The 72,089-nt window shown below is 36.1% G+C and overlaps 2 protein-coding genes, 1 non-coding gene and 1 pseudogene across 8 annotated transcripts; 2 read left to right on the forward strand and 2 right to left on the reverse strand.

Moving 5' to 3' along the window:
- Window positions 1-10,709: 10,709 nt before the first annotated feature.
- On the reverse strand, window positions 10,710-12,550 carry LOC109791797 (uncharacterized). The gene is made up of 3 exons (XR_014428273.1): window positions 12,462-12,550; window positions 12,237-12,374; window positions 10,710-12,091 (listed from the first exon to the last, which is right to left on the reverse strand). It is a non-coding gene; the product is annotated as an uncharacterized LOC109791797 (transcript).
- An 8,095-nt stretch (window positions 12,551-20,645) lies between these two features.
- LOC145950169 (sugar carrier protein C pseudogene) lies at window positions 20,646-26,267 on the reverse strand (annotated as a pseudogene).
- A 1,945-nt stretch (window positions 26,268-28,212) lies between these two features.
- LOC109794361 (uncharacterized) lies at window positions 28,213-45,495 on the forward strand. 6 transcript variants are annotated; one of them, XM_083061200.1, is made up of 4 exons: window positions 28,213-28,344; window positions 28,544-28,706; window positions 28,915-29,084; window positions 45,260-45,494. In XM_083061200.1, the coding sequence occupies exons 2-4, from the start codon at window positions 28,566-28,568 to the stop codon at window positions 45,363-45,365; spliced, it is 417 nt and encodes a 138-aa protein (XP_082917326.1). In that variant the 5' UTR covers window positions 28,213-28,344; window positions 28,544-28,565; the 3' UTR covers window positions 45,366-45,494. The 6 variants fall into 6 exon arrangements, with proteins under 6 accessions (XP_082917326.1, XP_082917324.1, XP_082917328.1 ...); XM_083061198.1 differs by having other exon boundaries at window positions 28,282-28,409; window positions 45,260-45,493; XM_083061202.1 differs by lacking the exon at window positions 45,260-45,494 and adding an exon at window positions 40,074-40,226 and having other exon boundaries at window positions 28,282-28,409.
- A 2,410-nt stretch (window positions 45,496-47,905) lies between these two features.
- Window positions 47,906-48,538, forward strand: LOC109793861 (NDR1/HIN1-like protein 10). Its single transcript, XM_020353332.3, has one exon. It carries the CDS (start codon window positions 47,906-47,908, stop codon window positions 48,536-48,538), a length of 633 nt encoding a protein of 210 aa, XP_020208921.2.
- Window positions 48,539-72,089: the final 23,551 nt, after the last annotated feature.

Genomic DNA, 72,089 nt, shown 5'->3' on the forward strand with positions numbered 1-72,089 from the left:
TTGGGGGCATGACTAGGAGTGGCAGGATCTACTCTCCCGAAGATCTGCACGATAAAGCTCCCAAGAGTAAAGGAAAAGAAAAGGAGAAAACCGAGGAAGATAGAGAATCCGAGGAGGAGACTGATGAGCTGTTAAAATTCATCAAACAAAGCGAGTACTCCATTGTGGATCAACCTCACAAGACACCAGCAAAGATCACTTTGTTGTCATTGATCCTAAGCTCCGAACCGCATCGGCAAGCTCTGTTGAAGGTCTTGAACGAGGCATATGTGTCACATACTATCTCCCAAGACAAGTTTGAGGGAATTGTTAGCCACATCACGGCTAATGATCACCTCACTTTCACCGATGAAGAAATCCCCGCCGAGGGACCTAATCACAATAAGCCCTTGCATATCTCTGTAAAGTGCAAGGAGTATCACATCGCAAAAGTCTTGGTGGATAACGGATCTTCCTTGAATGTGATGCCCAAAAGAACTCTTGATCAAGTGGCAATCAAGGGAGTCCAAATGCGCCCGAGCAACATGATCGTTCGAGCTTTCGACGGTTCTAAAAGAGAAGTGGTGGGAGAAGTCAATCTTCCAGTCCAAATTGGACCCACCATCTTCAACGTCGAATTCCAAGTGATGGATATTACTCCTGCATACAGCTGTCTCCTAGGCCGACCTTGGATTCATGATGCGAAAGCTGTACCCTCTACGCTCCACCAAAAAGTCAAATTCATTGTGGGTGACAAACTGGTGACCGTGCAAGCTGAAGACGACATACTCATCAGTAAGCCATCCAACATACCTTATGTGGATGCAGCAGAGGAAGCTTTAGAAACCGCCTTCCAAGCATTGGAAATTGCCAATGTTGAAACGTTTCCCCGAGAAATGAAGAAGGTAGCCCATATGCTCACAAAGAACGGATACTTGCCAGGACAAGGATTGGGCAAGTACTCCCAAGGAATCCCGGAACTACCTATTATCAAGGACAATCCGGGGAAACAAGGGTTAGGATACAACCCTGTCAAAGATCAAAGAACAAAGAGGAATCAAGATCCTTCTCGACGTTCTTTAAGCCAGATCTTTAGGAAGGCTGGTTCACAAACGTCAAGGCCAGCTGTTGTCATCAAGTGTCCTTCTCCTTCCGATAGGGATGTATAGACTCAGTGACTATTAGAGATCACTCCTCGGGGACAGCCCGACCCCCGAGCCTCGATAGGGCACATGTTTCCATTATGATTATAATAAAATCATTCTTCATTAATTTCTTATTGATTCTTTTCTTGCTTACAATAAAGTTCTAGACCACATTATTTAACCCTGTTTGAACGAACATAAGTGAGGTTAAAATCGTCTTAATAATCAATAAACCCGCATCATTTTTATGTGGAAATGTGCATGACAGCTTGGAGCACCTTTTCTTGGCATCAATAAATGCCATCATGGATAAAGAAATCCTAAAGATAATAAGCTCGGCAGGAAACCCAAAAGGGGACTGCGCAAAATAAGAGCAAAAGACCCGCTGGGAATCCCACAAAAGGGTGACCTAGGCAAAAATTAGGGTTACAAAATAATGAACAAAAGCAAAAGCCCGCTAAGACATCACAAATGGGTGTTTTAGGCAAAAGTTAGGGCCGTCAAAAAAGGGAACAAAATAAATCCGTGATGGTACCATCAATTGAATTCAACAAGGAGCTCAAGAAAAGCTATCCAAGTTGTCAAAGCACAATCATTAATAACGAAGATGTGCTTAACTTCATAAATGTTTAATCGAACAAACCTAAACACAATAAGCCTGCCATTGGCCAGCCATTCTTACAAAATCCATTTTTCAAAAATAAAATAATCCCCTCTAAAACACAAACTTTTGAAAAATATATCTTTTCCTTCTTTTCTCTCTTGTCCCAACGATTTTTGAATAATCTAGTGGAAACATGGAGATATAGTGGTCAATAGGAGGGTTGACACATCTTCTAAAGGAAGGGAGAATCATTTGGTTGATAACACCAAAAATCAAATACGCATCGTTCCTCGGTTACAGAAATCGGCAAAGCACAGTCTGTCTGGAGGAATGGCAAGATCCAAACAAAGAACGCGTCGATTAATTCTTTTGAAAAACTGAATCAAATAGAATTAGGTGCATCTCATTTGCATACATGCATACAGATGATAGGTGTACTAGAAGATCACTTATTCTCTGTTTACTTCAAAAAAAAAAAAAAAAAAAAAAAAAAAAAAAAAAAAAAAATCATAAACCAGAAAAATCCAATACGCCCGTATTGGTATTAATACGGTCGTATTGGAGTTAACGTTAAGGACAACGTTTCAACTCCAATACGGGCGTATTAAAACCGAGTACGCTCGTACTAAACCCCAATACGGTCGTATTGAATCCAATACGGTCCGTATTGATTGTAAATTTTGTATATCAACGGAAAGGCCAATACGGCCGTATTGAATCCAATACGGGCCGTATTGGCGGAATTTTGCCTATAAATAAAGGCTTCCCCTCCCTCATTTTGCATACCTTTCTTCATTCTCCACATTCCTTGCTTGTGAGTGCATTCCTAGAGAGATTATCGGAAATGGCAGAATCTTCTCGCAAGAGGCAGAGAGCCCCAGCCAGACGTGTAATGACAGATCGACACCGGGACCGGCTGCAGCTTATAGAGACGTTCACCATCGAGCCGTCAAGAGTGCTCGATTTTGAGCTTCTCCAAGCAGTAGGCTTGGAGAATGATGTCAGGAACTACTTCGACGCCATAGGATGGGGATTTGTCCTTAATCCACCATCCCAGCTATATTTGACGGCCACGAAGGAGTTCTTGGCTACAGTCGGCGTCACGGAGTCGACTAACAGCTATGGGGAGGATGTTTGCGCGGTGGATTTCTGGATGAATGAAGGATACCGCACGCTGACGTTGGACGAGTTCAACGTCCAGGCAGGGTTTTTCAGCCGCACTGATCAGCTGGCCTTCCGAGATGCCATATGCGAGTGGCCTGATCAGTGGACTCCGGTTGAGATGTGGAGTTTGCTCACTGGCCGACGGGATTATCATTCAGGGGTGAAAGGCTCCCGGCTCCCGACTGCTCTTAGGATCTGTCACAAGATCCTCACCAGTACTATTCATGGCAGGTCCAAGAGTCAGGAGTCGATTACACGACCGGATCTGCTGGCCTTATATTGCATGGCCACCGGCAGGAAGGCCAATCCTGGATATTTCTTCCTTGAGCACGTGAAGAAGTTTGGGATACGAGAGGGAGGAGAGTCCAGACAGGGGTACATCTTGGTTGCCCCACTCCTCTCACAGCTGGCGGAGACATGGGGATGTCCCGATGGTGCAGAGCCAGGGGCATTGGCGCCAAAGTTGATTGGTGCCTCCACCCTGATTAACATGAAGATCATCGCTAGATCGCCAGGAGGGGGGTTTGTGCGAGTAGATGGCCTCGAGACCTTCGACGACCTCCTCAACAACCTCGACTTTGAGGGAGGCGACACCCCGCAGCCAGAGGCTAGCACGTCACGGTCGGACAGGGGATACTTTGACGCCCGCTTCGACACACTGCAGCAGAGCATTGACACGCGATTCGATGCTTTTCAGCAGAGCATCGACACGCGATTCGATGCTTTTCAGCATAGTGTCGGTACATGGCAGCAGAGTACCGATGCTCGACTAGATACCTTGGTGCAGGGGTTCGACAACCTCTCCGTCTGGATGCATCGCCGCTTCCCGGACTCGCCACAGGACCCGCCAGCAGAGGAGTGAAGACTGGCTTCTGTTTTATTGCTTTTTCATGTACTAGTTTGGTTGGGCTTAGCCCCATTTCTCAAACTTTTCTTGTACAAATTCATTTTTAATGAAAGTTGCCACTTTTGAATTTAAAATTCTCTAGCAATTTAAATTCTGTACAGCAAAAGCCAAAAACATAAAAAAAAGGCAAAATACAGAAAAAGCCAAAAAATAAAAAGGGCAAGGATACAGAGAATCCAACAATCAGTTTGCACAGAATAACTGAGCCTGGAGAGGCTTGCTGAAACAATACTCCTCATCCCCCACATCAAAGAATAATTGAGCCTGGAAAGGCTCGCAGAAATAATACTCCCCAGAGAAACCTCAACTCACGCTCTTGGACTCAAAATCCCCAACAAGAGCTATCAAAGCAAGATCGACGACATTCTCAATGGAAGTACGATCACCCAAGCAGAATATCCAAGTCAAAGGACTTAAACTTCCTCAGTGAAGATAGCTCTCCAACTCAAGTGTCGAGTGAAGCTAAGCCTGTAGAGGCTTCCTAAATAATACTCTGGGATACATAAGATCCCCAAATCCCCAGTCGCCTACTCAAGAGGCATCCCTACAGAAGGAGAAGAAAATAAAAATCAATAATCATTCCCCAAGTGGAATCTGGCTCAGCCAATCATTGAACGTCAAGCTGATACGCCTAACAGAAGAGGCTAATCAAAATCAACGACAAAATCCCCCAGTGGATAACAGCCTACACAGAGGCAGCAAAATCAGAAAACCAAAAGAGACACCCGAACAAGGATAACCGGGATACTCCACCAACGTCGAAAGGACGTCAGCCAATCATAAGGCACCGCTCACATCAGAAAGAGCATCTTTGTGTCTACACCCCAAAGGAATCAGAAATTCTCCAGCGGGCACCAACTACGCAATGGAAAGTTGGGACACAAGAACCTATGAGTAACTGCACATCCCCTAGACGGATCCCTGCGTTATCCAGCCCTTAGTGGCACAAAATCAAAAAAAACAACCGTCGAAGCAGCATCGTGGACTGTGGAGACAAAATCATCACGAATCCCTGGAAAGGAGATATTCACGCTACCCCGTCGTCACAAACACGGAGGTATGCAGCTTCCGGCTCGGACAATGAGCGAAGCTATCTCTGAAAAAGGGTACTCACCGCCTACCGTCGTCACAAAGGTGTTTAGCTTCCGGCTCGAACAAAGAGTGAAGCTAAGCCTGGAGAGACGGTACTTACAGCTTCCAGCTTGGACAACAAGCAAAGCAAGGCCTGGAGAGGCAAAACTCATACTGCTCACCGTCGTCACAAAGGTGTTTAGCTTCCGGCTCGAACAAAGAGTGAAGTTAAGCCTGGAGAGACGGTACTTACAGCTTCCAGCTTGAGCAACAAGCAAAGCAAGGCCTGGAGAGGCAAAACTCATACTGCTCACCGTCGTCACAAAGGTGTTTAGCTTCCGGCTCGAACAAAGAGTGAAGTTAAGCCTGGAGAGACGGTACTCACAGCTTCCAGCTTGGGCAACAAGCAAAGCAAGGCCTGGAGAGGCAAAACTCACACTGCTCACCGTCGTCGTAAAGGTGCTTGGTTTCCGGCTCGAACAAAGAGTGAAGCTAAGCCTGGAGAGGCGGTACTCAACCATCAGCGTCATCAGAGGCGCGTTGATGTCCAACTTCCGGCTCGGGCGTCGAGTGAAGTTGGCCTTGGAGAAGGTAAACTCAGCTACCGAGGATGTCAGAAGCGCCGAAGTATGCACCCACCTGGAGAGGCTACTCAACATTTTTCCACCGGAAGACGCTACAAGTCAGAAGGTCGGCACAATACCCGGACAATTGGGTCAACTCCTTTACTTGTCAGCCGATACACCAAAAGGCCGTCCGACTAAGTAAAGGGGGGGCAGCTGTAGACCCCTAAAATTGTCCGGGTCGGAAATAAAAGCTTGAAGATTCTCGAAGACTGAAGGATAATCAGCCAGAAGGACTCCTGGAAAGCCCTAGGAGGGTTCTCTGTAGGTCTAGAGGTCTTAGAATAGCTAAAAAATAAGGAAGTGGAGGGAAAAAGCCCAATACGGCCGTACTGAACTTAATACGGCCGTATTGAAGCTTCAATACGGCCGTACTGAAGTCAGTACGACCGTATTGACACTTCAATACGACCGCCGCGAACTCAATACGGGCGTATTGAAATTTCTGACTTTCAATACGACCGTATTGAACTCCAATACGACCGTATTGAAGTTCAAAAATTTCAATACGGCCGTATTGGCCCTGTAGGCCGTATTGCGCCTATTCCCTATAAATATGACGTCATTTGGACGTCCTACCACACTTTTTCAGATAGTTTGAACCCTCTCCTTGAGTATTCTGGGGTTTTTGAGCAGTGTTCTGCCCTAGAAATCACTCGGAGAGTTGATCCGACGAAGTTCTTGAGCCCCGAGCCATTTTGCTTGAGGATCGAACCTAGTCGAGGGGAAATCTTTTTGATTCCCTTAGTTAAAATTTTGTTCTAGGAGAGCGAGGAGCGGGCTTGTAGAGCGAGGGAACGCCAAAACGCTTCCCAGTTCTTTGCAATATATAAAAGCACGCTTCAAGAGGTTTCCCTTCAATCCTTCCTTTTACTGCTTTCTGTGTGCATATTTAAACTGTCATCATGTAGATAGCCAATTTATAATTGCTTAGAATAAATAGGGGTAATTTAGTAATTTTATACCGTTCTTTTAAATATAATCTGTCATAGGGAACCCGAAAGGGGCGCCGTGGGGTGCTAACACCTTCCCCACGCGTAACCGACTCCCTTACCCAACTCTGGTTGTAGTGGCCAAAGTTGATTTTTAAATCAATTGCCTTATCCCTTTTTCCAATGTTTTGAGTAAAACATTGGTGGCGACTCCACGAACCCTCCTTTTGCGAAAACCACTAATCCATGGAGGGTCCCGCTTGGGATTAATATGGATTGGTGAGCCTTTTAATAAAATTGCTCGTTTGACGAGGTCTCAGTTTGAGAATAAGCCATTCTAGCAATCCACTATTTTTAAACAAAATAAACGAGTCCAACCATCCCTCGCGAATGCCGAAAGCCCGTTTCGGGCCGGTGGCGACAAGACTTAACCCTGAGAAATGTGTGTTCGGGGTCTAAGGAGGAAAGTTTTTGAGGTTCATGTTGTCTAGCCGAGGGATTGAGGAAAACCCAAACAAATGCCAAGCTATCCTGGATATGAAAAGCCCTGGCAATTTGAAAGAGGTTCAGAAGTTAGCAGGTCAGCTCACTTCACTATCCCGATTCCTTCCTTGCTTGGCCGAGATAGCCAAACCTATCCTTGCCCTATTGAAGAAGACAGAGCGGTTCTGCTGGACTGAAGAATGCGAGAAATCTTTTCGTTAGTTCAGGGAATGTCTGAACGCACCCCCGATATTATCTAAATCGATCGGCAACCTAGACATGGTCGTTTACTTAGCAGTATCTAGCAACTTTGTGAGTGCTGTCATGGTACAAGAGAACCAGGACAACCAACAACCTATATACTTCATCAATCGGACGTTACAGGAGGTCGAACGACGTTACTAACTGTTGGAAAAAGTGGCCTTAGGGCTTATTTACACTGCACGACGGCTGAGACAATACTTTCAAAGCCACAAAGTCATTGTCGGAACTGGTTGTCTGATAGCTAAAGTGCTCCGGAAGCTAGAGATTATCGGTCGAATGATAGCGTGGTTAGTCGAGCTTTCCAAGTTCGATGTGTCTTTCGAGCCAAGAGGTCCCATCAAGTCCCAGTACCTGGCTGACTTCGTCAATGAGTTAACCCCACCAGGACGTTTTGAGGATGAGCCATGGACTATGCACGTCGACGGGTCCTCTAATGCCCAAGGAAGCGGTGTCGGGGTAATTCTAGAAAGCCCCTTAGGTATCGCAGTCGAACAGTCCTTGCATTTCGGTTTCCAAGCATCTAACAATCAAGCGGAGTACGAAGCCTTATTGGACGGAATGAGACTGGAGAATGAGATGGTAGTCAAGAAAATTATATGTTGGACAGAGACTCGAACTTGTTACAGTATTATCACTTGTTCTAGGGACTCCGTGATGGTTTTAGTGAAGTGCAAGTATGACATACTTTGCATAATAACAACGAAAAAGCTTACCAACTGGCACAGCTCGCCAGCAGCTGAAAGCCGGGACAACTACGAACCACCATTCACCTCGAGCTGCCTTCCCCAAGTGTGACTGGTGAGTGCATGACGGTAAGCAAAGAACAACCGAACTGGATGACCACCATCTGGAACTTCATCACCAATGGAAAGTTGTCGACCGATCTGATGGAGCCAAAGAGGGTACAAACCCAAGCGGTGCAATACTCATTGGTGGCCGACGAGCCATACAGAAGAGGATTCTCCACCCCATTACTTAAATGTGTCAATGACCAATAGGCCGATTATGTAATGCGGGAAATCCACGAGGGGATCTACGGTTCTCACTCAGGGGGGTGAACTTTGGCGGCAAAGGTACTACAGGCCGGATACTATTGGCCGACTTTAAAAGACGATTGCACCCAGTTTGTCAAAAAATTTATTCAATACCAAAAGCATGGGAACCTCATCCACCCCTCGGCTGCCGAATTACATAGAATCAGCTCCCCTTGGCCGTTCGCCTTATGGGGAATAGACATACTCGAACCGATTCCCGTAGCAAAAGGGCAGGTCAAGTTTCTCTTGGTAGCTGTGTATTACTTCACTAAATGGATAGAGGCCGAACCGCTCGCTTGAATCTCTGCTGCCAACGTCCAAAAATTCGTGTGGAAGAATATTGTCACTGGCTTCGGCATTTCTTATGCCATCATCTTCGAAAATAGCCTCCAATTCATCGACCAAAAATTCAACTCTTTTCTTGAAAACCTCGGCATCCGGCATCGGTTTACGTTGGTCAAACACCCTCAGTCCAACGGGCAAGCCGAGGCAACCAACAAGGTAATATTGACAGAGTTAAAGAAGAGGCTGGGTTAGGTGAAAGGAGCTTGGGCCGAAGAGTTACCAGAAGTCCTTTGGGCGTACCGATGTGTGCCCCAATCAAGCACCAAAGAAACACTTTTTCGCCTAGCATATGGCACGGATGCTATGATACCGGTCGAAGTTGGTGAACCCTCGTTGTGACGACAGCACTTCAACAAGGAATCCAATGAAAACTCCCTCCGCGCTGAACTAGACGTCTTAGACGAAGTGCGAGAAAAAGCACAGATTATGGCTGAGGCGTGTAAGCAGCGAATGAGTTGACGCTTTAACTCCAATCTGAAGCCGAGAACCTTCCATGAAGGTGATCTCGTTTGGAGGGAAACCGGATCGGCAAGACGTAACCCCACCGAAGGAAAGTTGTCGGCTAACTGGGACGGCCCATTTCGCATCCGACATGCTCTTAACAATGGAGCATACAAACTGGAAGAGCTGTCCGGCAGAATCCTCCCGAGAACATGGAATTCTACCCACCTGAAGACGTACTACAGTTAGAATAAATTTATATTGTATTTACATTCCAAATACTTGTAATACGATGCACTCTTTTTCTTGACCGGTCTTTTTTCCCCTTAAAAAATTGTGAAAAAGGGTTTCTGGCCAGCAAGGTTTTTAATGAGGCATCCGTTCATCAATAAAGAGGAAGTTCTCCACTACACTCAGCCAAGGATGCGGCTTAATCATTTTTACAAGTCTTCCCTCCCGAGATCTCTCTCGGCCAAGGATGCGGCTTAATTATTTTTACAAGTCTTCTCTCCCGAGATCTCTCTCGGCCAAGGATGGGACTTAATTATTATTACAAGTCTTCCTACCCGAGATCCCTCTCGGCCAAGGATGCGACTTAATTATTTTTATTACATGTCTTCCCTCCCGAGATCTCTCTCGGCCAAGGATGGGCTTAATTATTTTTACAAGTCTTCCCTCCCGAGATCTCTCTTGGCCAAGGATGCGGCTTACATTAATTTTTACTATTTTATCCGGATACATTAATTAACACAACCAGTATTTGAGAACAAACAAGCAAAATTTCATTAAAAGGGCGCTACCGGCCCAAAGTTACAAAATCTAGGAGGCTTTGTCGGCCCCCACTTACATGAAAAAACAAAAAAAAAAAGTAACAATGCCCTACGACTCCACCTCGGGCTCCCCTTGGACCCGAACTTCCTCCCCGGCAGCTTCCTCATCGTACACTGTCTCCTCTTCACCAATCGGTCCGGCACTACTAGAAAAATTAAAATTAGAGAGGGAAAAAATCCGTCACTAAACTTCATAAAATCCGTCACAAATCAGTTAGTGACGGAATTTGTGACGGAAATGATTCCGTCACAAAATTTGGCGTCACAAAATATTTAGTGACGGATTATTTTCTCCGTCACAATTAGTGACGGAATTAAGGCGTCACAAACAATATAATTTCCGTCACTAATTTGTAACAATAAATGTTTAGAAATTAATAAAAATCTGTCGCAATTTGTGAGGGATTAAATCCCTCGCAATTTGTGAGGGATTAAATCCCTCGCTATTTGTGAGGGATTTTGTGACGGACTCACATACCTCTCAGTCCCTCTCAAATAGCGAGGGATTTAATCCCTCTCAAATAGCGAGGGATTTAATCCCTCTCAAATAGCGAAGGATTTTATCCGTCACAATTTGCGACGGATTTTATCCGTCACTAACTGAGATGAATCCCTCGCTAACTGTTTGATGACTAAATTTGAGGAAACTATTGTTTTTAAGAGTCTGGTAATCGATTACATGTATATGTAATCGATTACCAGACAATGAAAATCAAATGTTCGAAATTTAGTTATTAAAAGGTGCTCTGGTAATCGATTACCCATTTATTGTAATTGATTATCAGAGCCTATTATTGAAACAATTTCAATCAAAACAAAAATATCAAGTCTTTTTTATGAAAATGCATGATATCATTTAAAATGAAGATAAAAGAACAATACAGACATCAAGAGGAGTTCCCAAGTTTAATGATGTGCTTAATCGGCAAGACAACACATGAAAAATAATGAATGACCTCTATCAGTGTAACTATGACAATAAAGCTTCATTGGAGTATATCCATAGCCATGATACTTTTCATCATTTAGAGATCAAAATCCACAAGGCACACATTTAGGCAAAGAAACCCCTTCAAACAATACACATGAAGCAACCTAATTTTACTAAGCTAGATTGCTTATATAGTGATGACCTTATACCTATCTACCAAACATACAATTAATAGAGGCAACATGTTCCAAATCAAATCATACAAAAATTCAAATACAAGGGAAAAAATTCTTAAAATTGATTACCTTTTTTCCCGGCCTAACAAGCCTCAAGGCCACCTCAGCAGCAGTATTTGCAGTAGCAATAACATCAGTTGCCCTTCCTGTGACAGGACCTTCCTGAAGAACATGAGTGTGAGCCACAATAGATGACAATCTACAACTGCAAATAGATGACAATCTACAACTGGATGACATTGTAAAAAACATTTACCCAATCAGTATGTTCTAATTAAACTCTTTACTTCAAATAATAATTTAATTCTTAAAGCAAATATATTATTAAAAAAAAAAAAACAATAAATTGTACTTCAACAAAAAATTGTAAAGTTGACCCACAACTATTCCCAAAAAAATTCAATTCAGTTTCAGGCAACTAGTAAACCCAACCCACAATAATTATTCCTCCCCAAAACAACTTAACCAACAGCTGGTGGCCAAACTTTCGTGGCCAAAAATTCAATTCAAATAACTATTAAACTCAACCCAAAATTATTCCTCCTCGCCAAAAACAACCTAAAAAGGGAAACATAATCCATCCCCTTCTCTCCCTTTCAAATCCCTCCAATACTAAAGGGAAGTTAAAATTAGATAAAATAAAAAAATAAAAAATTCCTCTTTCCTTCCTAAAAATCAAACCAAACAATAAAAATTTTATAAAAAAATCCTCACTGTCTCCCAATTTCCTTCCAACCAAACACAAAGTCAGAAACCCAAAGCATCAAAGACAAATAAACACGAAATCTGGACCTATCGGAATTGTCGAAGACGATGGAGACAGTGGCTTTGGTGATTCCGGCTTGGCCCTGCTTGTAGACGAGCTCCTGGAGGTTGGAAGCCCTAACCTGCTGCAAGTTGGTGATGCCGAGGACGAAGCAGATCAAGTCAAGGATAGTTACGAATAAAAGACGGGCAATATTACAATATATAATGCAACTATACCTCATTTTCGGTCCACACATAGCCAGAAAACAGTCCTATATTCTACTTTAGTTTTAGCAAAAAAAAAATTGATTGCAAAAGTTACCATGAATGAATCTCCACCTTTCAGCAAAACACCCTGCATCCAAAAATGCGTTTTCCCCATAACATCATGAAAAAAATTCTAAAACATATAAAAATCTAACAAATTAAGAATAAAAAATTAGAAGTAGATATATTATGGACGATAACTAGACGTGTTATTTTCAATATGAATTTTCAACCTGCAACATCCGAAGCTCCACTTTTGTTATTTCCCGACCATTGATGAAAACCTGAGTGTTTCCATTGCTAGCATCCGGTTGGATGGGGCCTCCAACATTCAGATGCGGACTTATAATTTTTGAAGGCTTTTGTCCCTCCTGTGAAGTCATTAAACAAATCAGCATCCGCAACAACACTCTAGAACTCAAACATCATACAAATCACAAATGCATGTAAATAAATACCTTCCCCCAAAGACCAGACACTTTATCATACCAATAGTTTCCTGGCTTCAGCTTCTTTGGAGGGTTTGCGCAGTTCTGCAACGTAACCAAGACTCGACGGCACAGGAGCTTCGATCACGCGAGATTGATTCCTCGAGCGCTCTCGAACTATCCCCCAAATCGAACAACTCACCGGAGCCGTCATTCCCTGCAGAGAACTCGAACGCGCCGGAGCTGCTCAGCTCGCCGGAGAGCTCGCCGACATTGCTCTGGGAAGCTCTGTGGTCGAACGCGATCACGGAGGTTGGCGAGACCGTGGTTTCGGACGCTAATTTGGAAACCCTAGGTTCGGAACCGAGTGTTCGGAGGGGGTGGTGGAGCTGCGGCGGCAGGAACGGCTCCACGACGGGAAGAGCGAGAGCATCGAAGAGAGGAACCTGGGAATAGGGAATAGGGAATAGAGGTGGTGGGTGGTGATGGTGAGGGAGTGAGTGAGGTGGGCGAGTGAAGGAAAAGGAATTGGGGGAATCTTTGTTCTTTTTAGGGTTTACGCGCGATTTCGAAGATAGTTTGGGAAAAATGATTGAGTTGATAAAAAAAAAGGGGCGGGAAATGAAAAATATTTAAAATCAAAAATAAAAAATGTAATTGAACAATAAAAATAATATTATAATTAAATGTATTAAATTTATATATACTAATACGAGCAAGAGTTAGATAACCAGTACAAAATGACTATAATTAAAAAAAAATACTTGCTACTAATTATTTAATAAGCAGTGTTATATTGTAAAAAAAAAAGTTACAAGAATTATAAAGTTAATTAAAGGTTTTTAGTAAAATTGGCTCATAAACTAACTGAAAATTTATAAGTTATAAATTGGAAACTGAAAACTTATTAGTTAAGAACTGAAAAATTATAAGTTTGTGAACTAGCTAATTGAATTGGAAGTTTATTGTAGGCTAATTGATAATTATAAAATGTCAAGAAATAATTCTTATAACGAGGATGAGAAAATGACAGGAAAGATAAAGTAGTTTTTAAATTAAAAAAAATAAAAAATAATTTCAAAAAAATAATAAGGATAAAAAAGTAAAAAGAATAAAAAAAAAGACTTACAAACTGAGTTATTTCAATTAATTTATAAAAATAAATTATAAACACCCATACTAAACAAGCTTATTTACATTGTGAAATTGTCAAGAGATCAAAGTAATTGTTAAATATGTTTTTATCTTCATTGTGAAATTTAAAATATATAAAAAAAAAATTTTAAATAGTAGAATTGATTCTTTACTTTAAATAGTATCTCAACTTTATATCATCCTTCAATGAGGACTTGTGTTGTAGATAAAATAGTGGATTTATAATCTAACAGAAAATCTTAAAATGATTTATGTTAATCTTACATGAAATCGTGTTTTGTCCTAATCTAAGTTTTTATCAATAATATATATATATATATATATATATATATAACAACACATAAATTTAGAAAAATTAAAGCCAACTATATATAATTTTTTTTTCATATTTATCACCCGATTATATAAAAATTGAAAACGAAATCAAGATAAATAAATTCAGAAGATAAAATCTAGAAAATCAATCTAATTCTAATTTTTTTGTTATATTTATAGCCTAATTCTAAAAGAAATATGGAAATCGAGGATACTCATCACTCATTTAAGTAAACATTGAAATTGAAATCAAAACAAATCTAGAAAGGTCAAACAAATTCTAAAAAAGAATATTTTTGTTAAAATTTAAATTCATATTTTTTACTATAAATGAAAATATATAATATAGTATGTGACAAATTATAATGCATATAACAATTTAAGAAAAAAATAGTGAAAATAAAAATAATTTAATTGGAAATAATGTTATAATTAAATTTATATTGACAATGAATGAAATAAATGAAAAATATAATAGATTGTGTGGCAAATTATAAAATTATCTAAATCCTCAATTCTAGGAGATAAATTGACTATTTGTTTGAAATTTATTGTCTTGGAAACTTTTTCTTTGTCATATGAAAATATTTTGCACACATTAAAATTAAACACAAGATTTTCTAGTAATTTTTTTTTTGCTAGGCAGATTTTCTACTAAAATAAATTATAATATGTGACCGCAAAATATTTAATCACTACATTAATTTATAAAGTTACTGTATTAGGCATTTTTTAACATCTAACTAAATCAAAAATCCCTAAGAATATTAATAAAAATATATTTTCATTAATTAAGGCTGAGTTTAGACATGTAGACTTCTAAAATTAAAATAGATATCTATAACCTATAAAGGTTAATATTTATAAAATAGATATCTAGAGCCTAATAATGGTTAATATTTATAAATCTTATTATGTATATACAAGTCAATAGTTACACATTTCATACATAGTTAATTAGTCACATATTTTCACTTGATCTAAAAATTAAATAATCACATATAAATCTTATTATGTATATACAAGTCAATAGTTACACATTTCATACATAGTTAATTAGTCACATATTTTTCCCTTATTTCACTTATATATTTTATCTTATATCTTCATATTTTTAATTATTGAATATTAAAAAATACTTTAAAAATTATTAAATATTATCTAAATTAATTTTTAAAATTATTAAATATTTAAAAATTAGTTAACATTTTTTTATAAAATTTTATTTAAAAATCTCAACATATAAATATATTTTTAAAAGCAATTTTATCATGATAGAATTAAATTATCATATCCAAATTAACAATTTAAAATTTAAAAAAAATTAAATTGACTTATCTAAACAAAATATTTTAACAATGATATAAATTGAAATCAAAGTAATTCAAATACCAAGAATTTCAAATTCCTTGAATTTGTAAAATTACTCATCCAAACACACCATAAGGGAATGCAATTGTAAGAGACAATTATATGAGTAAGATGTTTATTGTATGGATTAGAGTACTCTGTGGGTTCTTAAGAGAACCTTGAGAGAAACAAATAAACTATACAAAAGTATAAATATAACATTATATATTAATATACTTTTACAAAAATATAAATATACATATCTTATCTACTATATTTATATTTTTTTGTAAAAGTATATTAATATATACTAAGTTATATTTATCAAATTATCAATTTATCTATAAATATACTAAAAATATTATTGATATTAATTTATTAGCAATATTAAATTATTAATAATATATAAACTTTATTTATTTAGTAATAATAAATATATATCATTTGTTACATTAATAAAAATTATAGTATATGTTAACTTAAATAAGTAAATAATTGTATAATTTTAAATTATTATATATATATATATTAAAATTTTAAAATTATTAAATTTTTAATGGGACAGATTCGAATTGCATAATTATGATTTTTGAGGGACTAAAATTGTTCAATTAAAAATTAAAGGACTAAAATTGCACAATTACAATTCTTTTAGGGACTAAAATTATCCAATTAAAATCTTAGAGATCAAAATTGCACAATTACAATACTTGAGGGATAAAAAATGTAATTAAGCCAAAATTAAATTAATATTCTTTTTTTTTTTGTATTTCACAAGTTTTTTTTAAAATATTTTTAATGAATGTCTTAGTTTCTTATGTTCAAAATTGACAGTTTTTTATTTAATTAAATGAATTTCATAATTTTTTCAGTCCTTTAATGAAATAAAATATTTTTAATTTTATTATTTTTTAAACAAAAATTAACATATTTTCTTTAATTATGCATAATTCTTAAATATAAAAGTTTCATAAATAAAATTTAATATTTTGAGAGGGAACAATTTGTCACAAATTTTTTCACAAAATATTTTAACCTATTTGTGACGGAATTTTGAGAGGGAAAAATCCGTCACTAAATTTTTTCATTTTAGTGACGAAATTTGTGACGGATTTTTTAGAGACGAAGTTCATTCCGTCACAAAATCCGTCACAAACATTTTTTTTTATTTAGTGATGAAATTTGTGACGGATTTTTAGAGACGAAAATTTTTCCGTCACAAAATCCGTCACAAATTTTTTTTTTTGATTCAGTGACGAAATTTGTGACGGATTTTTAGAGACGGAATATATTCCGTCACAAAATCCGTCACAAAAGTCAATAAATTCTAGTCCGTCACAAAACTTAAAATTCCCTCACAAAATGCATCACTATTAGCGATGCTATTTTTTCCGTCACAAAATTCGTCACAAATATTAATTTTTCTAGTAGTGCGGCCTGGTGAGCAATGGGTGCCTCGGCATCGGGTTGTTCATTCGAGGGGATCTGGGCCAAGTCCATGAACTCCCCCTGGAAGAAATCCTTGGTCATATCAAATTGGAAGTCGGGGGGGAAGCTTCCGAAGCAGCGAGCCTGCCGAGTCGCTTGTGTGAAGCCAGCGCCGTGCTGAGAAAGAACCTTGTTGCGAGCCTTTTCTCTATAGGCCCCGAAAGCAACCTTCTCGGCCTCTAACTCATTACCCAGCAGAGTCGTCTTCTTCGTCTCAGCCTTCAAGGCGTTCTCGAGGCATTGGACCTTCAAACTCAAGTCGTCGGCCACTCAGCCCCGGCGGTCCATCTCCACCTGAAACTTGGCATTGGCCGTTTGTGCATCGGTCAGAGCAGCCAGAGTTTCCTGCATCGACTTCTCTTGGTCAGCCAATTTTCGACGTAGCTCGTCGACCTCAGGATTCGGCTTCATCATGATGCTCTGGGCTAAGGCCACATCTCGAACTTGGAGCTTGCAAAAAAATTCCACTTCTCGGCAGAGCTCATTTGGCCCATGACCGCTTGACCCGATTTCGACGTCAAGTCTTGGCTCAGAAAATCCTGAGCATTGACGTGCAATGCCAAGAAGCTTGGCACCACCAAGCCTTGCGGAACGACAAGGTTAGCCAATCTCTGCTGCTTGGCCTGTCGGCCCTCATCCTCGGCCTTCTCTTCCTCGGGCCTTCTTTTTCCAGCTTGAGGCCGAGATGGACCCTTGCCTCCTTTTCTTCTCGATTTGGCAGTCGACCTGGCCGCACCACCATGGGGGTTGGGAACCGAATTCCCACCCGAACGACCTTCGGTCGTCACCCTCGCCATCACGGGAACAGCCACTCAGCTCCCGATGAACCTCCAATGTCAAGATCATCACTCCCGCAGCTTGCCATAATACCTGCACACCATTAGTCAAAATCAATGATAACACAAGAATTCAAATAAGTAGGAAAGTTACTATCCCGATTAGCTCATCCGCTATGTCGAACGACTCAAACAACCGAACCAATGGTCGGCACGGTAATGGCCGTGGTAGTTTCTCCAAAAATTGAGACTAGCTCGCTCCTCCGGGAACATTCGGGACTTCGACACTGTGTCGTACTTCCGCGGCTTTCGGGTCCAGTACAAAGGGAATAATGACTTCCCTTCGGCGTCAAAAAAGTACTTATTCCCCGTACTCGGCCGAATCATCACCTTGATAAATCCTACTTTGAACTTCTTGTAGGAGGTGGTGTAAGGTTGCAATAAATAGTTGCCTTGCTGAAATAACGACAACCACTTGGCCTTCTTCGTCGGCCGAGACGAGTAGTAGTAAAGGAATAAATGGGGCGTTGGTTTGATGCCGAGAGCCAAACACAACTGTCAGAACCCTTGCATGGCCGCCCAGTTGTTGGGATGGAGTTGGGTCGGCACCACATTGAAGCCGAAGAACACCGACGAAAAACTCATCAAAGGGAAGAGTCACCTTAAAATCTCGGAACATGTAATCATATATGTAAAAGTATTGATATTTACAAGTTCCTTGATCCAAATAGACGAAGTCCGGATACAGCCCCCCGTCGCTTCGACACGGTTGAAAGAAAATAAGGGAGGGCTCTTCTTCCTCCAGAAAGGTTAGGAAGTTCTCGGCAGAGACGAACAATGCTATCGAGTTCCTGTCGGTATAGCGGGAATACACACTGTCGACCTCCCAATGCACCCACGAGTAGTCCGGGGTCTCTATAGGAGGATAACAGCGAGAGGCTGATCCGACATTATGAGTCGCGGGACGGCCGTCAAAGACTGACACAGATGAAGACTCATCCCCGCTTTGGGTACGCTCAAATCCAGAAACGACCTCAACGCCATTTGAACCATTGGACGCCGAAGTCGATATGCTATGACGGTCAGGTTCTGCATGCGATCTAGTGCCAGTAGAACCACTTGTGTCCCCAGAGGAGTCGATTCGAACAACATCCACATCAGCCATAGAGATGTACCTAAATCAAAGCTTGATCGGTCTTGGTCAGTGAAAATTGCTCGTAAACGCTGAAGCTTGCACTTGACGTCGGCTCGGAGCAAGTAAACACGTAAACGCAGCTTAGAGTTGGTCCCCACCACGCCTATTTATAGTGTTTTCCTGAAACGAATCTTAAACGTCGCGCCTCTTTGAACCATTGGATCACCTTGATCCAATGTTCCACGAAGGGCAATCCTTCGCGTCCCTTCTCATTAATACCCAACGTTACAACTCTTCATATTCTGACACCCAACCGCCACGAATGCAACGCCACATCTACCCTTTACGTCGCTTCGCTCCTCAAGGCTGGGGGGCTTGTGTACCGGAAGGGTCCTGTCGACCACGTGGAACGTCACGTGACACTTGTAAAAGTATTGATATCGACCATGTGGAACACCGCGACTCGAGCGCATCTCGTCGATCCTCTTAACAACACGTCGACTCGGCAAATGGTCGAGGCCTAAAGGATCTCCCTATTTCCTGGGACACCTCATCAAAGGCAGATTTGGTTTTATGCTCAACGGCTCGGTAAACGGCCGATAAGCTGGATCAAGAGCACACCTCGCTGACCTCCCTAACAACGCCTCGGCTCAGTATAAGGCCGATACCCTAAGGCAAATCCGGCCTTACGCTTCTCGGCTCGGCCAAAGGCGAATAAGCATAAATGATTAAGACAATAATCATGACTAACGAGGACAAACACGTGATTAAGACATAATCAGCCAATTAACAACGCATTACCTAATTTAGTAAGTGTCAAAAGAGGCCCACTACGTTCAGGGCCCATCACAGGTAGTATAAATAGGTCACGTAAAACAAGGTAGGTCACTGTTCATTTTATTACTCTTGAGAATTGTGGTTGTCCTGACTTAAGCATTGGAGTGCCTTTTGCAGGTACCTCCCCTATCTGAAGCATTCGCCCGGAGCTCTCGTTCGGCCCTCCAGTTACTAGAAGATTACGAGTGTGCCCTCAGACAGGTACAGGAGATATGAATATTTTTTTATATACTCGTATATTCCATTGTTAATGTTCTAGTAATCATTCTAATTACCAAGAGATTAATATCAACAAGTCACATACATGTATGATAGGTATGTTGTGGATATGTTATTTTCTTAACCTTAACCAAAATCAAATTTGCAATTTAAGTCTAAAACTCACCGACCAATAACATGTCAATTTTAAATTCAAATTCTTTCGAAACCTTTGTTTTTAATCACTTTTTCTCTTTGCTTAAAACTAGTAGATCAAATTTAAAATAAAAATACAAAATTAAAATTTGTTTCTTAATTTAATAAAGAAAGGGGTATCATAAAAAAAAAATACGTATTATAGATGTACTATGCATTAAACTTAAATCGGTAGAAAGTGGGTTTTTAAAATGATTGTCAGTGGACTTGAAAAAAAAATTATCATGACAGAAGACAAATTTCTAAAAAAAAAGAAATTTTTCATAAGAACAAATTCAATACATTGAAACTGACTCAAACATCAATAGGATGATTTATAAGGAAAAAAAACAAAAACAACAAAAAAAGGACTAATTAATTAACTACACTTGACTAGATCCCTTTCTTATCTAAACTCCGTTATTATCATTAGCCTCAAAACTTTTACTAAAGGCTCTAATACCTTCAATATATCATTAGCCTTGCTTCAAAAATCATTGCCAATAACAATTTGTCTTGCTTCAAATACCAATTCATTTTTGTCTCTTCCAAATTTAGATCTTCTAAATTCTTTAGAGTTGAACATGTTCCTCAAGCCTTGCTTTTGTTGCACAATTTCTTGAAGTTGTAAGAATTGTGTTGCAAATCGAGTAACACTAGGAAGAACAATTTCTCTACTTCCAGTGTATTTTTTCATGAGATTTACAATCCATGTGTGATTGTAGATAAAAGTTATTACTACTTTTGCATCACTTAATAACTTTTGCACATTCTTTTTTTTTTCCTATATCCTCCAAACAAAGATCCAAACAATGTGTTGCACATGCAGTCCAATATAAATGTTGTCTTTTTTCCATCAACTTTTGACTAGTTTCTTTAAGTGCTTTTCCATTATCTGTAACAACTTGAATTACAAATTCTTCTCCCACTTCGTCCACAACCTTATCCAATAACTGAAAGTAGTAATTAGTATTTCTAGTGTCAACACTAGAAGCATCAATAGATTTCAAGAAAATCGTTCCCTTGCTACAATACACTAGAAAATTCATAATATGTGTATGATTTACAGTATCTGTCCAATCATCACACATTATTGTTACTCCTTTTTCCTTCCATGTAGTTTTCAACTTGCTTATCCATTCTTGCATGCTTTTTATATTCAGCTTTTAAATACACATTAGAAACTTCATAAGGTGTAGGGTATTTAACTGATGGACCTACCTCAACTGCTGCAATAATCAAATTATGCAACCATGGAGAATTTGATAAATTTATAGGTAAGCGTTCATAAATTATAAACTTTGTTCACATGATGTCATTGTGTATATATATCTGTATAAAATTTTGAAAATATAATATCAATCAATAATTAAATTATATTTCAAACTTCAGAACAATGACTAATAAATTAACATAAAAATAAAAATAAATATAAACAACTTAATATTGATATACATATAATTAGGCTAAACATATTATTATATGTAAAAATATTACAAAATGTTCTAATAATCATTCACATTTATACTAATATATAAAGGAGATACGCTTTTCGATAACCATTTTGGTCTCTACATTTTTTTGACCATTATACCCTTTTATTTTAAAAAATTTAAAAAATATTATTTTTTTAATCAAATTTAAGAAATTAAAACTAATGGATTAATCATAACACCAACTAGATTAATATATTTTTATTATTTAATTTTTATTTTTAATAGTGACACAAAATATCTCAACCCTACTGATTAGAAAATAAAGAAAATACATTTAATACCATTTAATTTATACCTATGAACATGCTTTAGAAAACTTGAATTTTGTTCGAAAATGAAATTAAAATAGAGATGCATGTGCACGTAACCCAGTTCTTATCTTTTGGGCAAGTGAAAGCAATTTGGAGTAGGGCACAGCCGCACAGGGTTCAATGGTTCAATGCTACATTAATAATAATAATTTAATATAAAATTAAAATATTAGAGATTCATGATATTAGGCCCATGATCCACTGAAATTCTAAATTAGAAACTTATATTTGCTAACAGCCCATACAATACGGAGGAGATTGACATGTCTAATCTCTAAAGGCCATTTGAAATTTTCATTAAAGGCCACAAAGCCCAAAGGCCCACGTGCCAAATCCACCTCTCATTCCATTCTTTTTCCATGCCACGTTAGTTTGCAGCACTAAGTAAAAAATTATATTAAAAGAATTGGCTAGGTTTCATTCTTATGGGTTGATGTGTTAACCACAAATTCCAGATTCACCACAGCGATAAACCAAAATCAAGCAATTCAAGCCAAAATCACAAATTCATCACCATTTACCGCGCAACCAATGCATTTGAGAGTGCGGCACAACAACAACACCAGTAAGGATATCAATGACAACAACAAAGAGAAACAGAAACAGAGGTAAGAGGCAGAAAACTTACAATTAACAAGCAAGCTTCCTCTACTTGGTAGTCCTCAGTTTCGAATGAAAATGAGTTACTGACTTTCCAACCTTCTAAGTTCTATGTTATTGTTTTTCACCTTTTAAGTCATTTTAAAGTTTGAACTATTATTGATCTAAATTCTGAAATGATTCTCTGTTCTTTTCTTCGAAAAGATTCTCGAAAGTTACTTTTTTATATAAAAAAAAAAGTTATTTTTTAAAGCAATTCTTTGTTCCAACCTTCAATTTTTTATATTGCGAATTCAAAACGGAGGTGTTGCGGATGCAACACCGTTACATTACAAACAAATTTGTGATTTACGATCTCACCGCAATTGCGGTCCGATGCTGTTGCAGACAAGGCCGTAACCGCAATATTGCGGCCACCATGCGTGATGCGGTTCGCAATTTAAAACCCTGGATTGTTCATTTGGGCCAGAACATGCAGGTTCCCTTTCATGCTTGAATCCCCGTGTAGGGAAAGCGTTAGCACTTCTCGAGGCAGCTAAATGGATTACTAAACCTAGTTTAGGGTTTGTCTCCTTTGAGTTGGATTGCTATAAAGTAACCATGGTATTAGTAACAAGCATATAGAAGATTTTTGAATTTGGTGATGATTTATGTAAATGTAAGAAAGTCTTACAAATACTGGCAAACTGTAATGGCATTTTTTTAAATAGACAAGTAAATTTAGTGGCTTACACCTTAGTAAAGGCAACTAAATCTCAAGTTGGAGTTAGAGATTATTTCTACATTCCATATTGTATTATTTCAATAAATATTATCAATGATGAATTAAGAAGTATTTCATAAAATAAATAAATAAATAAATAAAATAGAGACGAGGATATGAAATTTTATTGTGCAGATTTTTTTTAATTTCATTCTGGCCAGAACATGCAAGTTCCCTTTCATCCCTGAATCCCTACATAGGAGAAGCGTTAGCGCTCCTCGAGGTAGCTAAATGGATTACTAAACATGGTTTAGGGTTTGTCTCCTTTGAGGTGAATTGCTATAAAGTAATCATGGTATTAGTAACAAGCATATAGAAGATTTTTTAATTTGGTGATGGTTTATATAAATGTAAGGAAGTCTTAAAAACACTGGCAAACCATAATAGCATTTTTCTTAAATAGACAAGTAAATTTAGTGGCTTACAATTTAGTAAAGGCAACTACATATCAAGTTGGACTTAGAGATTATAGCTACATTCCATATTGTATTATTTCAATAAATATTATCAATAATTAATTAAGAGGTATTTCATAAAAAATAAATAAATAAAACAGAGACGAGGATATGAAATTTGGTTCTGCACATTTTTTTTAATTTTATTTTACTCGAGATCTTATTATATACTTTCTTATCACTAACATACAGTTTCTTTTAACTACAAGTCACATTATTTAAATTTCATTATTATTTTTTAAATAAATAAACAGAGATATAATATCTTTTTCTTGATTTATTTTAATGATAAACTATATATAACTTTATAAATAAATTTAAGTTATAAAAAGTTAAAGTTAAGATTGTGAAAGTAAAATATTTAATTAAATTATGTTACATTATCTTTATGTATATTAATTTGATATAGTAAAGTCAAAATTTTAAATTATATATGAGATTAAATAACTTTTTTAAGTACACTGATGTTAATATTTTAAATCATTCCATTTAAAGATAATTATTCAAATTCCATATATCATAGGAGATTTGAAGATTTTATTTTTTATACTCGTATATTCCATTGTTAATGTTCTAGTAATCATTCTAATTACCAAGAGATTAATATCAACAAGTCACATACATATATGATAGGTATGTTGTGCATAATGTTATTTTCTTAACCTTAACCAAAATCAAATCTGTAATTTAAGTCTAAAACTCACTGACCAATAAGATGTCAATTCTAAATTCAAATTCTTTCGAAACCTTTGTTTTTAATCACTTTTTCTCTTTCCTTAAAACTAGTAGATCAAATTTAAAATAACAAAAATAAAAAATCAAAATATGTTTCTTAATTTAATAAAGAAAGTGGTATCATAAAAAAAAAATACGTATTATAGATGTACTATACATTAAACTTAAATCGATAGAAAGTGGGTTTTTAAAATGATTGTTGGTGGACTTTGAAAAAGAAAAAAAATTCTCCTGACAGAAGACAAATTTCTAAAATAAAGAACTTTTTCATAAAAACAATTCAATACATTAAAACTGACTCGAACATCAATAGGATGATTTACAAGGAAAAAGAAAAAAACAACAACAAAAATAAAGGACTAATTAATTAACTACACTTGACTAGATCCCTTTCCCATCTGAACTCCGTTATCATAATCATCATGTTGAACGAATCTGGCCCAGAATGGGTGTGCCTTCCACACCTTAGGCATTTCTTCAATTGGAATACCCTTGGTTTCGGGCAAAAGGAAGAAAACGAAGAATGACATGAACAACACAAAGAAGGCGAAGAAGATGAATAAGCCAAACTTCATGTGGCAAAGCATTTGCAAGAAGACTTGCGCAATTAAGAAAGTGAAGAGCATGTTGACCGCGACAGTGATACTCTGAGCAGCCGAACGAATCTCCAATGGAAAGATCTCACTAGGCACCAACCAACCAAGGGGACCCCAAGACCATGCAAATGCTGCCACGTAAATGCAAATGAAGAGAACCACAACAATAGCATACCACTGTGGCAAATCTCCAGGGTTTCCATCGATTCCAAACTTGGCTCCAATAGCAATTGCAACTATAGCTTGGCATATGAGCATCTGAACTCCACCTTCAAGGAAAAGGGCTCTCCTACCCCACTTATCAACTCCATAAATTGAGACACATGTTGCAACAACATTCACAACACCGGTGATGACAGCTGACATTAGAGCAGCATCGTCCTTAAACCCAATGGAACTAAACAGCACAGGCGCATAAAACATGATCACATTGATTCCAGTGAGTTGCTGGAAGAATGGAATCAACACAGCCATAGTAAGGTGGGGTCGGTATTTTCTCTGCAACAAGTTTTTCCAAGGGTGCTCCACTGTGCTTGAAGCTTCACTAGCTGCCACAAGGTCATTGAACTCTTCATCAACATCATCCACGCCACGAACTTTCTGGAGCTGAGCCTTGGCCTTTTCACGATCACCCCTTTCAATCATGGAATTGGGGGTGTCGGGAAGGATTAGTGATCCGATTGTGATTATGAGGGCAGGAACCATAGCACCACCCAAACTCAACCTCCATCCCCAACCACCTTTGATTTTGGCGAAGAAGTAGTTCAACACATTGGCCACAAGTATGCCAACAGTAATTGACAATTGGAACCCAATGTTGAGTGCTCCTCTATATTTGTATGGAGCCATTTCAGAGAGGTAAAGTGGCACAGCTTGAGTGGCAAATCCGATACCAAAGCCGAGCAAGATCCGACCCACGATCAACATCCAAACGTGTTGGGCAAAGCCGTTGATGAGAGCACCCACGAGGAAAAGCAAGCCTCCAAAAAGCATGGAGAGTTTTCGGCCGAACCTACGCGTGATGGTGGAGGCAACCAACGACGAGAGCAGTGCGGCCAAGTACAAGGATGACGTGAACATGGTTAGTGTCTGGCTGTTGTATTGACAGTACTGGTTCACCGTTTTGTCCAAGTTCTTCTTCCGGAACACCGACGGAAAGAACTTGTTCAAAAATGCATCCATTGACGTCACCCCTCCAGATATTCCGATATCGTAACCGAAGATCAACCCACCCATGGCTGCGACTATGCATGTTACCGTCACAAAGGGAGTGAGACTCCCGGGGTACTCTTTGCTCCCTCCACTGCTAACTACCACTGCAGCCATTTTTCTCACCGAGACACTAATCTAAACAATAGAACCAAAAGTGAAGACTCAGGAGCTATCTAAACAAGATGGAGCTTTCGGAACTCGGAAGGGAAGTGCTCCTGTTTATATAGAGGAATTTCCTGACCTTTTTTTTATCTTAATTATCATATATCTCTATCTATAAAAATTTCTTTTATATTATTTTCTTCTATATCTTATATCTGTTTGGTAAAAAAGATATAAAATGATACGATAATATCTTATCATATTATATTATGTTGTTTCTTTATCCTCTCTCTTATTTATTATGTCATATATTATATTATAATATATACGTCACTACAAAAAAATAGGTAATTATTGGCGATTTTTTTTTTGCGGTTTCTAAAAACCGCCAAAAAATGTTACATTTGTGGTAAGGATGGTTAGCGCTACAAATTATTGACACTTTCTGGCGGTTTTAAACTGCAAGAATGATAATCATTACAAGTGTTGACAGTTTCTGGCGGTTTTGAACCGCCAGAACGTTAAATAATTTTTTTTATTAAAATTAAACTTAAAAAAAACATTTTTAAAATGAAGTCCGAAAATCTAACGATAAGTACGCAGGGGTATTTTGGGAAAAGATGAAAATAGAGGCAAACGTTTGGCGGTTTCAAACGTTTGGCGGTTTCAGACTGCCACAATATTTAAGCACCTCATTTTAAACGTTGCCAACTTTTAGACATGTGACCAGCTCAATCAAAATATTTTTTTATTAAAAGAATAAAATAAAAAAAAATTTACAATTTTAGTTCAAAATAATCAACCTAAACGATGGTTGTGAAAATTCAAGCTCCTTCGTTTGCTCTTTCGTCTCTATCATTACTGTTCGTGAGGAACTTCTCTTTTCTACTCGATTAATCCATTCATGGTGAGTTTTCGATCATCCAAGTGTATTAAATCTGTTCTGTTTTCTTCAACTCATACTCGCAATTTGCCATTCTCTAATGAGAATCAAAACCTAGATTACGAAACCTGCACGCGGGAAATGTATGCATTCAATTGATCTTAGGGTAGGATTTCATATACAATTTGTTTCTGTCTAAACTATCATTTCCTATTCTCCTGAATTTTGCTGATGGTTGTGTTGTCCCTGTAGCTTCGAATCGGACAGCGAAATTTGCTAGGAGAGTTTCAATTTCAAATTCTGTCGGGGATTCATTTGGTATTGCACTCGCTTTTTCTCTTCGCACTCGCTTTCTTTTTTTCTCTCTCCTAGGGTTTGCTCCGCCATTGACCCACTGTTCACCGCAAAGTCAAGCTCAATTTACATGGGTGAGTTTCTCCCTTCTGTTTCGCTCTTTGGATTCCGCAAAACGCTAAGAAAATGAACAAGATTCCTTTTCTTTCTCATTTGTGCTTGTTGTTGTCACGTGTCGATTTTGTGTGTTTGGCGTTTTGTTGGTTGTTTTGATCATTTACATTTGTGTGGAACGTTATGGAGCAGAGTTAACCATTGTTTTGACTTTGATGAGTTTGATCATTTGTCTTGGAAAAGAAAAAGTTTTAAGGGAGACTGAAGTTTTTTTGTTTTTAATTAAAATAATTTCAGGGTGTTTTGTTGTGTTGGAAATGGATGATTATGATTATATTTGGTGCATGCATGAGAGGTTTATTTATTTATTTTTCTTGAATGGAATTTTGTGTGAGCAAGGAGGCTATGTGTTGACTTGGTAGAGGAGTGAGGAAAGTTCTTTGATATCAATTTGTTTTAGAATTGGCAAGGTAAAGGGAATAAACTCCAAGATACTCTTTTTTCTATGTTTGCTTTTGTTAATCCAGGGGAGAGGTAAATAAGTTTGCTATCATTTTTGAAATTTCAATGTTCTGCAACAGAGCAGGGTTTTACATCCTGGTTTTGGTTTCAGTTTTAGTTTTGGTTAAAGGGGGAGAAAGGCCTTTTAAAACTCAATTTTTTTAAAAAATTATTCGTGGAATAATTTAATGGCTCCACTCTCTTTCTATTTTGGGTGTATCTTAAAATAAAACAATGGCACACCATCATTTTCGATATTTCTCTCTTCTCCATGCTTTCTCGCGATCCAATTACTTTACCCCACGCTAATCACCTTTAATAGGTTCATAGAAATAGCTAGTTGTAGCACATGCCAATCATGGTTATACTTATATGAGTTTCCAATTATTGAAACATAATTAGGTATAAAATTGAATAATATTTGATGCTTGTTTTCCATCATTACTCAACGCGGAGCTCCTTGTTTGGTGATAATTTAACTCTGGAAGTTGTTTATTTATTTTTTACTTAAACATGTAAACTTTTGGACCCAATTTTTGCTCACGCTGGACTAGTGTTTGCCGCTGATTTTCTATCTTTTTTCCCATTCTTGTTATTATAGGCTCTAATTAGTTGGGCAGAACATGTCCAATCACCAAGGGGGTGATACTGAATATATGGCGGATGAATGTGAAATGGAAGATGTAGAAGATGGCATGGACGATGAATCTATTAATAGAGAACGGGGTGGTGTAGAGTCTGACACAGATGAATATGATAACTCGGTTTGTATAGTGCTGTTTTGCAGTTTTCAGTTTCTGCTATTTTATGAATATGCTGTTGATGAATATGTTTCGTATTGTGGTTAATCATTAGCAATTAGTGGTGGTGTCAAATTACGTTCCTCATACTTGAATGATTCATCAAGCAAATGTAAACTATGTATAAGGTTATCTTTATATTTCTAGGACTAATATTGTAGTGTTGGTACAGAGTGGTAAGGTAGTTACAGGCTTACAGCTGCTGAGGCTAGAAGAGGACAAGACATCCAGGGAATTCCTTGGAATAGCCTTGGCATCACTAGAGAAAGATATCGGAAAACTAGGCTTGAGCAATACAGAAATTATGAACATATCCCTGGTTCAGGGGACAAGGCAGGGAAGGTAACAATCAACATGTGTCAAGACTCTTTGATATTTTATAGAACTTTTTTCAGTCATGTTATTTTTCAGAAGCATGACAGAATAACACCATGTTGACCTGTCAATTATTATCTATAACATACAGGATTGTAAGGTTTTATATCAATGAGGAGGCAAGGTCTATTGGGATATGTTGCAAATAAATTTGAATTGAACATATTAATTATTAATCACCTTTTACACACAATTGGTTGGTTGAGAAATACTTTTTTTTTGTATCTAAAAAGAATTCTATTTACTGTGATTTATTCCGATCAGAATTTCATATGGCATGTATATGCATAGCCTGGTCCCCTAAAAAATCTGTATAAGATTGCTTTGATATAAACATTTGCTCATGACTGTTAAATGTTGATGTATGAATGATTAAGCGTTAAAATTTTGTTTTGCTTCATTCTTAAGTGGTTAGGGCTTATGTTTAGCTTATCCTGTCAATGGTTAAACATTAGTTTATTTCTCCCAAGCAGATAAACAATAAGGTATTGCTTTTACTATGTGGTTAAGATTTGTTGTCTAATGTGGCGTTTGAAGATTGCTGCCAAATGAATTTTGTGGCGGTTTAAAACCGCCAGAAAATAATGAACAAGTCAACAAGAGCTGCAATTTTGTGGCGGTTTTGGACCGCCAGAAAATGTCAAACAAGTCAAACCAAAATGCATTTTCTGGCGGTTTCAAACCGCCAGAAAGAGATTGAATTTTCTGGCGCACAAAACCAGCGTTTACAAAATATCCGCCACAAACGGTTTTTGGCGACCGTAGATCCGGCGGTTGTTAGTGACGCCGGTAATGCAATTTGTGGCGGTTTTTAACCGCCAGAAATGACCAAAATAACCGCCACAAATCACACATTTTTTTGTAGTGCGTAATAGAAAAATACATGATCAATATAATAATAAAAATTAATTTTATAAATTATTATTCTCTTTTATTTAATTATTAGGTTTTTAATACCAGTTTTTTTTTGGTAATAACAAAATCAAACTAAAACCACATTATCTGCGGCTAACAAAGAAAGTAAAAAGCTAGGGGGAGAATCAAAAATAGTAATACTCTCCTCTGAACCGGGACTATGCTAGCTAACTTATCAGCCACTAGATTTGCATCTCTAGAAATATGAGAGCAAGAGAAAGAAGAAAACTGTAACGATAACTCATTAATTAACTTGACGATATCAAAGCACGGATGCCCTCTGTTGCATCCTTCTTCAATCAATTTGACTGCCTCCTTAGAGTCTGTTTCAATTGAAATTTGTCCTCCTAGATGGTGATCCCGAATGAGACAAAGTCCTTGCAGTAGCGCCCAAAGCTCGGATTGAACAATAGAGCATCGTCCAAGACTTCTAGAGTACGCAATGATAAATCTGCCTTCTAAGTCTCTGACTATACCTCCACATGATCCTTCTCCATCCCTTGATACCGCGCCATCCCCGTTGAGCTTGATGAAACTCTCAGGAGGTCGCTTCCAAAGATCAGAACTAAATAGAGGGGGTCTCATTAGTGTCTCCCCTGTCGAACTAACCAGTTTGTATGCGAGAAAAGAAGAAACATTCGCTCTTATCTCTGCCACCACCTGTTCCACAGAGAGAGTGACGTTTTGGAAAATCTTTCTGTTACGATGATGCCATATTGATGCAAGAGTAAAGGCAAATGTGAGGGGCCAGTTTGAAACTAACTGACGGTTTCTTACCAGGTTGGAAGTTATCCAACACTGAATATCTCTATTTCTTGACCTTCTAGTTATTGCTCCACCTGTAATTTTATTCCAGACTTCCCCTGCAAACTCACAGTCACGTAAGACATGGATAGTATCTTCTTCTTCCTGCATGCATATGGAGCAAGTAGGGTCTGGTCCAAGGCCGCGTTCAAAACGGGTCAGGTTGGTCAAGAGACTGTCATGCAGAACTCGCCAAAGGAATAAACGAATTCGTTCAGGGCCTTTCCACTTCCAAACCGCTTTGAAAGGTGCAGAGTGAGAATCATTTTGGGTAGGAGAAGCAACAAAATAAGCTGATTTAGTGGTGAAAATCCCGTCTGGAGTAGGACCCCAAATTATTTCGTCATAGTCATTATCCACATGTGGAGGGCGAAGACTCTGAATTAACTCAAGTATCTCGGATGGAAGCCAAGTTTGTAATCTTTCAATATTCCATTCTCTCGTATCAGTAACGTAATCACCCACTGACTTAAAGAGTTCCACTGGAGGGACAAATGTTATAGCCTTCTGGATGATAGTCGTCTGAGTTGGTAGTCAAACATCATACCAAAATCGAATAGTCTGACCATTCTTCACCCTCCAATGGATGTGAGGAGTTACCAGGCTCCAAGTGGCGCATATACCTTGCCAGAGATTTGACATTTTTCTTCTTTTTGTTACACATGGTATGATTTTATCGAGACAATTATATTTAGATCTGACTACTTGAACCCAAAGTTTATGCGGTTCTGTTATTAGACTCCAACAATTCTTCATCATGTAAGCTGTGTTTACATTGCGCATGGAACGTAACCCCAGACCCCCATGCTCTTTGGGTTGACACACCGTAGACCAGCCAATAGCGTGGTATCGTCTCTGGTTATTACTCTCACCCCAAAGAAAGCTTCGACATAGGCGATCCACCTCATCACACACGCTTCGTGGTAAGAACACTGACTGCATACTGTATGAGGGAATAGCTGACAACACAGATTTGCAAAGGGTGAGTCGGCCTGCAAATGAGAGAGTAGAGGTTTTCCATCCGCTTAATCTTTTATTTACCCGTTCAATGATCTCTTGGTAATCTCTTTGACAAACTCGTGAGTGGTGAGCTGGAATGCCCAAATATTTCCCCAGGTTGGACGTGCATTGAAAGCCAAATGTCGTACTGATTTCGTTTCGAATAACGTGAGAAACATTTTTTGAAAAGAAAATCCTAGTCTTCTCAATGCTTACCTTTTGACCTGAACTGCCACAGAATTGATCCAAACATGATTGAATTACCTCAACTTGGTCTGAAGTTGCTTTAGCAAATAGAATTAAATCATCAGCAAAAGCAAGATGGGATAGAAGAGGCCCATCTCTAGACAACTTGATTGGCTTCCATTGCTGAGATTCTACTGTTGATGTGATGAGTTGGAATAAGCGTTCCATGCATAATACGAAGAGATAAGGCGATATAGGATCACCTTGGCGGATTCCGCGAGATGGGGAGAACTCCTCTAGTGCCTCTCCGTTCCACAACATACGAAATTTAGGAGAGGTTATAGAAGCCCATACGAGGTTTACAAACTGACTGGGAAGACCAATGTCAAGGAGGGTGTCTTTTACAAAAGACCACTTCAATCTGTCATAGGCTTTCTCAAGATCGATTTTAATAGCCATCCAACCTTTGCTTCCTGATTTATATCTCATGGTATGAATAACTTCTTGGAAGATGATAATGTTGTCTTTACTATGTCTCTATGGGATGAAACTGCATTGGTTAGGGAGAACTAACTTATCCATTATTTGCCTTAATCTTCGGGCTAGAACTTTTGATAGGATCTTGTAGGATACATTGCAAAGGCCAATGGGACGCATCTGTCTTAAATGGGTAACTGTATCCACTTTAGGAATAAGGACAATCAGTGTTTCATTAATCTCAGCAATCTTTTGTGGATTTTCTTCAATTTCATGAATGAGTTGACATAAGGAGTTTCCGACTACATCCCATTGAGACTGATAGAATATGGCTTGTAGACCATCAGGGCAAGGGGCCTTAAAACCTTCCATGCTCTTAGCCGCAGAAAGGATTTCGTGATTATTAATAGGTGCCCCAATGGCAGCAAGCTCATTGTCCTCCAGCTGGTGAAACGCATTCGACACAGGGAACTCCTCGGCTTCATTTGTATCAGAGAATAAAGATTTGTAAAAATTTGTAACCATTCCTTCCAAATCTTCCTTCCGGGAAACCCATTCTTCATTGTCATTCATAAGCTTTTCTATCCTGCTTTTCCTTCTCCGCACAATAGTAGACCCATGGAAATATCGTGTGTTTCTATCACCCAAGTGTAGCCATTTACAGCGGGACTTTTGATACCATAATATTTCTTCTCGCTTAAGGATTAAGTCTAGTTCTGTCCATAATTCCTTTTGTAACTTTTCCAGAAAAGGATTAGACCTTTGGAAAAGCTCTCGGGCAATCCCATGTAGGCGTCTAAGGATCCGTCTCTTTGCATAAAAAATGTTTCCAAAGGTTGACTTGTTCCATTCTATTAAAGAATGTTTTGTGTATGTAATCCTTTGATTCCAGTTCTGATGGTTGTTCCATTTGCAGCGTAATATATCAGAAAAGCCTTCGTGAGTAAGCCAAATAGCTTCAAAACGGAAGGGTCTTCTGGTGGTACAAACAGGCTTGTCGGGAGAGAATCTTAACAAGATAGGCGAGTGGTCGAATTTCAGGGGGTTAAGGTGTGAGAGGGTTGCATCAGGGAATAGGCAACGCCAATCATAAGATGCTAAGGCTCTGTCAAGGCGCACAAAGGAATTGCCTCGGTGCCGTGTGAAGGGGGCCCCAACACAACCCAAATCTAAGAGATTACAATGGTTGATACACTTACGAAAGGCTATATCCCCTCTTGTGCAAGAGTTATCAACGCCTCCTTTTCTTTCAGAGGAATATAAGACTGCATTGAAATCTCCCATGACCATCCACGGTCCATCTACTTGCTCGGCAATTCGACAAAGATCCCTCTAGAGAGGTATACGACCTTGTGGGTGCGGGCTAGCGTAGGTGAAGGTTCAAAACCAAGGGACACTCCCATTAAGAATCTTTAGATGAATGAATTGATTAGAATGTTCCCTGACTTCAACTTTCCAAATATAAAATAATCTAAATGATACTTAATATAGAACTGCGAGAGAGTACATGATGACTTAGAATATATTTTAATAATTAAAAAAAAATGTTTTGAGTTGTCTTGTACATTTCAATAAATTTTTCAAATTCTTTAACGTTGGACTTTGCATCAACAATGAATAAAACAAATTAATTGTGGACTTTGCTTTGTGCGAACAACTTGGATTATATATGGGCTCATGATATATACACCTCCTATCTTTTATAAATACACCTCCAATCTTCTTCTTTTTTATGAATAAAATTCTTAAAATATCATTCTTAACTAAATTCTTATTTTAAGTTTTATTTTTAAATTTATTTTTTATTCACCCCCTTCTTTCATCATTCTTCTTCTTCTTTTTCTCATTCTCTTTTTTCATCACTCTAGTTATTCTTTGATGTTTTATTCTTTTTCATTTTTCATTCTTGATTTTTCTTCTTTTACAATCAACATAATCATATTTTATATTTTTATCTTTTAAATTCTATTTTTCACTTTCTACTTTATTCTTTCTTAAACCCTAATTTTTCATTCAATCTTCATTATTCTCTACATTCAATACAAGGTACAAATTAATATATTAAAGAAACACGTAAGTTAAATTGGTCATACTTCCGGCAAATAAGATTCGAAATTTTAATTTTAGCATTCTGGAAAGTACTTTCCGAAATAGTAAAATTATTGTTCCGGAAAACATTTTTTGGAAGTGTGTTTCTTATATAATTTCGGAAAGAACTTTCTGGAACAGTAACTTTAGTATTATGAAAAGTACTTTTAGGAATTATGTAACAAAACATTTCTAGAAAATACTTTCCGGTATAAGAATTTACTATTATGGAAAGTATTTTCTAGAACAAAAACTTTATTATTCTGAAAAGTACTTTTCGGAACAAAAATTTTACTATTCCAGAAAGTACATTCTGAAAAAAAAAACAAAAAAGGAAGAAGATATTAAAAAAATTGAAAAGGGTAGAAGATGAGGTAGAGAGGGCGAACACTACAAGAAAAATGCTAATTTTCGACAGAAAAAGTAAATTTCTGAAGGATTTTTATTTTTTGACAGATTTAAATTTGTCGGAAAAAGTGGCATCGAAAAATTCTGTCAGAAATTTCTGACATAATATTCCGTCAGAAATTATAATTTTTTTTAATTTTAATTAATTTATTAATGTAACAACCCTCATATTTGGCCTCTCAAGGGTTCTATTTCACGAAATTTCACTTTTTAGCGTGTTCTATTTAAAATTATAATTTAAATTATTTAATTTTATAATTTATAATGATAATATAATTTATAAAATTATAAATATTTCTTTATTACATAATTATAAATTAAATTTTAACATTTTAAATAAATTATTAATTAATTTAATATATTTATTTACCTTAAATCAAACATATAAAATTCAAAAAATGTATTTATCCTTGTTTTATTTTCTAATTATCAACCATTAATAAAACACTAACTTAAAATCTTATCTAATTATATCATAATATTCTCATATCAAATTTAAAACCAAATATTAGTTATACAAATATATTAAGATCATATAGTAAATTGTCAATAAGATTTTAGTGATTTTGATGCATAGGTTGGATGCATGTGAGATTTAAGTTTATTTTGAGTTGTATGGAGCCTATGCATTGTGTTTTGTGTTTGCATGTGGCTGGATTTGTTGGTTTGGATGAGAGTTTTGAAACTCTCTGACTGGGATTAGGCTGGGCGCAGGTTGAGCGCGCCGGGCGTGGAAGAGCTTAGAGTTCTTGGGTTGGTGTTAGGCCAGGCGTAAGCTGAATGCGCTGAGCGTGAATATGTTTATAAATAATTGATTTAAATTGATGCTTATGCATGTTTAAAGTTGAATTTGTAGATCATGTATGTATGATATATGATGTATGGTGAGGGGTGATTCATATGTATGCTTTGTGATGATACGTATGAATGTTTAAATATGATATGACATGTGTATATGTTCATATGAGTATGTTTATTGATCATGATGGTGGGTAGACCATGTATGATGTATGATGCATTATTGCATGTGATGTCTTATGACATGTGTATGATTGTCGATCATGATGGTGGGCAGACCATGTATGATGTGTGATGCATAATTGCATGTGATGCCTTATGACATGAGTCTAGCCTAGGACTTGAGGAGAGGAAAAATATTTTTGAACTGGAAGAGCTCACATAGAGTCTCTTGAGAGTGGTGCTTGGATAGGCCACTGATATATGAGAGTGGTGCTTAGGTAGGCCACTGGATTTGGAAGTGGTGCTCAGGTAGGCCACTGGGTTGGGTGAGCCTCCTCTAAGTCCTTAGCTAGTGTTGGAGCGAGGTATGAGGTTGAGGGTTATTCTCTTAACCAAGTACTCAGGAAGGTGCGTGGATCCTTGTAGATAGTCGGTGGGCGAACTCCACAATTGACTTGGTTATGCATGCCAAGGTTGTGGTAAGCTCGTACCCAGCTGTGCTATACCTGATGGTGGATCTGGACTTCCAATTGTGTAAGTGACATCATCCGAGTAAACCCGAGTGAGGATTATATCCTGTTTAGCTGTGACCGAGTGGGCGCATTGGGCGTGAGAAAGGTTAGGGTGGTTTCGGTAGGATGGAATATTACTTATACAACTATATTGTTAGGGAGATCTCCTAGGTGTATGCGTGACGATACATTAGATGATTGATATGCATTGATATCTGTCATGAGTTGCATGTATTGCATGATTGTCATGATAATGAAGTGTATGGTGTTTGATTTCATGTTTGATGAATGTATGATTGATTGAGATGGAAGGTTCCTTTGGGACTTGATTTGGATGCATGTGTAGTATAGATTTTATTCTTCACTTGTATGATTGGTTTTTGAACTTTAGCTTACCCTTCTGTTTCCATGTGGTGGGACTGCGATGATCATACTTGGTATGGGAGCAGGTCAGGGATAGCTTGGAGTTGAGGTGACCGCTGCGAGACGAGGATTTTATCCTAGTGTCAGAGTTACCGTCTGGGGTAACTATAGGTTGTGCTTGACCAGCACTTGGAATTATTATTTTGGATGACTGTACATATGTAGTGTTATATTTTATATTTAGAAACATAGTTGTTATTTTTATTTATATATATATATATATATATACCTCCATGTATGTGTTATGCAACTTAATATTTTCTTAGTTAACTAGTAGTAGTGCGATTCCACTAAGTGTAGGGACCATGGCGAGTCGTTAGACTATTATGGTATCAGAACTGGTCGAGTTTTTTTGGGATACTCTTTGGGGAGTTGTAACATCCCAAATTTTATACTTTATATTTATGAAAATTATTTTTCTATAGTTATTAATTAATAAAAAGGGTTCTTTTTATATAGAATATTTTAGAGATTTTAATAAATGATTATTATGTATTTTAAATATTTATGGGATTATTAAGTTTGAGTAGAAACTTAAGTCAATGTGGTGACTAAGTCAATGTGGTGGTCGATACTTTGAGTAGGAAACCTCTATATATATCTCCCCTTATAGTTAAAGAGATGTATCTTTTAGCTCACATTAGGAATTTAAGTTTGACTTGTGAAATTACTCCTAGTAGGGTGCAATTAGGTATGACTCGAGTAAAGAATGGACTATTGAAGGAAATTAGAGAAACATAATTAGTTGATTCATTTTGATGGAAAGAATTGAGACCATAAGACAAGGTAATAAATATGAGGTTGCCTTGGGTATAGATAAGGTGGTAAGACTTAGAGATTGATTATACGTACCTAGTAAACTTATGCTTAAGTACTTGATCCTTGGAGAGAGTCATAAAAATTAAAGTAATATGGTGACAAATGCCTTAAGTAGAATGATCATTCATTTATCATTTTTGAAAATGTAAGGGTTGAATTTGATTGAGGAGATTAGAAACTTAAGCGTGATGTGTAAGCTCACCCTTAGGAGCATTGAATTGAGTATGTTGAAAGGACTAATAGATTAATGGATGTGATTAGAGGACCTAAGAGTTAAATCTTTTCTTAGTGAGCCAAGTGGAAAAGATTGGTAGAGGTATAGATAACCCTTTATGCTTGGAAGTTGATGGTGTTTTGAGGTTCAAAGATAGAATCTATGTGCCTAGTAAACTCGAATTAAGGAAAATGATCTTAGAGGAAGGACATAAAAGTACTTTTAGTATTCATTTAGAAAATACTAAAATGTATCAGAGTGGTGCAGCGGAAGCGTGGCCTAAGGAGAAAAGAGAAGTAGAGGAATTTGTATACTAGTATATAGTATGCCAAAAGTTTAAGGTGGAACACTAGAGTCTTTTGATATTTTTACAGTCTTCAGATGTCCTGATTTGGAAATAAGATTTTGTATCTATGAACTTAGTTGTAGTTATATCTGATATGCTTAAGAAATTTGATCTTATTTGGATAATAATGGATAGGTTCATTAAGTTTTCTCACCCTGTACTTATTAATATTAGACATTCCTTGGAAATATTGATAGAGTTATACATCAATAAGGTATTAAGGTTATATGAGAATTAGGAAGCAAAATGCGAGGAGCATACCCATTTCTATTTTCAAGAAAATTTCGGGGACGAAATTTCTAAAAGGAGGGGAGAATTGTAACATCCTAAATTTTATACTTTATATTTATGAAAATTATTTTTCTATAGGTATTAATTAATAAAAAGGGTTCTTTTTATATAGAATATTTTAGAGATTTTAATAAATGATTATTATGTATTTTAAATATTTATGGGATTATTAAAGGGATTTTATAATTAAAAATAATAAAATAATATTCTGGGTTCAGAACGGGACGTTCCCAAAAGTGGAAGGGGCCATTCCAAATTTCTGAAAAGGCTTGTGTTTGTTAGCCCGGAACGGGCCGTTTCAAAAGTGGAACGGGCCGTTCCAAATTTGTAAAAAGGCTGGTGTAGGTTTTTCCAGAACGGGCCGTTCCCAAAAGGAAACGAGCCGTTCTGAGATTTTAAAAATGCCTAAAAAGTTTTGTTGGAAATGAGTCGTTCCAAGGATGTTCAATGTGTGTAAAAATGGATCCTAGAACGGGCCGTTCTAATTTTAGAACGGGCCGTTCTGCTTTTTGGAAACGGGCCGTTCCGATTTTAGAACGGGCAGTTCCAGTTGAAAATTTTGCCTATATTCGAAGGTTCCGGAACGGGCCGTTCCGAATTCAGTACAGGCCATTCCGGGTACGCCAGAATGCCTATAAATAGGAGGCTTGGGCTGTGAAAAATTTATAACTTAGTGAGAAGGTGAAAATCTTAGAGAGAGAGAGAGAAAGGGAGAGAAAGAGAGAGAAAGAGAGAGAAAGAGAAAGAAAGAGAGAGAAAGAAAAAGGGAATCCAGAGGGGGAGGTTATGCCCAAGTTTTAGCTCCTACTTATCCAGGTAAGGGGGAGGAGAACTTTGTCTCTTTAAAATTTTATATACGATTATGTTTATTTATTTATGTTATTTTCTTTATACATTTATCTAGTGAGGTGTCCCTAACCTCATTTATTTTTTTAACCTATAATTATTGTTGTCCATATTAATTATTAAGGTGTTCATATTTTATATTGTTTAATTATTTTATAATTATTGTCATTTTTATTTATATTATTGGTACTCTTAATATATTCTTTTTACGTAAATATATTTATTGTAAATATATTTATAATCAACTGTGATATAGTTGTGATATCTTGGACTCGTCTTGTTATTTCTTCACGTATTTATAAAGATAAATATTGTTCTATGGCCATAGAAGATAAAGTTTGAATTATTTGTAGCTGGAGGTTTGACCTTGGGGATTTAAATGAGTAAGAAATGAAGGTGAAATATCCTATTGTTGGTTAAGGTGAAATATCCTTTTATTGGTTGATATTATGATGATGCTCATTTATCCTGACTAGTCACTACAAGTATAATTCAAATTTTATTGTATCATGAAAATCTAATATATGATTTCTATATATATTTATATATATATGTTTAATATTGATTATAAATAATTCTGTTTATTCTTTTGAATTATTGTATTTATTGGATATTGTTCTTACTCCTCTCTTTTCTTTGTTTTTAAAATTAAATATATCATAAAATAGATGGATCTACTTGGGATTCCAGATCATTTTGCAGTTGTTATTACCGCTGTCCTACTTGTAAGAAATTGGAATATGGAGACTATTTGATGGATTTATTATAATTTTATTTGTCAATCATATTATTTCAATTATAATTTTCTTTTCACTATCGATGTAATTATTGTAATAGAAGTTGAAGAAATAAATAACGTGTAAAATAGTAAATTATTGTAACTATTTTAGAACGATATGTCATGTATTAAATTCACAAAATATTTTTTTTCTTTACCTTTATCTTTATTAAAAAAAATATTGTTAATGATATTATTGCGAAAATATTATATAAGAAAATATATAATTATTGTTATGTATATTAAGGCCTTACATTAAGTGGTATCAGAGCAGGTCGATCTAATCGGCCGTGAGTTATGAGTTTACCATGCTTGTTTGGTAGACGAAGTCTATAATTTTTAGCGATTGAATCTAATGAGGTTTTGAATGTTTTGATGAAAGGCTAAAGTGTGCATCTCTGTTATTTTTTTTTATTTTTATTTTTTTTACATGATTTGGAAGTTATAAATTATTCCTAACTAGGAGGCTCTGCCACCTTTACTAGAATGAATTTATAATTTTCTTTATTACTTTTAAATTTGTTTTAATATGATTTTTGAGTTTTGATGCTTACATGTTAATTTTTATTATTAAGTTACATGAGGATTCTATTTCAACTTCTAAACCATTTGTGCTAAATATGTGAGTTGTTTTGGTTTAGAATTGTAGGAAGAAGCTTAAATAATGGTTCTGAAATATTTTAAGGTATTTTTGTGGCCTTAGAATTTGGTGCGCTCTTTTAGTGATTAGTGCAGGGAATGTTTTAGCTACAATTTTATTGTGCCAGTACAAGTATTATATTGATAGAGTTGGATTTTATGATCTTCATAAAAGTTGTAGTCTTGGATGTTAACTTGTCAAGGGCACCAAAATCAGGTACAATGGAGATCTAGAACTTTCGTTATGAATATTTTAGTGAGCAAAGGTTTAGCTGTTGGAGCTGATTATATCTATTATAATTCTTGAAATTTTAGCTAAGTATATGATCATTTTAGAATTTTAAGTCTTCATAAGAGTGATAGCTTATCTTGATAGCTTTCTTTTGGGAATAGGTTTGAGATCATTTGGTGATAGCCTGTACAATTTTTTATGTATCATTTTCTTTGTTAGTTGTTAAAGGGATATATATGTTATCATGATATTTTTGAGTTATTAGGAAATCGATTTTATTCTGATGTTCTGAGGTGTTGTCTTGTGGATCAAAAGTTTCTTTAAGGTTGTATGATGTTATGTGGTAAAGGCTATTCATGTACAGGTTATACGTAGTAAACGGTAATTGATTCATACATGCTTAAGGATGGTATATATATGAAGGTTTAAAATAGGCATTCTAACTAATATGCATGTATGTTGATATGTGGATAGATGACCTTAGGGATCCATTAATGAATATTTGTGTGTTTAGTGAGATTGACCTTAGGATGTGATATCATCATATTGGAGTTGAGGGTGAAAATACATTCAAGACAGCTTTATGCTAAGTTATTTAAGTATGAATTTTTATTGTACGAAGTGAATTTTCTAGGTCCTATGATTTCTAATGGAGATATAATCTATATCTATTTATGGTAGAAATTATGTTTAAGTGGGAGATACCAAAGTCAGTTAGTGTGGATATGAGTTTTCTTGAATTAACTTATTATTATAGGAGATTTATTGAGGAAATCTCTTAAATAACCTTACCTTTGACTAGATTGATCAAGAAAAGATAGTTGCCTTTATGGAATAGTAAGTGTGAAAGTAGTTTTCAAACTCTTAAGAAATGATTGACTAGTGTTAAGACTACCAGACTCTAGTGAGTGTTATGTGTTATGTAGTGATGCTTCAAAGGCAGATTTGAGTGAATTGTTGATGCAAAAAAAAAAAGGTAGTAGCTTATATTTCTAGGCATTTAGGTATGAAAAATTCATGAGAAAATTACCTTACCCATGACCTTGAATTAGAGGTTGTAATATTTATGCCTAATATTTTGGAGACATTACTAGTATGATTCTAAGTTTGAAATATTTAGTGATCATAAGGATCTTACATATCTGTTTGATCCAAAGGAGTTGAATATGAGACAGAAGAGATAGTTGGAAACAGATAAGAATTAAGATTTTAATCTTAGTTGTTATTTGGGAAAAGTCAATGTGGTGGCCGATACTTTGAGTAGGAAACCTCTATATATATCTCCCCTTATAGTTAAAGAGATGTATCTTTTAGCTCACATTAGGAAATTAAGTTTGACTTGTGAAATTACTCCTAGTAGGGTGTAATTAGGTATGACTCGAGTAAAGAATGGACTATTGAAGGAAATTAGAGAAACATAATTAGTTGATTCATTTTGATGGAAAGACTTGAGACCATAAGACAAGGTAATAAATATGAGGTTGCCTTGGGTATAGATAAGGTGGTAAGACTTAGAGATTGATTATACGTACCTAGTAAACTTATGCTTAAGTACTTGATCCTTGGAGATTAGAAACTTAAGCGTGATGTGTAAGCTCACCCTTAGGAGCATTGAATTGAGTATGTTGAAAGGACTAATAGATTAATGGATGTGATTAGAGGACCTAAGAGTTAAATCCTTTCTTAGTGAGCCAAGTGGAAAAGATTGGTAGAGGTATAGATAACCCTTTACGCTTGGAAGTTGATGGTGTTTTGAGGTTCAAGGATAGAATCTATGTGCCTAGTAAACCCGAATTACGGAAAATGATCTTAGAGGAAGGACATAAAAGTACTTTTAGTATTCATTTAGAAAATACTAAAATGTATCAGAGTGGCGCAGCGGAAGCGTGGCCTAAGGAGAAAAGAGAAGTAGAGGAATTTGTATACTAGTATATAGTATGCCAAAAGTTTAAGGTGGAACACTAGAGTCTTTTGATATTTTTACAGTCTTCAGATGTCCTAATTTGGAAATAAGATTTTGTATCTATGAACTTAGTTGTAGTTATATCTGATATGCTTAAGAAATTTGATCTTATTTGGATTATAATGGATAGGTTCATTAAGTTTGCTCACCCTGTACTTATTAATATTAGACATTCCTTGGAAAGATTGATAGAGTTATATATCAATAAGGTATTAAGGTTATATGAGAATTAGGAAGCAAAATGTGAGGAGCATACCCATTTCTATTTTCAAGAAAATTTCGGGGACGAAATTTCTAAAAGGAGGGGAGAATTGTAACATCCCAAATTTTATACTTTATATTTATCAAAATTATTTTTCTATAGTTATTAATTAATAAAAAGGATTCTTTTTATATAGAATATTTTAGAGATTTTAATAAATGATTATTATGTATTTTAAATATTTATGGGATTATTGAAGGTATTTTATAATTAAAAATAATAAAATAATATTCTGGGTTCAGAACGGGCCGTTCCCAAAAGTGGAACGGGCCGTTCCAAATTTCTGAAAAGGCTTGTGTTTGTTAGCCCGGAACGGGCCGTTTCAAAAGTGGAACGGGCCGTTCCAAATTTGTAAAAAGGCCGGTGTGGGTTTTTCCGGAACGGGCCGTTCCCAAAGGGAAACGAGCCGTTCCGAGATTTTAAAAATGCCTAAAAAGTTTTGTTGGAAACGGGTCGTTCCAAGGATGTTCAATGTGTGTAAAAATGGATCCCAGAATGGGGCGTTCTGCTTTTTAGAAACGGGCCGTTCCGATTTTAGAACGGGTCGTTCTAGTTGAGAATTTTGCCTATATTCGAAGGTTCCGGAACGGGCCGTTCCGAATTCAGTACAGGCCGTTCCGAGTACGCCATATTTCCTATTAATAGGAGGCTTGGGCTTTGAAAAATTTATAACTTAGTGAGAAGGTGAAAATCTTAGATAGAGAGAGAGAAAGAGAGAGAAAGAGAGAGAAAGAGAGAGAAAGAGAAAGAAAGAGAGAGAAAGAAAAAGGGAATCCAGAGGGGGAGGTCCTGCTCAAGTTTTAGCTCCTACTTATCCAGGTAAGGGGGAGGAGAACTTTGTCTCTTTAAAATTTTATATACCATTATGTTTATTTATTTATGTTATTTTCTTTGTACATTTATCTAGTGAGGTGTCCCTAACCTCATTTATTTGCTTAACCTATAATTATTGTTGTCCATATTAATTATTAAGGTGTTCATATTTTATATTTTTTAATTATTTTATAATTATTGTCATTTTTATTTATATCATTGGTACTCTTAATATATTCTTTTTACGTAAATATATTTATTGTAAATATATTTATAATCAACTGTGATATAATTGTGATATCTTGGACTCGTCTTGTTATTTCTTCACGTATTTATAAAGATAAATATTGTTCTATGGCCATAGAAGATAAATTTTGAATTATTTGTAGCTGGAGGTTTGACCTTGGGGATTTAAATGAGTAAGAAATGAAGGTGAAATATCCTATTGTTGGTTAAGGTGAAATATCCTTTTATTGGTTGATATTATGATGATGCTCATTTATCCTGACTAGTCACTACAAGTATAATTCAAATTTTATTGTGTCATGAAAATCTAATATATGATTTCTATATATATATATATGTTTAATATTGATTATAAATAATTCTGTTTATTCTTTTGAATTATTGTATTTATGGGATATTGTTCTTACTCCTCTCTTTTCTTTGTTTTTAAAATTAAATATATCATAAAATAGATGGATCTACTTGGGATTCTAGATCATTTTGCAGTTGTTATTATCGCTGTCCTACTTGGAAGAAATTGGAATATGGAGACTATTTGATGGATTTATTATAATTTTATTTGTCAATCATATTATTTCAATTATAATTTTCTTTTCACTATCGATGTAATTATTGTAATAGAAGTGGAAGAAATAAATAACGTGTAAAATAGTAAATTATTGTAACTATTTTAGAACGATATGTCATGTATTAAATTCACAAAATGTTCTTTTTCTTTACCTTTATCTTTATTAAAAAAAATTGTTAATGATATTATTGCGAAAATATTATATAAGAAAATATATAATTATTGTTATGTACATTAAGGCGTTACAAGAGTGATCCTTCTAGGTTTCTATTATGTCATATCTCTTATATGTGTTAGGTTTGGTGATATATGGTGGTATAATGTTACTAAAAGAATGTTTTGGATTCTTTCAGTATGGTGAGGCCTAAGTATGACCAGATTGCTAGGGTCATGGAGATGATGGCCATGGCAATGCAGCAACAGAGTAGCCGATGGTCTCTCAGGATGGGAGAGATTTAGTAGAGTTCGGGGGATGTCAGCCTCCTCAGTTTAAGGGGGATTCAGATCCTAATGTGACAAATCAATGGTTGAGTGAGATGGAGAAGATCTTCATTGTTCTAGGGTCTTCTAAGGAGAGGAAGTTGGCTTATGAAGTTGGCTTATGTAATTTAATATATTAAATTACATTCTATATTTATAATTTTTTTAAACTTATTTAACATTACTTATGGACAACAGGAATATATAATTAACCTACTTCGATTGTAGACGACGGTGGTGGATGACGGAGATAAAGAAACACGTAAGTTAAATTTTTCATACTTCCGGAAAATAAGACTCGAAATGTTAATTTTAGCATTCTGGAAAGTACTTTCTGAAATAGTAAAATTATTGTTCTGGAAAGCATTTTTTGGAAGTTTGATTCTTATATAGTTTCGGAAAGAACTTTCTGAAACAGTAACTTTAGTATTATAAAAATTACTTTCCGGAATTATGTAACAAAACATTTCCAAAAAATATTTTCCGAAATAAGAATTTACTATTATGGAAAATATTTTCTAGAACAAAAACTTTATTATTCCGGAAAGTATTTTTCGGAACAAAAAGTTTACTATTCCAGAAAGTACATTCCGAAACAAAACAAAAAAGGAAGAAGATATTACAAAAATTGAAAGGGGTAGAAGAGGAGGTAGAGGTCGAAGAAAAAAGTGACGAAGAAGAGAAGAAGAAATGGGTGGAAAAGAAAGAAGAAGGGAGGAGCGGGGAAAAGAAAGAACAAGTGAGATACAAATTTGAAAATTATAAGTTCCAAAAAATATTAAGGGTAATTTAGAGATTTAATATATTTTTTTAAAAAGGGAGTGTGTTTATATAAAAATGGAGGTGTGTTTATCATCAGCCTTATATATGTGATAGCTTTTCAAAATCCAAAAGGTAGACAAAGATGAATGGGCTTGTCGAATTCATTTAAGCTTGAACATAATTTTCCATTGGGCCCATCTCCTGATGCCATCTCTCACCAACCTCTATGACAATGATTATTATTTTCTACTTTTTATGTTCATTTTTTGAATCCAAAACGACCCGTTCTGATCCATTCGTCATGTGTTATTTTTAACCTGTAACGGTCCATTCTGGAACGTAAATAGTAAATAGTGCTAGTATGGGAAATAAATTTACACAATTGCTATTTGGGTAAATATTTTTTAAAATAGTATTAATTGAATAAAAAACTCTTTATTTGTACATTAAGAACTTTAAATTCAACTGTTGGATTGTTAAGATTTGATATAAAATTTGAATTATTGAATAAAGTAAATCTAGATAGACTTATTCCTAAAATAAATAGATCACTCCTCATATATATATATATATATATATATATATTGTTGACCATTTTGTATTTTTAACATCAGGAGTCCCCTACTTACTATTTTATATGTAAAAATTTAAGCCTAATTTAGAATTTTAATCACATATTTTATTTTTTAATTTAGTTATCAAATTTTAAAATGCTTTAATTTATTTCTTTTAAGTTTCACTTTAGGTTGGTTTGGATAACCTTTTCATAAATACTTTTATGAGAAATAAATAATAAATAAATAAATAAAAACTCCTCTATAAACAAAAATTAATATATGAATTAATATATGCATATATTAATTTGTAAAAGCTTATTGATATTAATTTCTGTGAAATCTTACTTGTTTAACTTATATTTAATCTATTAATTTTATTTTTCTTCTTATTTTTCTATCATATAAATGCTTTTGAAAAAGTTATCCAATTTAGTCCCTTAAAGCATGTTGAAAGGTTTTTCATTCCTTAGTCATGTATTATAACTCACTTTAAACGTCTTTACACTTAAAAAGGAATTACTTGATAGATGTTTTTGATTCACTCATTAAAATAAATTGATATATTTAGAAGACACTAAATTTATGAGTAAAAGATGAGGCTCATCTTTCACTCATAAATTATCTATATTGTAAAAAAAATGTTTGTGTTTAAAAATCATATATAAGATTAATTTTATTTATTTGATTATCTAAAAATACTTACATTAATAATGAATGAGAGTTAAACTCATATGATGTAAAGAGATAAATATATAAAAAAATTGTGGAAATATTTATTTATTTAAAACAACAACTATATATATATATATATATATATATATATATATATATATATATATATTTTGTGCAAACCATAGACATCTATGAAACTAATTCCTTTTCAAGCATTGAGATCATAGAAGAGGGTTTGATAACTTTAATTTGTTAATATTTAATATCATATTAATCTTATAAAATGATAAACAAATTATAATAAATATTAAAATGTTAATGAAAATGGAATAGAAATTGTGCTACATATTAGTCTATGTGGCACACACATTGAAGTCATAAGCGCGTTTGTTTTTGAAAAATCGTCCAACCCCTTCTTTTCATGTCATAGACATACTTACACACACCCATCTCTATCTCCTCCATCACCACCAAACTAAACGCACTTATTCACTTCCTCACATGGCCGACGAACAACCTCAACCGAACATGGCCGCAACAAAGGAGCGACTCCGCACAAGATGCTGCTACTGTCTCTGCCACACCTTCTGGGTCCTCGTAGTCCTCATAATCATCCTGGCCATGCTCGTGATATTGGTGTTGTACATCATCATCACGCCTCGCTCCTTCAGGTTCCACGTCACCGAAGCCAGGCTCACGCAATTCGACTACAACGCCAACAACAACACCCTCCGCTACGACCTCCTCCTCAACATCACCGCCACCAACCCCAACAAGAAGCTAAAGATCTACTACGACGTCGTTCAGGCCACCGCGCTCTACCGCGCCGTTAACCTCTCCACAACGGACGTTAACATGCCATGGAACTCCTACCTCCAGTACAAGAAGACCACTAACCGCTTCAGCGCCGTTTTCTCGGGTCAACGTTTGGTGCTGCTCAATCGCAACCAGGTTTCGGAGTTTCGTGAAGATAACGAAGATGGGGTTTTCCCTATTCGTATTAAGATACGCTTCAAAATTAGGTTCAGGATTTGGACCTTTCAGATTGGGTACTTCAATGCCAGAGGCACGTGTAAGCTCAACGTTCCGTTGGCTTCTTCAAGTGGCAAAACGGTGGCTGCGTTTGACCCCACCAAGTGTCAAATTGATTTCGGAATCTGAGCTATGGAGTGGGGTATACTACGTTGTTGTTGATGATTTCTACGCGCATTGTTTGTAAATGTGTGATTGATCCATGTATGTTATTAGCTGTACATAAATTATTTTTATAATGATGATGAAACACTGTTGATTTTAAATGATTTTTTGAAACTTAGGATTAATTTTATAAATAGATAACCGAATATGAAGGCAACTACATGTTCTATCCCGAGAAAAGCTGAAATAGTTTTAAATACCAATTTAAAATCAATTTTAAGAGAAAAACATACGTTTTGTGAGAAAAAAAATAAAAGTTTGTAAGTGTGATTTTTGTTATTTTTCAAGTCAATTAAGTATAACTTAACTTTTATAACTTGTTATCTTTCATCACATTCTTCAAAACTACGTGTGACTTCAACACTAGTACTCAGAGAGTAGTATATAGTTAAAAATATAAATTTAATTAAAATATAGTAATAAAATGATTTTTTTTATATTAATCTTATCATGAATTAATATATATATATATACATTGATTTTTTTTATGATAAATACTTGAAAAATTATATGCAGATTATTTTTAATTAATTGACTATCGAAAAGTTTACTTTGAAATTATATATTAAAAGTAATCTCAATGTTTTCATTTTATATCTTTATTTTAATTAGGTCTTAATTTCTTCTTTCATTTTTGGATATTTAATTTTTTAATTTACATTTTATTCACAAGGTTTTTCTTTCTATTAGTATGGTCGAAAAATTTCGTATCTTTATATATTTTATTTAAATAAAAAAGTAATTTTTTAAAAATAAAAATAGTGAATTTGGATTCATGTAATCACGATAAAAATATCTTTAAAGAATAAAAATTGAAATGCAAGTAATTTATAAAATTGAAATTCAAAAGGAAAAAATAAAGATATAAAAAATAAAAAATATTTACTTTTGTAAAGCATATAAATGTTGAAATAGTCGGTAAAAAAAGAAAAAACAAACAGAAAAAAATATTAATAGTGATATCTCTCAAAAGAAGTGGTAGTGTGTCATTACTTCAAAAATGTAAAAATCAATAAAAATCTCTTATAATTAATAAAAATAAGTGTTAATTGAAAGTGTATAAATATAACTTTTGACATAATTCATAAAGAATATTTAAAAATTAAAAAAAAAAAAGTGAAACCAAATCAAGATATCTCTTTATTAATGGTTAAATCCGGATGCATCCCACTTAATTAACATAAATACATTTAGATAGCATTACTATAACAAATTTTTTTATTAACGATAATTATATAATATTAATAAATTAATTATCTATATTTTATTATCTAATAAAAATATTAATGATTAATATATAATAGTTATTAAAAATGTATTTATATTATACCAAAATTTACTATTAGCGATAATTATTTATTGAAAAAAACTTAAATCTCATATCAATTAAATATAAGATAATTAAATAATATATAAGTGGATGATAACTCTCACCTTACAAAGTTGGTTTTGTAGGGTTAAGTTAGACCCATAACTCACTATTCTAAGTTGGTATCTGATCACTCACCATTATCAAACTCAATAGTACTAAACTTGAAAGAGTGTATTAGGAAAAACCAAGTCCTATACCGACTATAAATAAGACAATTAAAGATTATATAAGTAGAGAGCAATTCTTACCTTACAACTCAACATCTCTTAGAAGATAAGATAATTAAAGAATATATAAATTGTTCCGGCTACAAAATGTTTCTCATGACTGGAGCACTAACGTACAAAATTTTTCTCTCATTCTTTCTGGAAATTTTTCTGTCTCCCTGGTGTTGTTGCTTTTTGATAAATTGTGTGTTTTCTTTAGGTTTTTGCCTGCCTATTTAACCTAATTTCTCACTGTTATCTTTGATATCATTTTTCCTGATATTTGCAATATATCCTTTTAGGATCATATGCATGTGCATCTTGTATGCCTGATATCTTGTATTTTTGTTTTATATTTTTATCCAAGATAATCCTTTTTTTATCATGATATAAGTAGATTACGTATTTGTATAAATTTTAATTCTGAGGTGATCTATTAAGACAAATAAGCTAAGAGAGTAACTTAGTTTCAAACCATTATAAGCTCGACTCGAATTTCTTAACAACCTTTAAAGGTGATAGGCTCGTCTCGAAACCTAGATCTACTTTAGAAGAGGTCCTAAATTCTTGTAGCTTGTTAAATCGGTATGGGTCCTAGTGCTTGTTATACAAGCTCGGTTGCCGAGTTATGAAGGAATATCTCAATTTGACACTTAGATATTTTTTCACTAGAACTCAAAAGCTAGGTCAAAGAGGGTACACAATCCCCTAGTCTTAAGCTTAATGAGGCGCAAAGACTATCGAGTTCCAACTTCAATCTCTACAACTTATTAGGGTTTAGGTTACCGAGCTATGAAGAGACATCTTAGTCTGACACTTGGATATTTACTTGGTAGATCCCATAAGCCAGGTTGGATCCAGATAGATGAGGGTACATAAGTAAGGGGCAACCTTCATCTTACAAACATCGACTAAATAAGGTAATTAAAGAGTATATAAATTATGAATCATTTCTTAAATTTTTAGTGGCAATAGCAAAAAAATATTAAATATAAAAAAAAATTAAATACTAGTAAAAAATATCACAAAAATTTATAATTTTTTTACTATTATAAATATTTTTACCAGTATACAGAATAATTACTGATAAATATTTTATTGATACTACTTACAATAGCTAATATAAAAATGTTAGTAAAAGATTTTAGGGTCATTCTTATTACCATTAAATATAATGTCAAATATCACTAAAAGCCTATTCGTCGTAGTGCATTGATCTTATTAAATAAATCTTAATCGAAAGTTAAACATTGTAAACGCTGTAGTTTTGAGCCAAGGGAATGTATAATAAATTAGGGGACAAAATTGACGATAGCGCACACAAAATAAATGTAGAATTCACTTAAATGTGTTTTAATATGGTGAATTTGATTTTTTTTTTCTCTCTTAAGTTTAATTTTTCCCCAGTATGAATTGCTTAAAACATTAAAGACTATTTTTATTATTTTAAATTAAGAGTGTAATCATTCTGAATTTATATATAAATATAAAAGACCAAATTCATATAGATTAAAAAAATTAATTAAATATATTTAAATTTTATAATTTTATATAAAATATGCACTATATTTATTAAAATATCTTTAAATAGATAATAATTTTATTTATTATTTTAAAAATATTTTTAATTTATAAACATTAAATAACATTGACTTAATTAAAATTTGTTTATACTTTAATATAAAAAAAAATTAATTTTCTTTTTGAGTTCGGAGTACTAAATAAATATTTAAGTATTTTTTAAAGTATTTTCTTCCACTTGAATGCAGCCTCGGCCACAAAATTAGTGTGAATACCCTGTGTATGCCGCAATTCTCTAAGACTATACTTTCAACCCACATCATGAATTTCTCTTATTAGAGTATTTAATTTTGATTAAAATAGTTTTTATAATTTTACTTATTTTATTTTTTAGTTTTTATAGTTTAAAATATATTTTTTTAATGACCAGTCATGATATCTATACTTAACGGTTCAACTATTATCTATGATTAACATACAAACAGTACTTAGAAAGTACATGTAGAACAATATAAATATATGTATAAGGATAAACCAACAAAAAATGTAAATGTTCCTCAATTGAACAACCATATATCATTTACACATATTTATATACAATAATTCAAAATAATTGTAATGTTAACATAAGTTATTGATCAAGTACTCTATAAAATTATACAAAAGTAGTCTTAAGTTACATTGCCATCCAGCATGGCCCTCAACCCCACCAGACTCCTTCAACCTAACCATATTATGCTCCCATGTAAACATGATTATCATAATCCAACCACAAAAAAAAATCTAAGGATAAGCTAGTATTCAAAAGGATAGTCATACAACAAGTATAGAAGTAAATATAACTATTCTACCAATCAGCAACATGTAAACCATACAACAAAACGACATCATGACTTACAACATAGTGACATATCCACAACACTTAAACATGACATCAACAACTTTGAAAGACAAACAACTTAATCATTTCAAACTTACACCACAACCTTGCCATTCAACACATAATTCCACATAACATATGAGCCACACCATAATCAATACATCATATGCATAACACCTCAATTATATACATTGTCACATATTCACTTATGGAGATCTTCTACAACAAAGGTGAGCTGTCTAAGTGGTTTGATCCTATTGAACTAATACAATCCTTTTACACTCGTTAGATCAACAACCAATTTAAATCAAAGTCCACAACAGTATGGTTTCTCGAATGTCACCATTTAAACTAGGAGTCTAGTATTCCTATCAGGGTAGAACAATTTGTATATGAGTCTACCATGACATTAGTTTGTATCACTAAGCCTCCTATGAGATTAGCCTACCAACTACGCTCCAAATACTACTTCCTTCCAATATTCACACTAAGCTTCTGACCTTGGATCTTACTTGGTTGATCACTTTATACATGTATGTTTTTACCTTTCCCACATATGGATCAACATTGATCACTTGTAATTAGTATAGCACGACCTGACCCAAATACTGTGGTCATTTATAGCCAGTATGTTTCAACCTAATCCACATACCACGTCAACTAAGGTCTTAGAGGAGATTCAACTATTCACTTTAATAATTAATTATTCAAGAAGGATTTTCGAAAACTAGGCTCGTAGAGTACCACACCAATATCCTCACAATGGGATATCCAACCTTATAAAAGACCGTTTCCTCTAGTCCTGACACTACAAGAAAAATGCAAATTATTATCAACGGAAAAAGAATTCATAGGAAAAATTATATTATCAACGAATAATTTTTGAAAAATACAAATTTGTCAGAAAACTTATATTTTTTACGGATATATCCGTTGGTGATTTCTGAAAGATATAAATCTATCAGAAAATTTATATTTCTGATGGAAAAAAAAATTGTAGATAAAATTATATTACTGATGAAATATTTCTCATAAATTTATATTTGTCAAAAATGTAAGAATGTTTTACCAAAATTGACAATCATATATTAAAAAAGATTAATAAAATTTAAAAAAAATATATATATATATATAGATATATATAAATATAGAGAGAGAGAGAAAGGAGGATGAGGAATCAAATGACTCATAAAGTAACTCTTGGTAAAGTTACTTCGCTCAATAACTCATGGTGTATGTTGAATTTTATCGATCCAATTGTTAAATTAAAAGTTATTAAATTTTACTAATAATTAATATAGAAAAATTAGTTAACTTTGGAATAAATTATTTGCTAACAATATAGTTGAAAAATTAATTATTTTAAGTTATTTAACTACAATCTTATTAACAATTTGCTATATGATTTTGATATTTTTGTATAACTAATATTTGATTTTAAATTTGATATGAAAATATTATGATATAATTAGATAAGTTTTTAAATTAGTATTTTATTAATGGTTGATAATTAGAAAATAAAACAAGGATAAATACTTATATTTAAGATAAATAAATATATTAAATTAATTAATAATTTATTTAAACTGTTAAAATTTAATTTATAAGTATGTAATAAATAAATATTTATAATTTTATAAATTATATTATCATTATAAATTATAAAAATAATATTTTAAAATATATAAATTATTATTTAAACTTTTAAATTTATAATAAATAAATTAAATTGTATCATAATATTACTTTTAAATAGAAATAAATAGATTATTAATTATAAAAGTAAGTGTATATATATAAATAAAGATTAATTAAATATAATATAATTATAATTATTGGTAATATAATTATTATATATTTTTATATTTTTATAACAGTCTGGATACACCGGAATGAGAGGGATTCAGAGATAGTACACAAGTATGAGATTGTATAGTTAAGGATGACTTAAATGAATTAATTTGTAATACCTACTGACAACATGCATATACTTTTTGGTAGCTTATCTCATCAAAATTTCACAGTTAAGCGTGTTTGACTTGGAGTAATATAGGGATGAGTGACCCTTTGGGAAGTTTCTCAGAAGTTATGCAAGTAAGGACAAAACACGTTGAAAAGTGAAGTGTCATGAAATAGAACCCTTGAGAGGTCAAATATGACGGGTGTTACATTAATAAATTTATTAAAATTAAACAGAAATTTGTCAATAATTTTTTATGAATTTTTTTTTCAATGCCTATTTTTCTGACGGATTTGCATCTGTCGGAAAGAGAGAATTTCCGACGGATATTCCTTTTTACTAACGGATTATGTCCGTCGAAAATTTGCATTTTTCTTATAGTATAAGTCGATCAACACAACACACCCTAATGCCTAAATGCCTTGAGCATTCTAAACGTAATCACATCAACAGTTGAACAAGTAATCATCTATGTACATTATTCCAAATCAATCTATATATAGAAGTATTACCATTCAACACCTTCAATAGTTTAATCATCAATATACATTGTGTCAGATTAATGTATAAAGAACTAACAACATGTAATAGATCCAACTAACCTACATCACCATTTTTTCACCAAACATGTTTTTACAAGACACTTCACGTATGACGCCATTCACCTTATGCTCAACATCATTATAACAAGGAACTCTATGTCTCACCCACGCTTGATGCTCACTTAACTTGCGCCCGATGTGGATGAGGTCAAATAACCCTTAACTCAACCACGCCTAGCATGGCTAGATCTATGTCTGACCCTATATCAGGTGTTCTTACCGGGGATCCGAGGTGGAGATGATCCGCTGGGTAAGGTCGGAGAGCCTCCTTCACTGGTACGTTGATGCTCTAAGATGGGGCTGGTACCTACAAAAGAGACTCCGATGCTAAAGTTAGGGTTTGTGGGAGTATGAGTCTCGTATAAATAATGCACGTACCTTAGTATGAATTAGGGTTTTACTGGGCTTTGGGCCCGAGATCAGTTATGACCTATTTGGGTGACGAGTTGACGTCACGCAGCGCGTGTCCGAGGTTGTCCTGCGCTGTGATGCCGAGCTTGGAGCTCGGCTTCGCAGTACGGATAGTACACTAGCCCTCCGAGCTCCGAAGACTGTAGGTCAAGGAGTTAAGACCGAGCTCGTCGGGGAGCAGTGACCTTTCGCTCATGCCTGCCTGTTAAGATGCCATGTGTTGCAATTGTCGCCTCGTTCTCGAAAACATGCAGGCGGCGTGTTAATGGGAGTGACGGTTATGCAATGATGACTTGTGCTCGTCATAATGGGCTTCATTTAATGTGTCGTCAGTTGTGTTTCCCGACCGACACGTGTCGTGGCCGTTTCGAATTTTGGAGGAAACCTTTTCTTTCTCTCTCTTGCGCCCCTTCCCATTCACTTTACCCTTTTTCCTTTTCTTTCTTCCTGACTTCTCGCGCATGCTGCTTCTTGCGCCTCTATTCATCTTCCATCTCCGTTTTCTCTGCCTCCGTCGTCGTTTTTGGTAACCCAGTTGTTGTTAGGATTTTTTTCTGAGGAAGAATACCAGGTACTTCCTTTCTGTATTCTTCTTTCTCCTTCTTCTCAAATATTTCCCTCTTCACGTCTTTTTGTTTTCTTGATGGCTGGAGAGAGAGGTGCCGCGTCTTCTGCGCCTGCCAAGGGCAAGGGTAAGGTGCGCGGCAAGGCGGTGGCTACCGGAACGGCCGCCGCCAAAAAGAAAAAGGCGGAGAACTCGCCTAAGGATCTCGTCCTCGGCGTTCCTGGCTACGACTGGGTCAGGCACAACTTGGGGGAGTGCCAGAGTGTGTTCAGGTCCTTCATGGAGATCAATGCGATACAAAAATCGCACAGGATCTATAATTCTTCCGTCTCCACGTTTATCTAGCTCGAGCCCTGTCGGCCCGACGAGCGTGTCTATATGGGGAGTTCTTCTGACCCTCCCCATTTCTATGTATATTAATGTCTTTTTAGGGATTTAGGTGTTTGTCTTCCTTTCACTCAATTCGAGTGTGACTTTTTGAATTTCATCAACTCGGCTCCTTGCCAGTTGCACCCCAATAGTTGGGGTGTTTTGAGGGCTTTCCAAGTCCTATGTTCGGCCTTGGGGATAGAGGTGTCTCTGCCCGTTTTTCTTCATTTTTACCAGTTAAAAATAGGTGTTCCTCCGTATGGCATAATGTCTCTGAGTGTGAGTAAGGATGGGGGTCTGTTTTCCCTTTACACCCAATCATATAAAAATTTCAAACAAGAATATTTTCGGGTGGTGCTTGTAGATGTCAACCCGTTGGAGGATGGGGTGTTCTACTTCAGCGGGTTGCCGAAGTTCCCCTTTTACTGGCGGCCGGTCCCGGCTAGATTTCACGGGGTGGGAGAGTTGCAATTGACGGCTGTAGAGTCGGCCGCCATTAAGAACCTTGAAGCACTTCCTCGTCAGTTGGATTGCAAGCTTGTCCTGTCGCTTGCGAACTCGGCGTACAAGCAGAGGGGCTTAGAGAGTGAGTATTCCGTCTTTCTTAGATTGTTAGGATTTGTAAAAGCTTCTTTTGCTAATGTAATTGATTTCTTGTGTTTGCAGGCATCATGGGCAGAAACAAGTGGCATGAGCTAAAGCACCGCTACAATGTTGCTGAAATCGAGGTCCCCAAGCCTTAGGAAGAGGAGGTTGCCCCCCTGAAGACAAACAAAAAAAGAAAGAGGGGAGAGAAGGAGGTCGGGGGGACCTCTGCCCCTCTGGATGCCGAGGAGGTGACCTCCAAGGCCGCCGATGCCGAGGCGGTCGACCTTACGGGGAGTTCGCCACCCGAGGAGTCTGCTTCGACTGCCGGGGTGGCAGCTGAGGCCGCTGAGCCAGCCGCTCAGGTTTCTGAGGTTGGTACCTTCATCACTTGTGGTTTTTCTTCTATGTTGTTCTTTTCTTGGTTTTCTGACGTGTTATCATTTTCTATAGGCGGTGAACGCTGCCGAGGACCTAGTGGCTCCGAGCTCGGGGGCGCCGGGGGTAGGCGCTCCCGTTGCTGAAAAGGGGACGCCTGCCACTGCTGCTACTGCTGTTGAGGATCGCGGCAAGGGAGCGAGCTCCGAGGTTCCGACGTCCACGCCTGCGGCGTTAGCGCCGCCATCTGGCTCATCAAAGGGGGCCTCCAAGAGTCAGTACCTCGCTAGTCGCTTCGGGAAAGATCGCGCTCTAACGCGGCTGGACCATGTGAGTGCGTCGGAGGAGATCGACTCGTTGTGGAGCGTGGGAGTGACTTCGGAGAAGTTTTTCCCCAAAGGTTCGCTGAGCTCGGCTGATCGGGCTATGGTGGAGACAATTGGGCCAGTGGAAGGCCTTGATTCTGTTGAGGTCTTTCTGCAGAGGGCGATGGCCATTGTTGACCATTGGAAGCGTAATTGGGCCAAGCAGCAGAAGGACCTTGAGAAGATGAGGGGCCGGGTTCAGCCGCTGGAGGAGGAAAACAGGACTTTGGTGGCCGCCCTTGGTGAGGCCAAAAGGCAGAATGAGGCCAGGCTTCGAGCTGCAAGAGGAGATCTTGCAAGGGTTCAGAAGTCTCAGGAGATCGCCTTGCGATCTAATGAGGCCTATGCTTCCCAAGTGGGTACGCTGAAGGAGCTCACCACCTCTTCCCGGAGTCGGGTGCGCTCCCTGAAAGATGAGGTGACGTCGCTGAAGGCTGATTTGGTGGCGGCGACTGAGAAGCGTCTTTGTGACGAGGTGCTTCTCGACGGCCAAGCAGAGGAGAATGCTGCTCTGAACGTGGACCTTGCGAAGCTGGAGGAGGCGAAGGCGGGGCTGGAGAGGAAACTCGAGGAGACTGAGCGGGCCGTCGTGTTTGAGCATAAGAGGGGATTCCTCAAGGTAGCTCGTCAGGCTAGGCTTCTCGCGACGGGGTTCGACTTCTCCGCTATGCACGTGGAGAAGGAGTTCCGCTTTGGGAAGCTAGTGAAGGAGGATGACCTCGAGGATAGCTCTAGTGAAAACGCCTCCACCTAGGCCGCCTTTGTAATAGCTTAGTTTTATTTTTATCTGCTTTATTTTTCTCTTTGAATTCATGTGTTGAACTCTGTAGACACCGTTGTGTATATATTTGCCTTTGCACCTTTTGATGAGTTTGGTTGGTCCTCTAATTCCGCGTGTACGCTTTAGGCTTGATTTTTTCCTGTTTGCGCGATTCAGAAAGTACGTTCAGCGTTTTCTTTTCATTTTGGCGCTTAAACTTAGTTTTAGAGCAAAGTGATTTGTTCCAAGGTTCAAATTCGACCTTGGGCGAAATCGAGATGCTTCGTAGTGAGGTTCAAACTTGACTTCGAATGGGTCATATCGAGGTTCGAACTCAACCTTGAGTTGAGTATACCGAGGTTCGAATTCAACCTTGAGTTGTTTATATCAAGGTTCGAACTCGACCTTGGATTGATTGTGCCAAGGTTCGAACTCGACCTTGAATGGATTATACCGAGGTTCAAACTCGACCTGAGGTTGATTATGTCAAGGTTCAAACTCGACCTTGAGTGGATAATACCGAGGTTTGAACTCGACCTCGGGCTGAGGTAGAATGATTTGTATGGAGGTTCGAACTCAACCTTGAGTGTGATATGAATGATATCAAGGTTCGGACTCGACCTTGGATTTAAGCGAAATGTATTCAGGGTTCGTGCTCGACCTTGACTAATAGCGAGATAAGTCAGACCAAGGTTCGAATTCGACCCCGGCGTAGAGCAAAATATGTTGTGTCAAGGTTCGAACTCGACCTTGGCTTAGCATAAGACATTTTATGGTAAAATAATGTAAAGCTAGGAGAATATGAATGAAAAAGAATGAGTCATTTTATTAATTGTGTATATGTGCCTCGTTAAAAACCCTCTCAGCCAAAACCCATTTTTCTATTTTTTGGGATAAAAAACTGAGGCGGGAAAATAGTGCATAGCTCATTCGTATGGGTTTTTCGCTGAGTTCTTCTAATCGGCATGCTCCGTTCTCCAAGTTCTCTACAACTCGGAATGGGCCACCCCAGGTGGGTACGAGTTTTCCATCTAACGTGTCTTTCCGTGCTTCGCCTAATAATCGCAACACCAAGTCGCCAACTCGGAATGAGCGAGGTCGCACTCACGTATTGTATCTTCTGGAAGCTCGAAGCTTGCAGGCTTCTTCGTGGATTTGAGCTTCATCTCTGAGTTCGTCGACTAGGTCGAGGTCAACTGCTAACTCTTGAGCGTTCTACTTGCTGTTGAAGACTTGACGTCGGTGAGATGTCTCTCAGATTTCTACTGGAATCATTGCGTCAGCTCCGTAAGTCAGCCTGTAAGGCGTTTCTTGCGTTGTTGATTGGGGGTGCAATGATACGCCCAGAGGATGCTGGGAAGCTCGTCGGCCCATTGTCCTTTAGCGTTCCCCAATCGCTTCTTGAGTTCTCGGAGGATGACCTTGTTGGCGGCTTCGGCCTGGCCATTGGTCTGGGGGTGTTCCATCGAGGTTAGGAGGTGCTTGATACCGAGCTCACGGAGGAAGTCCTCGAAACCTTGTGCGATGAACTGCCTGCCGTTGTCGGTGACGAGGGTGTGAGAGATTCCGAATCTGCAAACAATATTCCTCCAAGTGAATCTCTGTACATTTTCGGTGGTGATTTTGGCGAGTGGGCATGCCTCGACCCACTTGGTGAAGTATTCGATCGCCACTAGGAGGAACTTGAGTTGACCTTTCGCGGGGGGGAATGGCCCGAGGATGTCGATTCTCCACTGGGAAAAAGGCCATGACGAAATCATCTGGTGAAGAGTTTCGGGTGGCTGCCGATGTGAGTTGTCGAACTACTGACATTCTTTACACCTTTGTACGTAGTCCTAACAATCCGACTTCAAAGTGGGCCAGTAGTATCCTGCTCGGAGTACCATCTTCCAAGCTTCGTCCCTATCCTCGGGTAAAACTCCTTCCTTCAAGTAGCTCCAGATGCCTGTCATCCATCCCTGGTCTTCGCTGTTGCTGGTGTTGACGACCTTGTCGTCTAGGCTGGGTGAGTGCAAGGTCTCCTGGATGATGGTCCGATGTTGTCCAGGGCGTTTGGTGTTGGCGAGCTTTGATAGAAGGTCAGCTCTAGTGTTTTGTTCTCGCGGTACGTGCTATATAATGAACTCATCGAAGGACGAGATCTGCTGTGATGCCATGTGGAAATACCGCTGTAGGAGAACGTCCTTGGCCTGGTATGTTCTGCTGAGCTGCTCTACCATGAGTTTCGAGTCGTTGTTGCAACTCACTCTCCGAGCCCCGAGGTCATGAGCCAACCTTAGCCCCGCGAGAAGCGCCTCATACTTGCCTGGTTGTTTGATGGAGTTGAGTTGAAGAAGATTGATAAACTTCAACACCTCCATGCTTAGGACCGAAATGCCTTGAGGTTGACTCCAAGAGAAGCTCGAAATTCTCCTTGAAGAAGCCTTCAATGGAGGAGAAGCCTTGAATGGAGGTTCGGTTACTTCAAGCTTGATGTAGAAGCTTGATGAACCAAGACAAAGTTTGAATAAACTTTGAGAGAAACCTTAGAGAGAGAGTTCTCCACGGTTTTAGGGACTCTTGAGTGAGAGAGAAATCTGATTTCTATTCTCATAAATCTTCAAAAGTGAGTACAAGAGAGGTATTTACAAATATATAGGGAGAGGTAGTTTCTAGGAGAAGCTAACCTTAACCATGGTTCACTAGGAACCATGGTAAGGTAAGCTTTAACTCCCACGGTTTAGCTAGCTTCTAGGAGAAGCTAACCTTGACCATGGTTCACTTAAGAACCATGGTAAGGTAAGCTTACCCTACTAAGGTTTAGAAGCTTGCAAGGCAAGCTTCAAACCTTGAAGAGTAGACATGAGAAATTCGGCCAAGAACAAAGGTAGTAGGCTAGGCATCCTTGGGGTCATTTGGCTCCATGAATTAATTCAAAAATATTTGATTTGGTTTAGTTAGGTTCATCATATGATGATGAGACCTAGCTAAATCAAATCTTTGAAAAATTAGGAGCAAAATGAGTCCAATATGCAAAATTTTGCCTAGGCCCAGTTCTGGCCCAATTACTAGTCACACCCTCAAGCATTGCTAAATGTCACCCCTTTTTCCCTACTGAGAAAATACAAAATGAATGTATCAACTAGGGAGGTTAAATGGAGCTAAACTCTCAAAGTAGCCTACCTTAAAAACAATATACAATCACTAGGAAAAAGCAAGTAAAGTGCCTCACAAATACAAAGGCAAAATAACCTATACAAGAGACTATTTACAAAATATATGAAAAAGGTCTTTAATACCATCCCATTCCTCTTGGTTCTTTCAGTATATCACCTCTTGGATTCCTTGGCCTTGGCCATAGTCTATCACCCCCTCCCTCTTGAAAAGGATTTGACCTCAAATCTCGAGGGTCCTCATGATTATTGGCCATACCTACAAATATATAATAAAATTCATTAGAGGTGATATTTTCAACAAATAAATGTGAAAGGAATATCCTAGAAGGAATCCTTTCATGGAACCTAAAGAAATCAATGACACTAGACCTACTAATATAATGAATAGGATCCTCTCCTAAACATAGACTAGGTATATTATTAAATCCTAAAAGTGTGCTAAAACTAAAACTATAGCACACTAAAGACTTAATCCTAAAAACTAAAATATCTTGCCTAAAGTACCCTATGTGGTAACCTAGGCATTTCCTAGAAAATAAGGAAAATACTACTAAGAAATTTCCTAAACAATTTTGGATTATATTATTTGTTGGATGGTTATGAAAAGAATTTGTCACAAGGAACCTTGAAGGTTCATATGTTATATCCAACAAATAATATATTCCATAAATTGGGTGCATTATTGACACAACTAAGGTAGGACAAGTCCTACAAAAAGGAAGGCTATCTACCTTGGGCACCACCAAGGAAGTAGCATGAGAAGTAGAACTAAATGAAGTCCACTTCTCCTTCACAAAATCTTGAAGTTGAGATTCTTTTTCTTTAAAAATAATGGATTTGTGAATCTCTTCTTCAAGACTAGTGGCAGCGTGAGGGTAAGAGTTAAGGTGATGGCTTCCTCCTTCCATGGTTGATGTAGAGTATGAAGGGGAAGACCTTGCCCTTGATCTAGGCTCACCAAAGGGTAGAGAAAAGGTGACTTATGATAGGAAAAAGGAAGATAGGCGTGAGGAATAGATGGTTGGCGGAAGTGTTTAGGGTTAAGGTGTTTGGTGCTCACAAGTTGGCTCACTCCAAGTGTAGGTGGAGGCCACTCTAGGGTTTCACTCTCCAAGGGTGGAGAATGAAGAAGGCTAGCCGAACTAAGCTAGGGACTAAGGATGGGATTTGAGGTAAAGAAATGCTCTCTCAAATTCATATAATCCAAAGTATTTACAAGTGGTGGGGTGTTGGGTATTTATAGGAGGGGAGGCATCTAGGGTTGCATTTGGGACATGCATGGCCGAAATTCATAAGGCAAATGCACTCCAAATGACATGCCAAATGAACCCTAGATGCTACTTGGTGACCAAGTTTGGAATTTATGGGTCTAGATTGGCTACATCAAGGTGCATGATAAGACCATGCAACCTTTGCCCTCCACTTGGGCCTAAGCCTTTCTATCACCAAAAATACATCCAAAACTCACCAAAAATGCGTCACCCTCTAATGAAATACCCTAACCCAAATTAAAAACCTAATCATCTAAAGCACCCCATAATACAAGGGTAAAATGGGAAATACAAAGAAAATAAATCCTATGACTAAAATACCCCAAAATACAAGGGTAAGATTGGGATAAAGCAATAAATTCTATACTACTCAAATTGGCCATAGCCATGAACCATGTGATGGGTCTCACATGAAGTGAAGTACCAAGGATGGTCCTCCATCATAAGGTCTTTATGAATAAAGAGAATAGTTTTCATAGATTCTTTAGTGATAAAGCAATTCTCTTTAGACATAATTCCCTTAGAGGATATTTCTTCCTCTTTACTCTTCCCTACCTTTTCTCTTTTTCTTTTGTTTTTCATTTGTGCTTGATCCTCAGCCACTTGTTGAGGTGAAAGATGATAAAGTACAAATTTCTTTTCCTTGTGAGTGAAGGATGTGACACCCTCTACCCCAACATACATATACAGTAATTATAAATAAATATATATAATTTTACATCAATAAAAATCAATTTTCCAACCACGTAAGGGTAAAGAGTTCACATTCATAAACTTAATCCAAATAACATGCCGGTAAAATTACAAAGAAATAAAACTAAATTTTCCAAAATAATTTAATAAGAACATCTTAAACTAATCCTATCTATGCCCCGATGTCACATGTCCTATCAGAGCAAAACCCAACATAGAAGCCTAAGCTTCATCACCAACATCCTTAGCCTCACACTGATGATCACCTGTATAATAGTCACAGCAAAACAACACAAGAAAAGGGAGTGAGAAACATCTCACTCTAGCTCACAGTGTAGAAATATATGCAGGATAGCCAAACACAAACAAAACAAGTATAACATAAATAAATTAATAATAACATCACATTCATCCAAGACATAAACCATCACTTTATCGTATAACATTAAAAATGCATAAGTATGGACACAGACTACATATTATCATGCATGTGGCGCCAGTAAAACATCACATGGCATATTGCCGCTAGCAATACACGAAGAGTAGTCTAGGAGTACATGCCGGGTCACACCCTCTGCGCACTCTCACTAGAAGGATATACTACCAGAGTCTCGTCGGGATAGCTAAGCCGCGCAAGATACATCCCATGCACACAATGGGCGAGACTGGGACTTCCAAACCGAGCTATCCCCAAGGACTAATCCCCAAAGCTTTTACACTAGGGGGCCTTCTCTGGCGGTGTATTCCATATCGTACCCTTAAAACACTTATGCAAATGATGCATGTCAATCAAGACTCTATGCATTCTCATATCACATTATCATTTCCCATTGTTATTTCATATCATCACATTTCGTCATCACATTTCATCATCATATTTCATTATCACATTTCATCATCATATTTCATTATCACATTTCATATCTCATGTCTCAATCACATTCCGCATTATCTCTTCATATTCACAAAGCCTCCATAGAGCACTTTAATTTATATCAAAACTCGTTTATTTATAAAATTAAATACATATTTTTACATCTCATCAAACAAGAAATATAACAGAACAATCAGAAATCAAAACAGAAAATATTCATATTTTGCTTATTTCTCCCGCAGGAACCCATAGAGCACTTTAAATCATATAAAAACATGTTTATTCTCAAAATTAATCACATATTTACACATTACATTCAGCAAGGAATACAACAGAACAATTAGAAGGTAAAACAGAAAATATTAGAAATATGCATGTTTCTCATAGGGTTCCCACAGGAACCCACAGAGCACTCTAATGCATATCAAAACTTGTTTATTTTCAAAATTAGACACATATTTACACTCAGCAAATATCAAGAAACATAATAGAAAACTCAGAAGATAAAACAGAAAACATTTAAAATTGTCTCTTACAATTACCAATGCATTCCCTTAGGGTTTCTCACAGGAACCCACAGAGATCTCAAATTACAAATTTATATTTAAATATAGGAAAAATAATATAATAAACATATATAATTAATAAAAATCCCCCATACGTGAGCATATAACAACAACAATAACAAACAGGGGATTGAGGGCCAATCCCACAACCCAACATACATTCCCACACCTAGAATAAGGTTTCTCAGTCCCCCTTACCTGGATGAGCAGAAGATGAATGGTCTTGGTGTGATCTAAGGTTGTTCCTGAGTACTCTTCCTAGAGCTCTTTGTTTCTCTTCTTTTTTTCCCTAACCTTCCAAAACGCAAATGAGGCAGATAGGGTTAACGCTACCTGACTCCTTTCGTAAAATTAATTCATTGGGCTGGGTCAACCCAACCCATTTTCCTTCTCTTCTAACCCACTTCTCTTTTTCCTCAAAATAATTAAATAAAATAAATACATGTATATTATACAATATTTTTCCTCTATAATAATAATATATTTCTGACCTAAAATATAATAATAAATTTCGATAACAAAATATCATATAAAATCAACCTTCTCTTAAAACATATAAATATTTATTTAAAAATACTAAACAAAATAATTATTTAATACGTACAAAATAATTGTCCAAAACAATAATTATTTAAACGTACAAAATAATATTCCTCTATAATTATTAAAATAATTATGACCAAATACCATATAATAATAATAATAATAATAATAACCTTTTTGAAAACTGGGGTGTTACAATTCTCCCTTCCTTTTAAAAATTTCGTCCCCGAAATTACCTGAAGCAAATAAAAATGGATATCTCTCTTGACTTAGACTTTCTAATGTTTCACGTTAGACTTTTGGAATACTACACACAAGTCCACAACTTCCTCTACTCCTCTCTTCACCTTAGACCATTACGCTTCCGCTACGCCACTCTCATACATCCTCCTAAGGTCCTAATCCATCTAATAGCTCCTAAGTGAATACTAAGAGTACTCTTATTGCCTTTTTCTAAGATCATCTTCCTTAATTCGGGATTATTAGACACATAGATTCTATCCTGAAACCACAAAACACCATCAACTTCCACTCGAAAAGGACTATCTATACCCTTACCAATCCTCTCCACTTGGTTCACTAAGAAAGGATCTAACTCCTAGGCTCCTCTAATCTCATCCATTAATTCACTAGTCACCTTCGACATACTCAATTCAATGCTTCTAAGGGTAAGCTCACAAATCAAGCTTAAATCTCTAAACTCTTCAATCAAATTTAACCTTTAAATCATCAAAATGATAGATGAAAGATCATCCTACTCAAGACATCTGTCACCACATTGCCTTTACCTAGATAGCAATTGAGATTAAAATCCTAGTCCTTAAGAAATTCCAACTATCTCCTTTGGTCAAAAGATATTTATGACTCTAACAATCACTAAATACCTCAAGCTTAGAATCATATAGGTAGTGTCTCCAAATCTTAATGTAATATCATAACCACTAACTCATAGATAAGGTAGTTCCTCTCATGAATTTTCAATTGCCTAGAAACATAAGCTACTACCTTTCCTTCTCACATCAACAATGCATCCAAATTCATCTTATAAGTACTACTATATACCACAAAAAACTTACTAAAATCGAATAATATTAACACTAGTCAATCTTGCCTTAAGAGTTGGAACTACTCTCATACTTACTATCCCACATAAAGACAATGCTTCTCCTAGTGAACGTAGTTAAGGACAATGTTATCTTAGAAATTCCTTCAATAAATCTCCAATAATAATAAGCTAACCTCATAAAACTTTTATCTTCACTAACTGGCTTAGATATCTCCCCACTTAAACACAACTTCTACCTGAGACAGATCCATGTTTACCTCAACTGGAATTTACTGGAACTAGAAAACTTATCTCATACAATAAAAAAATAATAAAATAAGATAAAATAAAATAGTAATACTTAGATAACTTAACATACAACCGTCTTGGATATATCTTCACCCTCAAATACAAAATGATCATATCACACCCCAAGATCAATCTCACTAACCACACGACATTCACCAATTGATCCCTAAGGTCATCTATCCACATATCAACATACATGCATATTAAATCATATTAGAATACCTACTTTAAACCTTCAAATATACCATCCATAAGCATGTACATGAACAACCATTACCACATAGCATCATACAACCTTAAACAACCTCTCAATCCACATGAAAACACCCCAAAACATCTTAACAAAATCAATTATATCATCCTTGCATTGCCTAATGATTCAAAAATATCATGATACCATACATATCCCTTCAACAACGATCAAAGAAAATGATACCTAGAGAGTTATACTCATCCAAATGATCTCAAACCTATCTCAAAAGAACGCTAAGAGAATAAGCTACAACTCCTACGAAGACATAAGATTCTAAAAAGATCATCTTCTTAGCTAAAAATTTCAAAAACCGCAGCCAATATATTCAGTACTTGCAGCTAGACCTTTGATCACCAAAGTAGCTATAAATAAAGTTCTATACCTCCGTTTTATCTCATTCCATTTCCATTGGAAAGATAACGTCCAAGGCTACAACTTTTGTGAAGACCATAAAATCTAAATCTGTCAATATAGTACTCATACTGGCACAACAAAACTGCAGCGAAAATATCCTCTACACCAAACAGCAATAGTATATCAATATATCTAAGCCCACAAAAATACCTCAATCCTTCCAAACTCACACCTCAACTTCATATTCAAGCTTTCCACTACAATCCTAAACCAAAACAACTCACATATTCAATACAAAAGGCTTAGAAAATAAAATTCACATGCTATCTAAACCATAAAAGGTCAACATGCAACCATCAAACTCTAGAAATCATCAACACTTCAATCTCTCCTTAAGAATGCCAAAACTCCAATTCTCAACATACATCATCCTTGGATTCAATCGCTACAACTATAGCTTTCAAAAATTCCACCAATCGTAAACTCTTAATACACTAAAAAAAAATCATTGTCTTACCCAAATCTATGGCCTCAATAGTTCCTACAATATTAGCACAATATCTCGTATACCACTACTCGCACATATGCTTGCAACACAAGCGATATCACTCAACCACTACTTCTTACGTAAGCAAGAAGTATCAAACAAATAAGATATTATAAGAATGAAGAAAAGCGGTCATAATGGTATTAGCTAACACTATCATGACTATCATTCCTCTAAAAATAACTTAACAATATCAAACTCAACAATATCAACACAAGAAAAACATCATCATCATCAAAGCAAAACATCATCATAGTACACAACAAACAAGACACAGTCAGAGCACACAACAGAGTCGTGATAAGCACATAACACACACGGTCTATTGGATCGACCTGCTCTGATACCACTAAATGTGACACCCTCTATCCCAACATACATATACAGTAATTATAAATAAATATATATAATTTTACATCAATAAAAATCAATTTTCCAACCACGTAAGGGTAAAGAGTTCACATTCATAAACATAATCCAAATAACATGCCGATAAAACTACAAAGAAATAAAACTAAATTTTCCAAAATAATTTAATAAGAACATCTTAAACTAATCCTATCTATGCCCCAATGTCACATGTCCTATCAGAGCAAAACCCAACATAGAAGCCTAAGCTTCATCACCAACATCCTCAGCCTCACACTGATGATCACCTGTATAATAGTTACAACAAAACAACACGAGAAAAGGGAGTGAGAAACATCTCACTCTGGCTCACAGTGTAGAAATATATGCAAGATAGCCAAACACAAACATAACAAGTATAACATAAATAAATTAATAATAACATCACATTCATCCAAGACATAAACCATCACTTTATCGTATAACATTAAAAATGCATAAGTATGGACACGGACTACATATTATCATGCATGTGGCGCCAGTAAAACATCACATGGCATATTGCCGCTAGCAATACACGAAGAGTAGTCTAGGAGTACATGCCGGGTCACACCCTCTGCGCACTCTCACTAGAAGGATATACTACCAGAGTCTCGTCGGGATAGCTAAGCCGCGCAAGATACATCCCATGCACACAATGGGCGAGAATGGGACTTCCAAACCGAGCTATCCCCAAGGACTAATCCCCAAAGCTTTTACACTAGGGGGCCTTCTCTGGCGGTGTATTCCATATCGTACCCTTAAAACACTTATGCAAATGATGCATGTCAATCAAGACTCTATGCATTCTCATATCACATTATCATTTCCCATGGTTATTTCACATCATCACATTTTGTCATCACATTTCATCATCATATTTCATTATCACATTTCATATCTCATGTCTCAATCACATTCCGCATTATCTCATCATATTCACAAAGCCTCCACAGAGCACTTTAATTTATATCAAAACTCGTTTATTTATAAAATTAATTACATATTTTTACATCTCATCAAACAAGAAATATAACAGAACAATCAGAAATCAAAACAGAAAATATTCATATTTTGCTTATTTCTCCCGCAGGAACCCATAGAGCACTTTAAATCATATAAAAACATGTTTATTCTCAAAATTAATCACATATTTACACATTACATTCAGCAAGGAATACAACAGAACAATCAGAAGGTAAAACATAAAATATTAGAAATATGCCTGTTTCTCATAGGGTTCCCACAGGAACCCACAGAGCACTCTAATTCATATCAAAACTTGTTTATTTTCAAAATTAGACACATATTTACACTCAGCAAATATCAAGAAACATAATAGAAAACTCAGAAGATAAAACAGAAAACATTTAAAATTGTCTCTTACAATTACCAATGCATTCCCTTAGGGTTTCTCACAGGAACCCACAGAGATATCAAATTACAAATTTATATTTAAATATAGGAAAAATAATATAATAAACATATATAATTAAGAAAAATCCCCCATACGTGAGCATATAACAACAACAATAACAAACAGGGGATTGAGGGCCAATCCCACAACCCAACATACATTCCCACACCTAGAATAAGGTTTCTCAGTCCCCCTTACCTGGATGAGCAGAAGATGAATGGTCTTGGTGTGATCTAAGGTTGTTCCTGAGTACTCTTCCTAGAGCTCTTTGTTTCTCTTCTTTTTTTCCCTAACCTTCCAAAACGCAAATGAGGCAAATAGGGTTAACGCTACCTGACTCCTTTCTTAAAATTAATTCATTGGGCTGGGTACCCAACCTATTTTCCTTCTCTTCTAACCCACTTCTCTTTTTCCTCAAAATAATTAAATAAAATAAATACATGTATATTATACAATATGTTTCCTCTATAATAATAATATATTTCTAACCTAAAATATAATAATAAATTTCGATAACAAAATATCATATAAAATCAACCTTCTCTTAAAACATATAAATATTTATTTAAAAATACTAAACAAAATAATTATTTAATACGTACAAAATAATTGTCCAAAACAATAATTATTTAAACGTACAAAATAATATTCCTCTATAATTATTAAAATAATTATGACCAAATAGCATATAATAATAATAATAATAATAATAATAACCTTTTTGAAAACTGGGGTGTTACAAAGGAAATTTCATTAGTAAGACCATTATGTATAGTTTTCTTTTCAAATTGCCATGGTCTTCTTAACAAAATATGACAAGCTTTCATTGGTACTATATCACATAAAACTTGGTCCTCATACTTCCCAATGGAAAACTTGACCTTCACTTGTTGGTCAACTTCTATGTCGCCATCCTTATTAAGCCATTGCAAATGATAAGGTTGAGGATGTCGCATAGTAATTAAACTCATCTTTTTAACCAACCTAGTGCTACAACAATTGCACCATGAACCATTATCAACAATGAGAGAACAAGCATTAATTAAAATATTACATCTTGTATGAAAGATGTTCTCTCTTTGTGATAGGGTACCACTAGGTTGATTATGAAGGATTCTCCTAAGCATTAAGAGCTCTCCTTCATAAGGATAAAATGGCTCCACTTTGGTCCTTTGAAGCTTTGTTTCAACCTCACTCTCACTAGAAGAGGAGGTAGTAGTCTCTTCTTGACTACTATAAGTGTCATGCCCCCTTAAGATCATGACTTTCTTTGTAGGGCATTGAGAAGCAATGTGGCCTCTCCCTAGACACTTGAAACATTTAATATCACTAGTCTTTGTGCTAGTGTGTGGAGTGTGGGTACCTTTACCCTTCTCTTTGTTCTTATCCTTATTCTTAGCTAATTCCTTGGAGGGTTCTAAAATATTTTTCTTTTCAAAAGATTTTTCCTCCTCCATGTAGTCTTTCTTAAGAGATCTAGAGTGGGAGCCTTCTCTTTTAAAAGAAGATTTTCTCAACATTTGTTGTTCTACCCTTACACAAAGTTGGACTAAATCATTTAAGTCCCTGTAGGGTAGTAGCTCCACTTGGTCTCTAATCTCTAAGTCAAGACCACTTAGGAATCTAGCTACAGTGGTGGATTCCTCTTCCCTAATACAAGCCCTCATCATTAAAAGCTTCATTTGTGCCTGTACTGTTCTACAGACAAATCCCTTTGTTGGAGCCTTTGGAGCTTATTCATAAGCTCCCTTCCATAATAGGTGGGAATGTGCCTCCTTCTCATTGCACTTTTAAGATCATTCCAATATTAAATTGGAGGATCATTGTGGAGGCGTCTCTCTCTTTCTAGGGCTGTCCACCAATACATGGCATGCCCTTGGAAGCTAAGGGCAGCCAAAGGGACTTTCCTCTCTTCACTTACCCTGTGGCAAGCAAAGAGTTGCTCAACCTTCATTTCCCAATCTAAATAAGACTCCACATCATCTTTGCCAAAGAATTGTGGGAGGTCAACTTTGACTTCCCTTGGCCTAGTGGTTCTCCTAGGAGTATGTTGATAGTGATCCCCTTGATTCATACTTTCATTAGGGGATGTATATTGGGAATGTGAGCTTCTACTCTTTTTTCTAT

The sequence above is a fragment of the Cajanus cajan genome, chromosome 7, assembly GCF_000230855.2.
Source record: "Cajanus cajan strain Asha chromosome 7, NIPB_CcT2T_4, whole genome shotgun sequence".
Taxonomy (NCBI): Eukaryota; Viridiplantae; Streptophyta; class Magnoliopsida; order Fabales; family Fabaceae; genus Cajanus; species Cajanus cajan.

Excerpts from the sequence above, each read along its gene's own strand:
- LOC109794361 (XM_083061200.1), top strand. The coding sequence starts at position 28,566 with ATGTCCAATCACCAAGGGGGTGATACTGAATATATGGCGGATGAATGT. Across the intron at positions 28,707-28,914 it reads CAGATGAATATGATAACTCG|AGTGGTAAGGTAGTTACAGG; the intron begins GTTTGTATAGTG and ends GTGTTGGTACAG. Across the intron at positions 29,085-45,259 it reads CAGGGGACAAGGCAGGGAAG|TATGGTGAGGCCTAAGTATG; the intron begins GTAACAATCAAC and ends GGATTCTTTCAG.
- LOC109793861 (XM_020353332.3), top strand. The coding sequence starts at position 47,906 with ATGGCCGCAACAAAGGAGCGACTCCGCACAAGATGCTGCTACTGTCTC.